The sequence below is a fragment of the Lupinus angustifolius genome, chromosome LG11 (genome assembly GCF_001865875.1).
Source record: "Lupinus angustifolius cultivar Tanjil chromosome LG11, LupAngTanjil_v1.0, whole genome shotgun sequence".
NCBI classification, from domain to species: Eukaryota; Viridiplantae; Streptophyta; class Magnoliopsida; order Fabales; family Fabaceae; genus Lupinus; species Lupinus angustifolius.
The window spans coordinates 34,249,076-34,321,164 of record NC_032019.1 but is presented as its reverse complement, the minus strand read 5'-3'; the positions used below and the strand labels follow the sequence as shown (position 1 = coordinate 34,321,164).

Sequence of the window (72,089 nt, the reverse complement as noted above, 5' to 3'; positions counted from 1 at the left end):
ATCAAAAAGATGTTAATCTACTAGTAATAAGGTTTTACTAGATCACCAGATAGTCTAAAAGTTCAAGGGCTTGATTCATGATAACGACATTTCTTGAAAGGGTATTAACATTATGCAGAGGAGTAGTTCCTTACCCATAGAGAGAATACATATAATTATACTAAAAATATCAACCTAGCATCAATTTTTTTACTTTAAAAGAAATGACATGTGTCACTTGTAAGTCAACTAGTAATAAAGAAAACGTCAATTTACGACACATGTCACTTCTAGGACAATTAGTATGTTTCTATTTTATGATGATATATCATTTTTTAAATAATGTAGTAGAAAACAATAAATCTTTCTAGATATAGTAGTGACATATGTTACAAAACTGTACTATAGTTATAGACCAATTTACTTATGTAGTGCACTTTGACTAGAAATTTACTATAATAGTGTAAGTTTTGTATTTATTACATAAGTGGTGTATTTTTTTGTAAATCGGCAATCTCATGGTCGTTTTCCTTCTTTTTTTCTCTTGGACCCACATAACTCGGCAACGGTAGTGGAGTTTTTTTAATATTTCCTTCAAAAATCGTCAATGTAGATAGAGTTTTACATCTTATTTTAATATATAAGTGTTAATCGATAATGGTGGTGGAAGTTTAGTTTTTTTTTAGTAAATCGTCAATGGCATAGGAGTTTTTCACTTTTCCCTAGTTTTTTATAAATTGGCAATTGTGTTGGAGTTTTAGGTTTTTTTATATATGTGTAAATTGGCAGTGCAGTTGGAGTTTTAGCTTTTTTTTTATTTTTCCTTGCCCTAACAGAATCGGCAAATGTATGTGGATTTCTAAGAAATGAGTTTTAATTTTTATTTTATTTTGGTTGAGTTCTATGTTTAAACTTTTATTATAATTTTTGTTCATTACCAACCTATTACTATATCTTGCAACACTAATATTATAAAGAAAAAAATATTACAATATTAAAATTTTAATACATTAAATCCAAAACAACTTTAATGACGTTTATGTGATGAAGTGCCACATGAGGTGGTTTTCTTTTTCTTGGCGGTTGAACTCTTAATTGGTGTTCATTCTGCTGCGAGATTCTCACTCCACCACGTGCCGCCAACTGTGGCTCCTAATCATCCGAATCATCTTCATCTTCATCAACATCTTCAACCAGAACTTCGTCACCAGTATGTTATATACCAGAAATGTTTGTAGATGGCATAGTAGGACGATAATATTGTTGAGAATCGTATGCCGACATTGGTGTAGTTGAAGTAGTAGCAAACATTGATGGTAGTGGAATTTGAGAATTTGATAACAAATAATTGTATGAATAATTATAATTTGCGAACTCATACGTTTGTTGTTGTTGTTGTTGAGGAGTAACTGATGAAGTATGTCCTTGAGAATGACTATCCGCTGGAGTTCATTGTGGAGAGTCAGTTTCCAGTATATGATAATGATGAGTAGGAGAAGCTGTATCAATGTGGGTAGAGTATGCATTGGGGTATAGCTCAGCCAATGCTCCCATCATTTCACGGCCAGATGAGAAGACGTCACATAAAGATTGTGTGGAGTTTATAAGTGAAGTTGGAGGACGACTCTGATCACAAATTCTTTTTGCAAATGTGTACCGAAAAATTAAGAGAAAATTAGAAGTAAATAATATAATTAAAGAGAAAGTTTAATTTATAAAAAAAAATTACCATTCCATCAATTCCATCAGAGTGTGCTCCATCTCTAGATATGTATCTTCTAGTCCTTTTTAAGTATCACTGCATATACTCAGCTCAGAGTAGTGGTTCAAAGGTAGGGTGTTTGCGGGTAAAATTTTTACTATAAAAGTTAATATAAAAAATATTCAAATATAAATATACAAACAGAATGAAAGTTTGACTTATTATTTCTACATAAAACTATACAAACATAAATAATATACATTTTTACATAAAATATACAAATATAAATATACCTGATCAACGCGCATACGGTCAAGGGCTGTCATAGTAGGATGCTCTCACAAGGGTTGTGATAGGAAGAGCTCTAGATCCTTTCAGAACACCATTAATACATTCTGCAAGATTCGTGGTCATGTGGCCAAAACGTCTACCTAGGTCGTATGCTTGACTCCACTTTTATTTTGGAATCTGGTCCAACCATGCACCAGCCCTGGGATGTTTTTGCCACAATAAATTCAACATCCGCTCAAACCGTGGTCGCATCAACTCATAACCTAAAAATTAAATAAAAGAAAATATATCTATCCAGAACATCAACAATATATATAAATTAAAAATATAACTAATACATACCCATTTGTACGACTTTATCTTTTAGATCATAATCTCGGAATTCCTTATTGAAGTTACTAGCAAGATGACGAAAACAATAAACTGACTGTTCACTAGACCATCCTGTGAACTCGCTTCGGAGTGCAGCTAACAAACCTGTTCCCCTATCTGATATGATACAAAGGTTTGATTGAGGGGTAACATAAGTCTTTAGATTGTAAAAAACCCACTCCCAAGCTTCTTTCGTCTATCTTTCAACAATGGCAAAGGCAACTGAAAATACCTGTCTGTTTCCGTCTTATGAACTCGTTATAAGCAATGTTCTAGTATATTTCTCAGTTAAAAATGTTCCATCCACTTGTAAAATTGGTTTGCAATATGCAAACCCATCAATGCATGGTTTGAAAGCCCAAAACACTCTATCCAAAATGAATCGACTAGAGTCTTCCATACCATCAGTAATATGGTGACATGCTTGATATTTCATAATTGTACCGGGAGGAAAATATTGTACAACATTCATCCAACGTGGTAACTCATTGTATGATCCATCCCAATCACCAAATGTTTTTGCCAATGCCATTTATTTTGCAGTCCAAGCCTTTCTATATGTCACTGTATAACCAAAACGACTAACAACCTGCTTAATTAGTGCCTTAACTAGTATACTCGGATCCGCATATACCAAATTAACAACAAAGGTCTAAAATAAATGATGAATTTAATTTGTTATGATCTTGGGAAATCAACATAGATACACAACTGTGTGTTCCATTAATTTTCTTAATCTCCCATATGTCACGCTTAACATTAAAAGAAGCGTGAATTCGCCACTCACATCCAGCACCAAAATTTGTACATTTCCCAACATATCTATCTTGTCTAGACTCATCAACAACATAATCAAACGAATTTTGAATATGATATTCTCTAATAGCATTTATTGTGGCTTCTTTAGATTCATATTGCATCCCAACAAATAAATCATTGTTCATTGAACCACTTGTATGACCAAAATCATGACCAACATCAGAATTTGTTTTACGAAAAAATGATGATGGAGAACTATATGTCATCCTAGAAGATGAACCAACATCGACCTCCCCCTCATCACTACATATTTCAATGTCTTCTTCATCACTAAAATCGCTAACAATATCTCTTAGAATAGCCATCTATATTAAACAAAATAATAATATTACAAAAATTTAACAACTAACTATACTACATTTGATTAAATATAATAGCTCTACTAACCTCTAATCAAGTATCAATCTACATGAGAAGAAAAGCTCCAAATGAGAAAAAGTATAAAATAATGATGGGAAAACGTTTCAAGAGAAATGTATTTAGGAGACAAAGTTTGAGAACATATAAGTTTTTAGGAGAAGAAGATGGAAGTGTTGGATGATTATATAGAGCTAGGATACTGGCATAAAAAATATCGGGAAAAAAAACTCCTATGTCATTCACGACTTAGGTCAAACTGTGAACAATAATAAAAAAAACTAGGGCAAAGTGAAAAACTCCTATGCCATTGACGATTTATAAAAAACTATGTTGAAAAACTCCTATGCCATTGACGATTTAGGGCTTTACACTATACAATGAAAAACTCCTTCTGGAGTGACGATTTTCTATAAAAAAAAAAAATAAACCTCCACCACCATTGCCGATTAACACTTATATATTAAAATAAGATGTAAAACTCCATCTTCATTGACGATTTCTAAAGGAAATATTAAAAAATAAATAAACTCCACCATTGTTGTCGAGTTATGTGGGTCCAAGAGAGAAAAAAGAAGGAAAACGGCCATTGGGTTGCCGATTTACAAAACAATGCACCACTTATGTAATAAGTACAAAACTTACACTATTGTGATAAATTTCTGGTCAAAGTGCATTACCTAAGTAAATTTTCCGTTATAGATGATTGACATATGTGTGACACATGTGACCATCCATAATATGTAGAGAACTTGTAGATGATAAAAAAGTTGTATAGGAATAAATGTTTGAAATTGAATATTACGCATAATCAATTGAGAAATGTTACCGTTTTTGTAATGGATTGTCTCATCAAGTTTTGATATGATATTCTTATGTGAAGAGAGTATGATGGATTAACATCTCTCCATAATTTTTTTCAAGCGGTTAAATGAGGGGATATTGTTAAAATAGTTGAGTGATTAGTTAATTTGGTTAGGATAGTTAGTTTTTCTATCCTTTATATAAAGGATTCAATGTAATTTTACTTTTCAATCTATTCAACATTCAATGAATAATATTCTCTTTTTCATCTTTCTTGTTTCATCAAGAAGAATTCATGCATAGCTCTACCATTTTAACATGGTATCATATCGATAATTATTCTTTTGATTGCTTCCGCTTATGACCCCAACATTCCAAGCTTCTTTGATTGTTCTTGTTATCTCCTTCTTCTTCTTCTTGATTTCTGGTCCAACAAAGGATAGGGAGAAGAAGGTGTTGATGATTGTGATCCCGCTTCAGGTTTTGGCTTGGAAACAGGTTGCATTCTTTGCAAGAAAATGTGATATTTGCTTCAATTTCATGTTTGTGCTTGCAAAGAATCTCAAAGCCACTCTTACCTGCCTCCATGGGCTATCCTTACATAGGAGAAACCTTTCAAATGTATTCTCAAGACCCAAATGTCTTCTTTGCCACAAAAATCAAAAGGTATGGTTCTATGTTCAAGTCTCACATTTTGGGTTGTCCTTGTGTGATGATTTCAAGTCCAGAAGTTGCAAGAGCAACTTCATGAGGGGAAGAATGTCCCACATGAAGTTTGAATACCCAAGACACAGTTCTCTTGGATTTCTCCCAAGGAAGCATGTTGCTCGTGATAGAGGAAAAGTCAAGTTTTTCCCCAAGGATGACCAAACTAAGCCACCATATGCTTCATATTCTTCCATAGATCAAGAACTTGAGAAGGTGCTTCTTATCAATCTTATCCTTTGAGATTTTTGGTGCCTTTCCATAGGTGGAGACTTGTGGCTTTGCAGTAGAACTCTAGATCAGCTTCATTCATTCTATTGTATTTTTCATCATCCTCTTGTCCTTTCTCTACTATAATCTTGGTCATAAATTTACGTTCAGAAATTTCAATTTCAAGAAGTTCAGAGAGGTGTTTAACAATGGAGTACAAGAAAACAAATTCCATCTTATCCCATCATTTTACTTTGATAACTTGTAGTTTGGTAAAGGCATGTGTTGGAAGTGGATCAGGGCATATTCTTTCCATGTTAATCAGATTATGAAGAATCAAAGAATCCAAGTTGGGGAATGTGGTCATTGTGAGCCCACTTTGTTGAGCCGATAATGCACTACATGTCAGCACTTTCCTGGATATCGAGATGCTTCAATCTTGAAAATTCTTCATCATCAACCTCTTTTTTTTACTTCTTCGCTTTATAATTTTCTTCAAGTTTAGGTATACATTGCCTTTATTGTGTGACATGGCTCATGCATCTCACAATTCAAGGGAGCGGTTATAATGGCTTATGGTGGCTTGGATGTCTATATGAACCTACTCAAGGATCAGATTTGGTTTGTGACTGCTCTAGATTCTATTTATGTTTGCTTAGCCCACTACAATTATAATAAGACGGTTGAACAAGTATTGCTAGAAAAAGGGATGCGGTTCAGAAGTTTGTGAATTTCTTCCAGTGTTGTATTCTAATTACCTTTGTTGTGATTGTTTGAAATATATTATTATATGAAGTCCTACATTACCTAGTATTAGAATAGAGTATAGTATCAATATTATATATTGGACTCAAGTTCCTTGTTGTAATATGTATTAGATATAAGCACCAAATAGAAACACCCCATGGGCAGGTGGGCCCATGGGTGTGCTAGAGTTTCTAATCCTTATTCTCTAATAATATCTTGGTAGTTGCTCAGTGCTCCCGGGGACGTAGGCACAAGTGGTTGAACCTCGTTAACAAATTCTCATGTTTCTTCTCTTCTATTTACTCTTATGTCCTTTATTTGATTGTTAGTGGCCAACGTTGAGCAACGATCACTTCCGCTGCACCAACAACCTTTAATTCTTCATACTCTAGTTTTCTTTACCCCTCTCATTAAACATTAAAGTGTGTATTTTTCCTCATTGAAGCATCATATTGGGATCAATATTTAGATCTATTTTTTCTCTCTTTCATCTATTATGGTTGGTTTGCTTCATTCAAGTAGATGGTTAAGCATTGATTGGCTAAGCTTCTGTTAAAATAGATGATTAAGCTTTGGATGAAGTTGTTTCTGCCTTTGGTGGCTAAGCGTCAGTATTGCTTCACATTCAAATTTCAAGACTGAGAGATGAAGTTTCACTCACCAGCAAGAGGAGGTATTAGAGTATATCATCGTATTCAAAACAATTATTTCAATCTTGGAAGGCTTGATACATTCCAGCTTGCGGGAGAATGTTAAAATAGTTGAGTTTTTGTTAGTTGGTTAGAGTAGTTAGTGTTTTCTTCCCTTTATATAGACGATTCAATGTAACTTTGTAAAATTCAATTCATATTCATTCAATGAATGATTTTCTCATTCTTGCTTTATCCAGATTAATGCATTGCTCTACCATTTTAACAAAGCAATATGAGGTATTAGAGTATATCATTATGTTAACACAATTATTTCAAGCTTGGAATGCTTAATACATTCCAGCTTGTGGGAGAATGTTAAAATAGTTGAGTGGTTAGTTAGTTTTGTTAGATAGTTAGTTTTTCTATCCTTTATATAAAGGATTCAATGTAATTTTACTTTTCCATCTATTCAATATTCAAGGAATTATATTCTCTTTTTCACCTTTCTTGTTTCATCAAAAAGAATTCATACATAACTCTACCGTTTTAACAAATATCTAATAATACATCCACTTCAATTTCTATGCAATATTTTGCATAAAATTTCACTAATACATAAAATTTAAGTGAAAAATAATTCTTGTTAGCTACTTAGAAAAGGCATACAGTTTAAGTGTTTTATGCACTTTAACATTTTTTTTTTGGTATAATAATTGTGTCTATTGTCAAGTTGTTCCTTTAAAGAATCTTATCACACTATATGGACTCTTGATTATGAGAATTATTTCCATCTAGAATCAAAACTTTATTTTTTTTAATAAAATTGCTTCCTTTAAATAGAGGTCCTATATTCCAGAACTCAAAGAAAAGTACCCCAAAATGTGTCATTTTTTAATTTATTAAAGTGTTTAAGGAAGCAAGCTAAGAAAACATATTTAGGATGCAATTATTTAGGCCCTACATGTGCCAAACATATTTAGGATGTTGATTGAACGTAGACTACAATACCTAAGATGTATTAATTAAGACCCTCTCCTGCTTAAAATACTCAAAATGAGTGTTTTAAATTTTGATTGGAAATGTGATTCCGGCTGCTTCAATTGTGGGTGCTGTGGGCATGGCATTACAGATTGTAATTATTATGGTATAAAATTTTAAATTAAACAATATTTTTAAATTTGATGTGCCTAATATAATCTAATGTGATCCAAATATGACCCAAAATGATCTAATATTGTCATTTTACATCCTGAAACATTTGCATCATTATAATTTGATATCACATTGTAATTGTAGAGGTCACACAACTACATTATTGCAGTCACATTTGATGGTGGAGTCCATAATTTAACAAATTGCTCAAAAGCAAATAATTCAAGTTTTAGGGTTCAAACATAATTAAGGAAACATGTTATCAAATAATTCTTATTATCAACCAGAGAATATAAGGGTAGAATATTCCAAGAAATATGGGTGAGCAGGACCCGACCTTAACCGTTCATCGGGTCAATGATTGGGTTTGGGTTCAAAAATTAGACTCGATCAATATTTAGGGTTGGGTAGGGACCAAGCATAACCTGGCCTGACATGTCTCATGGTTACCCACTCACCATGTTTGAATATGTCTCTATTCAAATGTATACAGAGTACTGACACTTTGTTGGTTAAAAATATTATTGATTCTCTAAGTTTTTCATCATATATATAATTAATAATATATATACATATATCATTTTATATGTCAAATTACATATTCATAATAATAAATAATATTAAGAAGACTTTATCTAAAATGAGTATGCATTATATTTAATCAAGTATAGAGTCAAATTTAGGTTTAAAGACTGACCTGTTCGATATTTAAGGATGACTTAGCTTCGGGTCTAGGATCGGACCCGACTTCAAAAAATGATCTGACCAATATTTAGGATTGGATAAGGGAAGCCTTAACGCGTCCCAACTCGACTCATACTCACCCTACCAAAAAAAACATTTATGGATGCTTTTTGGTAGTTAAAATTGCATGATAAACACAATATGGTCAATACTCCCCAAGTTCTTATTAGCTGGTACTTTTAACTGAATTAAACATTACTCAATAAGCTAATTGTATTGATTTTTTAATAAAATATTATAAGATTACAGATATACTTAAATCTCATTAAAAATCTTAAAGTTTATTGTTTCTCCTCAATGAACCAAAGATAGAAGGATCAAAATAATGATAAATATTACATAAAAAATATAAATTAAAATATTTATGCCAGGAAATTGTTTTTCCTTACTCATGTTAGGAGGGTTGTTCACATTACTTGGATCATAGCAAACAGAGGAAATTCTAGAGCGTCATATGACTATAAATAATATGGTCAATTTGGTTAACAAAGAATAATATATCTCATATTCAATTCTAACAAAATTTCCTATTAACAAATTGTGGAGACTGCAAAGGTGAAATCATGGTTTACTAAATTCATACTATAATTATGTGATTAATGATCCTCTTTGTAAATCTTGTACCATTGGTACATTCTATTAATACAAATTTTCTTATAAAAAAATGTGTTGTTTTCTTGCCTGTTTCAAGCACATGATAGGTGTAGGCTTATACAAACCCATCCTAAACGGTGGGTAGTAATGAAATAAGGCACATGTTCCATGTCATGCCAAAGTTTCCAAGCTGGTCGTGCTAGATGAGCCAACTTTATCGTACCAGACGAACCAAGTTGGTCGTGTTAGATGTGTTCATGCGCCCAAGCAAGATTTGCTCATGTGCCAGGATTGATTGTGTCAGATGCACTTAGGCCAAATGTGCTTATGTGCCAAGACTAGCCGTGTCAAATGTGCCCATGCGCTAGACCAGATGTGCTCATGTGTTAGGACTAATTGTGCCAGATGCGCCTAGGTCAAATGTGCCCATTCGTCAGGACTGAACATGTTAGATACGTCCATGCGCCAGGACTGACTATGCTATGCGTCGTGACTGACCGTGCTAGATGTGCCCATATGCCCAAGTCAGATGCGCTCATGCGTCAAGACGCGCACCAGATAGGCCAATAACTAAGACATCTGATCGTGCTAACAAGAACATTGACTATGTCTCCTACCCAACAATGACGCACCAAAAGCTAGCGATGGTGCACCATAAGCCATTCATGGCACATCAAGTTGGCCAAATGGTTTAGTTTCATTATAAGGATAATTTAGGGTATCAGAATATGCATAGTGTCTTTTACACAAGTGATTAAATTGTGATTATTTTGGGTTTTAGTTATAGATTATTAAAGTTGGTTAGTTAGTTACTTCTTCAACAAGCTATCTCTTGAATCATGTATATAAGGTTGTAATTGTTGGGAATCCTTCCTAATTGATGTGAAAGTAAGACCAATAAATCTTGGTAGATGAACCATTGAGTATATATTCAATGGTGGCTATTCCAAAGTCTTGGAATTATTCATTGACTCTTGGAAATTATGATGTCTAACTTAGAAAATTGGAGTAGCATTTTTCGAAGTGTCTTGAAAAGTATGACAACAATTAATCATCCACTATGTCTTTATGATGGAGTCTTCCTCCCCTTCACTATATATAGTGGACTTGTGAGGAAGAGATACAACAAGCAAGTGAGAAAGAACAGCATAGAGAGAAAGTGAGAGAGTTTATATCCACATAGTGTGAGATTTGTATTCCTAGTGAGATATTAGAGAGAGTTTGTATTTCCATTCTTTTTGGGTGAGATTGAGTGTTATCCTCTTTGTAAGAGAGAGTCAAATATTGTAATACTACTTTCTATAGTGGAGATATTTTCTGGACTAAGTCTCGTGGTTGTTTCCTTCTCAATTGAGGAGGTTTTTTCACGTTAAAAATTCTTGGTGTTATTCTTCTACTCTTCTCTATTTTCTTTATACACTTGTTGCTTCCGCAAATGCCCATTTTGTATCACACAGATGAGAGAAATTGGTTCTAAATTTCCCTAACAGTAATTTCATCCTTTGATCATAAATCAATAATAATCATCAAGTATTCATCCCCTACATCAATGACTTTTTCCTTTAGGTAGTCTACTTTGATTGTGAAGTTTGGCTCCTTAGTAAATAAATTTATTCTCTTTTCAAAAAATATAAAATGCCTTTTTTAAAAAGGACCATAAAAATCTTCAAATGATTGATGCCTTATAATTATGAACAGGAGGTAGTAGAATATTCTAGAGACTATTTTATATGACAAAGCCTTTATTGTTTGCGCTTTTCAGTTGAGTTCTTTATATGGTGCTATTCTATATTCAGAAACATCTTACACAGAATATAATGTGGTGGCCTTGTGGGATTCTGTATTTACAACTTTATTTGATGTATGCTGAAGCATAAAACCAACTTACACACTTTGCTTTTCAATTTTTTATTACAAGAAAAACATTGTTAATTAATTACTAAAACAAAGATGTGAGAGCAATTAATATATATATATATATATATATATATGTGTGTGTGTGCGCGCGCGCGCGCACATGTATATGTCATGAAACAATAGAATATAACATTGGAATATTAATTAATCTTGAAAAGGAGTTGGAATCGAAATATAAGATGGTGGGTGCACAGTGCTGCTCAATATGTTAGAAACTTCCTTGATCTCTCCATAAAGTAATTCACAACACATGTTTTAAATTACATTCTAAAATCTAATTATGGCCATTGGATTTTAATTTCAGGAGTCTCTATAATAATAATATAACAACAATTGTGGCACATTTTCCTAAAATTGCGATAAAGTAACATAACTACAATCAAGACTACAACTATTTTAAATAATGTTAACAAAAGATATTTAGTGAAATAAGTATTTATCATATTTGGTGCACAAATGGTAGGTGTAGGTGTCCTTAACCCTTCCTAGAAGTTGGGGAGAGTATCTACTTTAATGCTAAAGCTAGTTTTTTATCAATAAAATTTTTATTTTATAACAAAGTATTTATTTATCTATGTAAAAGAAAATAAATAGAATGCACTTTTATAATTCGTGCATGAAATTTGAAAATGGGATTTCCCATAATATTCAAAGAAAGGAATCATTGTTAGGGTGTGGATCCACTTTTGATAGGTCCAAGGAGGTCTTACCAAGAAAGAATAAAGTACTTTCAAAACCAAGAAAGACATTAAAATCATTTCCTCCCTCACTCATGGTTAGTTGGTCTCTAAGTCAGTGGCTTATATGTAATTATATATTTGCTTGTTGTCAAAGTGATAAACATATGATATTTGTTAGGACTCTAGGTATGAGTAAAGTAAGCCTCATATTAAGAAATGATTAACATATAAGTAAACCAACTCATTGAATTAAATACCTTAAACGTTTTGGGTGAAGGTAATTAGCTCAAAGTATGGTATGGTTATGACTGATCTTCACATGGACCCAATAATGCTTCGAGATGATGAAAGAATTTGAAAAAATTGGGCTATTCAAACAGGCTCATCGGTGATTGGTTCGTTGTTCAGTGTGAAAATTATCTTAAATAATAAGGATAATTAAATACCTTTTAACCTTAAAAGTCTACATAAATGTAATTCATATATATATCGAGTCAAATATTTGTACCAAATTCTATGACATGTATTTTATGATATTTTGGGTGATTAGAGATTAAAATGAGCAAAAAAAATATCAAAGGAGATCCTCCTACTAATAAGAATCTTTGAAGATAATGTAATAACATTAGAAAGTTCAGTCATATACAATTTATATACATACATCCTCTCATATTATTTTTATATGTAGGTAACAAAAATCTAACTTTAAATCAGCAATCACAATAATGATTACAACAGTGAAGCTTTTATGCATTAACCTCATCAATTGATTATTGGGGTGGAAAAGAGGTTAGGGTCCTAAATCATATCTCATATATTGTCTCGTCCAATAATGATGAAACAAAAACAACAATAATAATAAAGGTTTAAAATTTTTAATTAACATATATATTCTTATTGACACATAACACACTATAAGACGGATTTTGGGATAACATATTTTTGGTCATGATAATGTGTAAAATCTCATCAACTATAGCCAAAATTATCCATAATACTCTCCAATTCTGATAAACATAATCAGAACCACACCAATCACTACAATTAAAAACTTGTAAGTGTAAGATGTAACTCAATTTTAGTAAGATATTGGTCGGGGCTTTGCTCCTCTGTCTATTAATCCAAAATCAAGATTTTACCCTCGCGAATTAAAAGGTTAGAAAATAAAGTTCCCAAAAAAGAGTAATGAAAGCTCCATGGTGGGCTAGTAATTCCAAGCAAAAAAGCAATCGTTCTATCTCTCTTATATGAGGATACATATATGGGAGATCTTAATGAACCGATGGAGAAAAAAAAGAGAGGAAAGAAACTGAGATACTCGAAGCTGTTCTATGAGTTCCCACGTTGTCCCACATGTTTCATAATCTTGCACATGAACTTGGAATCTTGATTCTCTTGCCTATATTAATTTGATTCATTCAATTTTCCACAGGAAAGAAAATAATTAGGTAGACCCCACAGAAACATAAACCATATCCGATGGGAACTAACATATGCCACTACTAAGTCCTTATTATTATGTTCGTTTTCCATGATTGATCATACATGAAACATGTAAATAAGCGTAACACATCTTCTATCTCACATTATGTGTTATTCCATTAACTATGAATTGTAATTGGTTGGAAAAAATATTTAACTTAAAAGTTTAAATATTAACTATTTTTTTGACCAATCGCAACGTATGACACATGAAGTAACACACTATTATGATATAGAAGATGTACCCTCGATTTAAGAGAATAAGAGATAGGATAGTAGGGGGAAAATCAAAACGAAATTCATCTTATATATCATGTATAGTGTTACAGGAATTGGATTGAGGTCATCTAATATAAATAAATAGATGAAAACCTTACTTGCCCTTTTTGAATAACATGCATACACAAGATAAAAACCAAGATCACAATCTAATTCCATAACCTATATATATAGTTGAACTCCTTCAGGCTAAAAATTGAATTGTTCCTAACTTTAACGGGTAGGATTTTTTATACCCAGATGAGTTTTCTGTATCCTTATACATTAAAATCTTTCCATGAAGCCCTAATTTAGATCAAAGGGCTGTCCAATTATTGGTGTTTTCTTCTCCTTCCCATGATAACCTTAAATATTCTCATCTTGTTAAATGGGAAAATTACTTTAGATAATAAGGATAACTAATCACATTTTGACTCAATCTAAAGTGCATATAATTATCCTACATACTATGCATTTAGTTAAATAATTATACAAATCATCTATGAAGCACAGATACGGATACGTGTATTGGATACGATACGTATCCGATACTCGACACGCATTTTTTCTAAAATGTAGGATACGATACGTTCAGGGATACGTGTATAAATTAATAAAAAATACATAAAATATGATAAAATTATAAGTGTAAATCAAAATATTCAAAGTAAAAAATATAATGGAAATTGAAAATCATTGTCCTCCAAAATTCAAAGTATCAAAACTAGAAAATATAGTAGAATAATTCATAAAATTGCTTATTGTCTAGCCCTAGAAATAGCAATAGTATCAATTTCATCTCCCCGTGTGTAAAGAGGACAGCTTCTATTTCTGGTTCATCTAGAGATAGTGTGGTCACTTGAAGAGTTCCAGCACTAGCAAAGTCTTCCCACGCATCTCCAGCAATGTCCCACATCTTAGTATCCTTTTTTCTGTTTGCTCTTCACAACATACCTATGGCGGTAGAGGCAGTAAAACTAAGCACCTGCTGGCGACGTGGATCGAAAAATACCAGCTATTCAAGGGTCAATGTGGTGTGATGGTAAGTTGGTATGATGTGAAAGTGAGTGTTTATTGAAAACAAATCTATCTTATCATAAAAACGAATCTATATATCTTATATTTTATTGAAAACGAATCTATATATCCTATATTTTATTGAAAACGAATCCGATACGTGTCTTGGTATTTATTTTTTATTTTTTTATTTTTTTATTTTTGGATACTCTATGGACACATATCCTTCGCGAATCTAAGCGTATCCGTGTTGGATATGTGTCGGACACCGACATGCGAGGGTATTTGGCGAATCAGTGCTTCATAGCAAATCATATATGATATCAATTTTTATGTCATTCTAGGTATTAAGAGACAAAAAGAAGTATAATTTGGTCAAGGAAGTTTGCACCCAGCCCAAGGCCTAAGCCCAGCAAGGAAAGCTCAAGCCCAATGAAATTTTCCGATTTCAAATAAATATAATCAGAATCTTTGAAGATAATCATATTGAAATTAGGATGAATAGGAGACCACGAGGGTTGTAATCAGCACAAAACTGTAGGATTGAAATGACATAAATAAACATCTTTCTGCAATCTTACTTAAAAGAAGAATGTCGACCACACCTAAAATTCCAGTTTCCATGGGAATGAGGCGCTAAACTCTTTTGTTGGGAATTATATGTAACAATTTAAACTTGATGTATCCAATATAACTATTTAATTTTATTTTAATGTTATTTCAATGTTTTTCATGTCTACTCTTGTTTCTAATACTTGCTTAGTTTGATCACGATTTAAGATTTGAATGCGTATAATAGAAACATGTGAGTTCTAGGAATATTATTATTGATTAATTGTTTGAATAAATTAATTCAATTATTGATATGTTTCTTCAAGGAATTGATAAATAGATAAAAATTATTGTTAGAAATTCATATGAATAATCATCTTTATAATGTCATTATATATAAGATACTTAGAGATTAAATAATAAAGTTTAATCATATGTTCTTCACCGTTCAATTTACTATTATCAACTTTTTTACTATTGTTTAATATTAGTTTCATTAATCTTATAAAACAAAACTCTTTATTTCCCAAATTAATTAAGTTTGCTAAACAATCTAATATTAACCTTGTGGGGGTGATAATTCATTGTATTTATTTTAACAATCGTTTTATTAAGCTATCAACTAATTTATCGGTTAGCACTAATATTTCTAAAACATTATGTCTTACATCACAAACCCCTAGGTAATTAATCCATTTGATTTGACCATAAAAGGAGATAATTACGGCCACATTAACACATCAGTCACATTTTCGTCTAACAATATTGTGATAATAATTATGATCACATTAACCACATTTTCTTTAATTGTAGAAAACATAATATAATAACAATCGCGTCTAAAATTGCAATTTAAAATATCGTGTGGAAGTAAACATGTTTTTATATAAAATTTCGTTGTGCAAAATTGATTGCAACTTTTACAAATTCAATTGTATTGGAAGGACCTTGTTAAATTGATAGCGAAACAGATACAGAACACTCATGCATCTCACACAACCTAAGCTATTTGTCTCATGTATTCTAGTTGTTAGTATATTTATAACTCTTTTTTTTTTATGGTGGGACTCGAACCCACAGCCTCCTGCACTTCATTCCTTACGATCACCTTCTTTCTCATCAAACCACCTTGTGACTCCCTAGAAAGATCACTCCTTATTATATCTTATTATTAATTATTGAATTATTTAAGTAACTAATCAATCAGAATGCATGTCAAGAAGTACTTGGTTGAGATGATACATGATGCTTAATTTCCTTTAAACAAGAATCAACATTTAATTATTGTCTATAGAGAAAAATGACAATTGGGAGCTAGACCTATTATATTGAGAATATTTTCAACTCTAATGAAATTATCTTAGCTGAACCATAAAATTAATCAGAATGCATGGTTAGGTACTTAGGGTTGTGGAAAAATTATAGTGACACAATTTATGTTGAATAGATATTTCTTTGCTCTAGATCCAGGGAAAAGTGAACACACAATAATATTATTTTTTAAGTCGAACTATAATTTAGTAGATGTTTAACTTCTTACTGCTTCTAAGTTTCTTGTAATAATTTTGTGATTATTAAATCTTCCATGTAAATTATGTACCATTGGTATCATTGTATTAATGCAATTTTTCTTATAAAAAAGGAGAAGAGGTAGAAATTATTGACCATAGAGACTTTGATATATTCCCTTTTATTTGATCATATAGCATCCTATGAAGCATCTAACACCCTTAATTGGCTACATAAGTGTAAATATTCTCTAATCAATCAATGAATAGTTGGTTCTCCAAACATGAATTATTGGTTAACTTTAACTTTTCCATAATAAAAAAAGTTCTTATCATATCAACTTTTAATTCAATATTTTCACTTCAAAGCAACTCCATTTGTTATGGTGAACCTCACACATGGGATAAGAGCTTTTATACTTTTCCATTATTATAATAAATGTTTAAACTCAAATAACAATGACAAATATCATAGTTGAATAATTTTTAATGTCTATCTCTTTATCTTCTAATCTCTTCTCTCTAATCTAGTAACTAATATTATTTCAACACACGTATTCAAATAAAGAAAGAAAAACACATTAATTGTAAGAAAAAAATTGAAGGAAAATTATTTTTTATTATTTGAATATCTTCCAATCTCCTCTCTCCAATCTATTAACTAATATTATTCCAACGCACGATCAAAGAAAGAAAAAAAAACATTAATTATAAAAAAAATGGAAGGCATTCTTAATTCTCTTTTGAACAATTTAATCATGATTAAATTAGAAATATAATTATTTTTAATTTCTATTTAGATCTAAAATTATAAGGTTAAAATTAATGAGTGGAGTTCTAGAAAGTCATTTCTTATTATTTGAAATATAACAAGGAATAAGTGAAATATTGTTTGAAATTTCTATTTGAAATGTTATTCAAAATTGTCATTTATTTTCCTTATATGTTTGAACAAGCAAATATAGGCTAACACATGTGTTCTTAACAATATGAATGTATGAGTAACATGTGTGTTTTAACTATGCAAATGCACGTGTAACATGTGTTCTTTTAGCAATGCGAATGAACGAGTAACATGTTTATTTTTAATCATATGCACGGGTCACATGTGTGTTCTTAACAATACGAATGTACTGGTAACATATGTATTTTTAACCATGTGAGTATACAAGCAACATATATGTTCTTAACCATAAATACACATATAATATATGTTCTTAACCATGTGACAAAAAATATTACTCCGTACAAATACACGACTAACTTATTAGTTTCAACTTCAAATAAAAGACTAATGCATGCACGTGTGTGAGTGTAGAAAAAGTAAGAATGCAACTTATTTAATATTATTTCAAAATAAAGTCATTTATTCCCTGCATAGGCATGTAATATTAACTTTAATTCCAAAAGTTATACATGTGGAAATGTGGAATTAACTGATTTAGACTTCAAATTAAAAAAAAACACAATTTATTAGGTGAAAGTCTTGATTTATATTTATCTTCTCTTTTAAGGGTTAAATATAATTGAAATTTTGATAAACAAAAAAGGGCTAAAAGAGCCTTGCATTATATAAAAACAAAAAGGCTAAAAGAGCATTACATTTTATTTAAAGCAACCCTCTAGAAAAGTCAGATAATAATGGTAAAAGTGGAATATAGAGACATCATATATATCATATCATATCAAATTGCCCTAATGGATTCAAATTGTTTGTTGACTGACTTTAAACAAAGAAAATGCATAACAAAATAGAGTTCATATTATAGCAATTTGCATGCATATGTGATATGTCTAATAACTTTTGCAAAGTGTGTTGTCGTGTTCCTCATGCAAAACAAATATATAGTTATCAATATACTTCTATACTATTTTTTTTTTCTTTATCTATTCTAAGTTATTAATTAGCTTGCAATATTAAATTAGCAATCATTATAAAAACTATTCAAATGTGAGAAATACATACACCCCACGAACATAAAAATATAACTCGCTTTGCAATTTATGGGTTGTTAACTTTTAATCTTTTATTATTATTTTTTTACTATTTTTAAAATATAATAAAATTGACATATTGGTCATAAACAATATTTTTTTTAAAATGTAATGTTATTTTTTAATACAATTATTGTTTTTTTTAGTTTTTTACTCTTGAAAGTGAATATTAAAAATGAGTTTATAAATTTAAGATTTCTATTTTCATCCCATTGTTTATAAAATATAAAAAATATTGGGATTTTTAATGTCACATCTAAAATATGCAATTAAAATATAAATATATGTAAGTGAGTGATTAATAAATACACAGGAAGTAATGAGTTAGTTTTTTCAATATACTCTACTTAAATTGTTTATCCTTGACCCTTAACATAAAACTATAAATATTTTTTATAAATATATCAAAATGAGATACAATAAGTAGGAGCATAAAGATACAAAGAACAATGTGTACCACTTGCAACTAAAGGAAGATAAGCAGACATAGGTTTCTTTAAAAGAAATATACCAATAACATATTAGTTTAGTGTTGTAAGGTCTCGTTAAATTTAATTTTCAGGATGACCATAAGGTCAAGAGTTCAATTTTTTGAAGCAACACTTATTGAGCGAGACAATCACATATTTCAAAATGGATTAATTTTTTACCTAAAGGTGAGAGAGCCATGATAATATGGTTTGGTATCAATTCTGAAATACATAATGATGGAAATGTCATCATGTTATCTCATTTTTTATTGATGAAATCAATAAAGAATAAGTCATGGTTTGTCATTCTTTATTGCATTTGCCTTAAAGTCGTGGTTTACTTAAACATGTTCTACATATATAACATGTAGTAACTTCCTAAGATCCTCATGATTTTGATTAACACCAATATAACATAATTCTATGAGTTAAGTATACAAGAAGAGCTGAACCTAACAACCAGTTTATTTGGTGAAAGTTAAGTATATGAGGAGAGTTCAACCTAAAAACCTAATTTATTAGGAGTTAATCACATTGAGTTCGTTATGTTACTCAACTAGCGAGTTACTCGTGCATTTGTACGGGGTAGTATTTTTTATCGTATGGTTAAAAACATACATATTATATGTGGATTGTCTTTCTAAGTATAAGAAAGAATTTAAAATTTTCTTATTTTGAAATTGATATATCCTTCAAAATTCAATGTCTCTCATTGTTCAACTTGACAAAGTTTAAATATATACAATATCATAGTGTGTAAGGACTTAATTTTATAATCTCGAAAACCAGAAATTGTAAATGAGTTTAAAAATTGATGAGTTAATCGGTTGAATGTTTGGTCGTCATTAACATTACACAATCAATAGAATCAGAAATGTTGTATTCTTTTTTATCACCTAATATTATTAAGTTTAAAAAAGCTTGCATCAACAACTTAATAACTGATTGAATTGGATTATAAATATTTTTAGTTAGAATTAAACTTAAAACATACTCATTTATTTGATCAAAACATATCATAGGTTTGAAGGTTTGGTCTTTCTTGAGGAAAATACACTTATTTATGAGACACTAAGAAAGAGAAATGTTGGAAGAACATATCTACAAAATAATGAAATCAGTGAGAACACATCTACAAAATATGGAAATCAATGAAAAAATAACTAAAACATCAATGATAAAAATAAGAACAAATCTATAAAATAAAAGCATATGTACAAAATAAACAAAAAGTTCAATGAAAAATGTACTTTAAACAGCAAATTTACAAAATAAGAATAGATCTACAAAACAAATTAAAAAAAATGCACCTTAGAGAGGATGATTGGAAGAGAAAGAAAGTGGCGATAATAAAGAGACATAATGAAATGAAAGAATGAAATGAAACTAAAGAAAAAGAAGATTGTGATAGAAAGAGAAAGTGATAGATCTCAATAACAATTCAAATGCAAAAAAATATGTAATCATAAAAATGCAATAATTATTTATTAAATTATTACTATAAACAAGAAAGAGCAAATATAGTATGGAAATGTACATATGGTTACCATGAAACCTTTTAGGAGAGAAAAAATGAAGGAGAATGTGACATGTGGCAAATAATAAGGTAGTCATTTAGGAGGGGGGAAATGAAGGAGAATGTAACAAATGACAAATGATAATATAACATATGACAAATGATAAGGTGGTATGAGTTTTTTTTATTATATAGGTAAATAGATATTTTTACTTGGAATTAAACTCAAAACATACTCATTTATTTGATCAAAACATATCATAGGTTTTGAAAGTTTGATCTTTCTTGAGGAAGATACATTTGCTTATCAGACGCTAAAGAAGTGAAATGTTGGAAGAATACATCTACAAAATAATGAAATCAGTCTGAACACATCTACAAAATAAGGAAATCAATGAAAAAATAACCAAAAAATTAATGATAAAAATGAGAACATATCTATAAAATAAAAACATATGTACAAAATAAACAGATCAATGAAAAATATACTTTAAACATTAGATTTACAAAATAAGAATAGATTTACAAAACAAATAAAAAATGCACTTTAAAGAGGATGATTGGAAGAGAAAGAAAATGACGATAATGAAATGAAAGAATGAAATGAAACTAAAGAAAAAGAAGATTGTTGGGAGAGAAAGAGAAAATGATTGACCTCAATAATGTTGGATCACACAAGAAAAAAAGAAGAAGATGAATGAAGAAGATGATAAGATGAAGTGATAGAATGAAATTGAGGCATTTTCTATTTCTGGAAAAATCAGTTAGTTAAGTTGGGTATGCACATCTATTTATAGTAAGTTTCCTAACTAACTAAACTACCTCTTTTGAATTACATTCTAACACCCCCCATGATTCAAAACAACACATAACGAAAAATTCCAACTAAATTCTAGCCCTCACATATCACCTAGACAGCAAATCCCTATCCAAAATTCCAACTAAATTCTGCCAATTGCACCTCTGTTTTGCAGTGAGATAGCTTGATTTTTCCTTCAGCCACTTGTTGTCTAATGTAGTGGTACTTTGTCTCTATGTGTTTACTTCTGCCATGGGAAACCGGATTTCGTGCTAGATCAATGGCTGACTTGCTATCTACCATTAGCTTAACTTCATTGCTTTCTGTCATGCCAATTTCCATCAACATAAATGATAACCAAGATGCTTGACATTCTGCTGAACAGGCAGCTATGTATTCTGCCTCACAGGTTGACAAGGAAACAACCTTTTGTTTCTTGGAGCACCAAGATATTGGTGCCCCTGCTATGATGAAAACATATCCCATAGTGCTCTTCCTATCCAAAATGTCTCCACACCAATCCGAATCAGAGTAGGCCATGAGGTGTGGTCTGATTCTTTCATCTTCATGAGGAAACACAATGCCAAAATCCATTGTTCCTTTCAGATACCTTAGGACTCTCTTGGCTGCAAGCATGTGAGATTGTTTTGGATTGCTCATGAATCTGCTGGTTACTCCTATACTGAATGAGATTTCTGGTCTAGTATGGCAGATGTATCTCAAGCTTCCTACAATTTGCCTGAAAACAGTTGCATCAGCAGGCTCTTCCTCTTCACAATTTCCTAGCCTTTGATTCAGTTCAGCTGGAGTTTCAGTAGGATTGCAGTTTATCATTTTAAACTTGTTGAGAATCTCCAGCAGGTACTTCTTTTGATGCATGAAAACTCCTTTGTTTGTGTATTGAAATTCCAGACCAAGGAAGTATGCTAGTTTTCCTAGGTCTGTCATTTCAAATTCCCCTTTTAGGCTGCCTTTGAGTTCTTCAATTCCTTTAGAACAGCTACCTGTTATGAGCAAATCATCAACATAAAGGCAAATTAGTAGGATATCCTTGTTCTGGTTTGTGGTTTTGGTGTACACCCCATATTCTACTTCACACTTCAGGAAACCAGAGTTGGAAAGGAACTTGTCAATCCTTTTGTTCCAAGCTCTAGGTGCCTGCTTCAAACCATAGAGAGCCTTGTTGAGTCTGAGTACTTTGTGTTCATTTCCTTTGTTGATGAAGCCTGGTGGTTGAGTGACATACACCAATTCCTCTAGAGGGCCATTGAGGAAAGCTGATTTCACATCTAGTTGCCACAAATTCCAGTTTCTCCAGCTAGCTAGTGCAATAATAAGTCTCACTGTCTCTAGCCTAGCTACTGGTGCAAACACTTCAGAGTAATCAAGCCCTTTCTTCTGCATAAACCCTTTGGCTACAAGCCTAGCTTTGTGTTTTGCTATGGAGCCATCAGGTCTTAGTTTGACCTTGAAGATCCACTTCACTGATATAGGCTTCTTTTTATCTGGCAGCTCTACTAGTTCCCATGTGTTGTTCTTTTCAATGGACTTGATTTCTTCCAACATGGCTGCTCTCCAAGTGCTACTGGATGCTGCTTCTTCAAAACTTATTGATTCTGCATCAGCAAATAATGCCATGTGTTGTACTATGTCACCCTCTTGGTTCACATCATCATCAGGGTTCATTACATAGTCTGATAGCCAGGGTGGTGGATTTCTTGTCCTTGTTGATCTGTTTCTTTCTTGCTGAGGTGATGTAGTTGAGTCTGCTCTGCCCTCATGCACCATTGATTCATCAGTTTCCCAATCTATTTGTATTTTAGCCAGAGGTGTGTGATTCTCCTGCATACTTCTCCAAGAGTTTAGCTCATCAAAGAAAACATCCCTGCTGAATGTTATCTGTTTTGTGTCAGGGTTATATAGTTTGTATGACCCTGTTGAGTTGTAGCCCAATAAGATCATAGCCTCAGCCTTGTTGTCAAGCTTTCTTCTCCTCTGGTCTGGTACATGTCTATAGCACAAGGATCCAAAGATTCTGAGATGTTTCACAGAGGGTTTGATACCTGACCATGCTTCTTCAGGGACTTGGTTATCAAGCTTCTTTGTTGGGCACCTATTCAGTATGTATGCTGCAGTAGCAGCTGCTTCTCCCCAATATTCATGAGAGAGTTCCTTACCTCTTAGCATACTTCTAACCATGTTTAAGATGGTTCTGTTTCTTCTCTCTGCTATACCATTGTGCTGTGGTGTATAAGGAGCAGTCACCTCATGCACAATCCCTTGCTCTTTGCAGAATTCTTCAAACTCTTTTGAAGTGTACTCACCTCCTCCATCAGTTCTTAACACCTTGATGGATTTCTCTGATTGCTTCTCTACTAGAGTCTTGAACTCTTTGAATATTGAGAATGTATCAGTTTGTATGACCCTGTTGAATTGTAGCCCAGTAGGATCATAGCCTCAGCCTTGTTGTCAAGCTTTCTTCTCCTCTGGTCTGGTACATGTCTGTAGCACAAGGATCCAAAGATTCTGAGATGTTTCACAGAGGGTTTGATACCTGACCATGCTTCTTCAGGGACTTGGTTATCAAGCTTCTTTGTTGGGCACCTATTCAGTATGTATGCTGCAGTAGCAGCTGCTTCTCCCCAATATTCATGAGAGAGTTCCTTACCTCTTAGCATACTTCTAACCATGTTTAAGATGGTTCTGTTTCTTCTCTCTGCTATTCCATTGTGTTGTGGTGTATAAGGGGCAGTCACCTCATGCACAATTCCATGTTCTTTGCAGAATTCTTCAAATTCCTTTGAAGTATACTCACCTCCTCCATCAGTCCTCAACACCTTGATGGATTTCTCTGATTGTTTCTCTACTAATGTCTTGAATTCTTTGAATATTGAGAAGGTATCACTCTTGGACTTTATCAAATATAGCCAAAGCTTTCTGCTTAACTCATCAACAAAAGTTACAAAATACCTGCTTCCTCCTAGGGAAGGTGTGTCAAGAGGGCCACACACATCAGAGTATATGACATGTAGGAGGTCATTTGCTCTGGCAGGTGCGTGTGCACTGAATGATGACCTTGATTGTTTGCTTATTTGGCAACTATCTGAAGTTTATATGTCCTAGCCTTAGGTGCCACAACCAAGATTCTTCTGCTAATGATGTTGTTGCTAGGCATTAAGTCTCAATTGTTCTTAGGCTAACCTGGAAGGTTCTGTTCTATGCAAGGGGTACTTTCAATACTCTCTTCCTATCTGCATCAAATATTTCTAGGACATCATGATGCATCTGGACAGAGAATCCTTTTTCTACCAATTGTCCCAAGCTGAGTAGGTTGCTTTTCATGTTTGGTACATATAGCACATCTGATATCATTACATTCTTCCCATCATTTCTGCAGATTAGGACATCACCTGTTCCTTCTGCCTGAATCAATCTGCTATCTGCAAATCTTACATTACTTTTCCTGCTCTCATCAAAGTTCACCAACCAATTTCTGTTTCCAGTCATGTGGTTTGAGCATCCTGAGTCTATGTACCACTTGTCATTGCTTTTTGATTCATCATTGGTGGTCATCATCAGTAATACTGGTTCATTTGGTTCATCATCCAGACTTTCAGTGCTCTCCTTCTTGACCAAATATGCCTCAATGTGATGCCTTCCTCTTCCTTCTCCATGGCTTGAAGTTGTTTGGCATTCACTACTGAAGTGGCCAATTTTGTTACAGTTGAAGCACTTCAACTTCCTCCTATCAACCTTTTTCTTGTTGTTCTGCCATCTCTGATTTTCACCCCTTCTTGTTGCCTGTTCTGCTTGGTCAGCCTCAACCCTTTCTTGATCTGAGGTTTGAGAGAATCTGTGATTGCCTCTTCTTTGTTCTCTACCTCTGCCTCTGCCCCTTTGTCCACCCTTGTTACCATATCCTCCTTTCCTTGAGGTGCATGCTTGTAATGCTTGTTCAGCAGGTTTTTCCAAAGATCTTTCAATAAGTCTTTGTTCATGAGCCTCTAGAGAGCCTTGGAGGTCTACAATTTTCAGTTCCTCTAGGTTCTTGGACTCCTCAATTGCAACAACTATATGGTCAAATCTGGGGCTTAGTGTCCTCAATATCTTCTCCACTATGGCTTGATCTGTCATCTTCTCACCACTGGCTTTCATAGCATTAGTGTGGCTAATGATTCGGTTGAAGAATTGTGCAATTTTCTCACTGGATTCCATTTGCATCAACTCATATTGCCTCCTCATGGTTTGTAATCTTACCTTCTTCAATTGTTCTGCACCTTCATTGCTCTTTTCTAGAATATCCCAAGCTTCTTTTGCTGTTCTTGCCTCAGATATCTTTTCAAAGTCTGCTTCATCAACACACTGATGTAGCAAGAACATGGCCTTGCAATCTTTCTTCTTGCTTTCTTTGTACATATTTCTTTGTGCCACTGTTGATGAATCTGTTATTGTTGGGAAGCCTTCTTCTACAATTTCGTTCACATCTTGAAATCCCATAATTGCTGACATTTGTATTCTCCACCTGTTCCAGTTCTTCCCATCGAGGATTGGCAGGTTTGCAGGGAAGCCAGTTTGTCCCATTTGTGCAATTTGTGCAGCAGAAAAAGAATTAGAGAGGAAAGTAGAAGATGGAAAGTAGAAGAATGAAGAAAGAAGGGGATAGATGATGATCGATTGAAGGTTGTTAGTGAGTGTTGTATGGCTCTTGATACCAGTTTGTTGGATCACACAAGAAGAAAAGAAGAAGATGAATGAAGAAGATGATAAGATGAAGTGATAGAATGAAATTGAGGCACTTTCTATTTCTGGAAAAATCAGTTAGTTAAGTTGGGTATGCACATCTATTTATAGTAAGTTTCCTAACTAACTAAACTACCTCTTTTGAATTACATTCTAACAAATAACAATTCAAATGCAATATAAGGTGTAGTCATAAAAAATGCAATAATTATTTATTAAATTATTACTATAATCAAGAAAGAGCAAATATAGTGTGGAAATGTACATATGATTATCATGAAACTATTTAAGAGGTGAAAAAATGGAGAATGTGACATGTGTGACAAATGATGAGGTAACCATTTAGGAGGGAAAAAATGAAGGAGAATATGACATGTGGCAAATGATAAAGTGGTAGGAGTTTATTTTTATTATATAGGTAATAGATGTGAGACTCTTAACATTGTCATCTCCTTTAAGGGTTGATATCTATAATGATTTCCACTCTATCGACGACATTCACCCGATGGGAACCTTTTCTTTTCTAGTGGCTTCGTTTCGCCTTTTTGTAGAACAACTCTCAATGGAAGCACTAATTATTAAGACTTAAGCACATAAAGATAGTCCAACCCAAAATTTAGCCAATTAGATGGAAAAGTCTCATAAGTATCACATTAAGTTTATTTTAATGCCCAATATGTAGTTTTCATTAACACAGTAATCATTGTGATGATTTAGTTATGCAGGATCGTTGGTGGTCCAAAACATTGCACTTAAGAAAGTCATAAATTGACCTTACATAATAGCTGCCTTTTTTGTTTCAACATCATGGGTTTTGTTAGATACACAAGCCAAACCAAAATAAAATTAAATAATTAACTATATTGACGCACAATATAGTTCACTTATCTTATCCATGAAAAATGAATCACGTAACCATCTTCTTGTCACAAACAATGATCTCAATATTTTACCTTTGTGGAAATCAACAAGATTTATATATTTCCTGAGATTCCCTTCATCAACAGCTTTCCACTTTCAAAGAAGGGGAAAAGAATAATATTTAGCAATTTGTCGGATGATGACTATCAGGTCACATGTTCAAATCCTGTAAATAATAAGATTGTGATGTAAGACTGCATATATATATTTTCTATGTATTCCCCTCCAAAACTCAACTTGCAACTAGACTCTTAGTTATAGCCTTGTGTACTGGGTCCAAAATTTGTGACTAAGACTTACCACCGAAAGACAAATAGGGAAACATGATGGTGAAATGTTAAAGGACAATTCATTGCTAAAGAAAGAAAGATTGTGACTAGGATTTTGAGTTAAAGAAGTATACAAATTTTGTTCTAATAGGAAGATATTTTCTACTCGAACTATGTGGTTACACAGCTTCCTTTCACAAAACTTAATCACTTTCCAGAATGAGTGGTTCAATTCAAGACACAAAAAAGGTTAAGTAAAATGGAAATTTCCTTTAAACTAAAAATTTAAAAGGAAATATTATAATTATAATTATGGCTATAATATTATAGTTTTTAAGAGTCTCAACAATGCCATTACAATTACAATTATGGCTTAGCAATCACATTTTCCTGTAATTTTTCACAATTACAGTAACGTAACAAAACCATACCACAGAAACAATTTTTGGTACACTATATATGCATACAAACAAATAAACTTCCCACTTGAATCATATCTAAAAAAAATGTATAAGTTTTATATATTTTCACTACATCATCTATCATCATTGACTCTTGAAAAGAAGTAATTTAAATGAATAATGAATGATATACTAACTATATATAAATCTCATACTGACATTTTACATTTTTCCTAAAATTGGAACCACCCTTTCAAAACAAAAAAAAAATTAGATAGGTTGATAGATAACCTATTCAAACTTTGTTTGGAACCATAAATTATATAACTGAGATATTAAAATAAATCTATAATAAGGGAATAAATAAGAATTAATCATGTGCTGCAAATCTTGTCCAATATTAACATTTATCATACTCCCATTTTTTATTATCAAACGAATAATTTGTGACAAAAATTTAGTATTTAGGTTGACATAGAGCCACCCACAACTATTAATTTTTCAGTAACAACATTATAATCCAATAAATGACCCAAAAAAACAAATCTCTTTCAATATATAAAAGATCACTAAACTAAATTTTACCTCTACTAATAAAGCATTTTTCATTAACACAATAAGGATCAAACTCCTAACATCATAATTAAAAAATGAACCCTGTATCAACTATTCATAATTTAAAGAATATGGACAAGTTAGTCCCAGAAATAAAGTACATCCATTGAAATAGTTTAGACACTACATTAAAATAGTTCCAGGTTCCAATATCTAGTACAAGTTGCAAAACAGCTTCATTAAAATATTATGATACAGTTCTGTAATTCACATGGTCACTTTAATGAGACACATAACTTAGTGTTTTAATCTTGACCTTTTTATACAAATCTAATGCTCAAACTTCATTTCCTACATAAGATTAGTTTGCTCACTAGAATCATACTTTTAGTGCAAGATAGAGAATGCTCTAATTGCCATCAAGTGCAGCAAGAGACTCCTTAAGGAGTTTTTGTGATTCTCCTCTCCTCCTGAAAACAAATTTGGGTTAGAAAAGATTAATGAAAACAACATGATAGAATTCCTGTTAACAGACAAACATTTTTTTAAGGGAGGGGAAAGAACACACTTCCAAGGGTTTGAACCCGAAACTAAAAATTACTACAATAGCCAAGTATTTATCTCACTAGGTGGAGTCGGCTATATAGGTCGAACGACGTCATAATATTATATGTTCAATGACAAAGCATTGAGCTAAGTCTTTCTTTATCATTTCCCGGCGGCTAAAATAATTAAAGAAATAAATCATGTAATAGAATTATATAAGAGAAGCACTTTTGCTAAGGCAAGATTAGATAAACAAGGGAGAGAAAGGCTGCCAAATCTGCTATCAACTTGTCTCCTAACCCACTAAAATATAAAACCAGAAAAACAACCTTACAAATATTAGGAAATTATGCCTTGACCCTTTTAAGTTTTTGCCTCATTAAACTTTAGTGCACCAACTTCAAAATCTACAATTTAGACTAATCAAGCTTCTAAAGCATTACAATCATGTTTTCAGCTATAGCTGGAACTAAATTGTTCATAATTCCACAGTTTTGTAATCTTCCAAGGGTTCAAGAGGATCTAGGGTAAGTTGCTGAAACTTGAAAGGGATAAAATGTAAGGTTGTAAACTTAGTATAATAAAATTCATTTGGCGTAAACTCTAGAAAGGTATAGAGTGTAAGTCTTATAATTAAAAAAAAACATGATAAGAGGGTTCTGTCACAAATTATGAGCTATTTGCAAGGTATCACATGTTAACAAAGGAAACCAAAATACTTTTCAAAAGGCTGTCTTTCCTTAATTAAAAAATGATGCAGTTAATTCTGAATTTAGAATGGAATGTTATTCTATTTCAGAAACTCTTAAATTAGAATGGAATGTTAATTCTGAATTTAGAATGGAATATTATTCTGAATTTAGAAAAGAAGATTTGGGTGGTTGGTACATCCAGAAGAAAAGAACTACATCTGTGAAAATTACAAGCATTAAATGAAATAAATCAAGGGATCAGAGTTCAGACAATTATATCACCATACACTTCAATGATAGTAAGCATGACAAAATGTGATAGAACAAAAAGGTAATGTAAGTCAGAGACTCTAAGATGATGAAGTGATTCCCTTAGGATTCATATGCAATTCAAAATATATCACGAAAATGTTATATACCTTTTTATATCCTCCACTGCTTCTTTGCGGCGCTGTATCTGAAGCTCCATGATGTGAATTAGTGTTGCCCTCGCCTACACAGTAAATACATAATATGATGAAAATTCCAATAAAGGGGAAAAGGAAAAGCAGCATGTCAGTAAAAGGCAAGCGTACAAACTTATCGTTGTATAGAAGATTTTATACCTGATGAGGACGCAGTGAATTCAAAAGGTGGTGCATGTTTTTGTATACAGTTGAAATTTCCTCAACTCTCCTTGCAAACTGAGATGGTCTCTGAATAAGAATATCAGCCAGCTCCAAAAGATGTAGCAGCAATTCTCCAACCAGGGATCTCAGCTCCTTCTTGTAATCTAAGGAAGAACAGAATCTTTTACTATAAGGTGGAAGATATGGAAAATAAAAGAATCTTGTAATGTTTATGCCATGGCAACTTAAAATGAAAGAGAAATTGTAATATGAACCCTTTGTCCCCTTAAAATCACTCACTTTAGGACATGGGTGTAAGTTGTAAGTATCATTTTTGGAGCAGTGATAATTTATGCAGAAGATTCAATCCACTTAAATCAAAAACAAGACCCTAGGCAATAGCTTAACCGATCATATACCTGCTAGTGTTTTAAATTACAGTTGCGGTCGCGATTGCAGTTATTGTGATTGCGGTCATTACGGCCATTGCGGTGTGAATTATTTTGTGAGTAAAAAAATATTTTTGAAATCGATGCGGTCTGATGCGGCCCAAATGCAGTTCGATCCGGTTGCGTTGTGGCCCGATACGGCCGCATCATTGTGATTCGGTGTCACACTGCAATTACGGTGTGATGCGGTTGTGGTGGTCACCACAACCACAATATTGTGGTTGTATCATGTGATGCGGTCCGCAATTTATATCACTAGTCTGCCTATTAAGTTAGGGGCTCATTGCTTAAGTTCAAAAACTGGTGTGTGCGAAATTGAAATTGAAATTGATACGGTATATGTTCTGTTAGTCAGATGGGTCATCCAAGTACAGGCCCAAAGCCCTACAAGCTACAATTATATTTCCATAGGCAACTAGGCATAAAGCATATAGATGGGAGAGTGCAAATATGAACGGAGGGATAAGTGGTCATTGATAAGAAACTAATTATCAGTTTCATCATAACTGTGAGAGATTTCCCCATTTCCTAATTGGTGGGAAGAAGGTACTTTCTGAGGGAGTCACTTGCCTATTGCAAGGGGGATAAGAAACTCTAGAATTACAATGCCTAGAACATATCAAACCACTTACTTGCCAGACAGGGGTTGAACGGGTGTCTAGAAAAAACCATGGTTCAGATAGGAGCAATGGAGCTCCAGCTACAGGCACGCACAATTTATCCTATCAGGGCTTGTGAATAGGAGGAAAAGGGGTTAATTTCAAGTGTGGGCAGTACCCTGAAAGCATGAGCCTACTGATACGAGAAGGAGAAGAAACTATATCCACTCTTGAATCTCTTTGGCAGTGGAAGAGCATGAAGGAAATGGAGAGCACGAGATGGTTTTCCATGTGATTGCTTTAAAGACTAGACTGTAAGTATACTTGTGTCTTGGAGTTTAGGGGGTATCAACTCGATTTTGGGAGTGAAATGGCAAGAAAGGGATAAGGGCTACCGTGACCCCTCAAAGACTATCAGATCAGTGATAAGGGCCATACAACAGCCAACTTGGCGATTCCTCCTTCCCATGGTAAAATTTCCAAGAAATGATGTCAGTGTGTTTTAATATTTAATAACATAGTGATGTAATATATCTTACCTCTAGCACCATCAAGTTGATAAATAATCTAAAAGTGAGTTATCTACATTACTAAGCAAAAAATCAGTCGGGTAAGGCCCTGCTAGATCCCCATGATGACCAAAAGGTCAAGGATTCGATTCCTGGAAGCGGCACTAGTTAGGAGGGGCAGTCATACACTCCGAAAGAGATTAGTTCATTACCCAAAAAGGTGAGGGGATACCCTTGGTAATACCAAAAGAATCAGCAGAAGCAATCAAAACTTAATGCAGAGTTCATACTGATACTAGCCAGCATGAAGCAATAAATAAGAATCAGATCATTTACTATTTCTTTTCGGAAAGAAAACAATGTAACAGTGTCTGCTTTAGTAATAAGTCAACCATTAATCACATACACCAATCGCTGTCAAAAAATCAGTTTTCAATATATCACTTATGGGATAAATGTAAACATGCCTCCTGAAAAGTGTGGCGAGTGAAGAATAATTAAAAAAGTTTGTTACACAGTTCAATAAGATGAGACTAAGAGTCTGTTTAAGAATTGGTTTTTGGAGGGGAATATAAAGGCTTGGGAGTACCGAAAACCCAATTCGCAAATAGACCCTAAGAGTGCCTAGAAGATCAAACTCATAATTACCAATAGACTATCCAATCGCCTATAGGCTACAATGTTTACAATATCAAGAATCGCTATCAAATGAAATGGTTTCATAACATTATAAAACAGAATATAAACAAATAAAAGAACAGCTTACCAACATTAGGCCCCTTGGGATAGAGTTGGCGCACCCCTTGTTCTTCCAAGCTTGGTAGAACATTATCGGTCTACGCAAAATATAAAGACACATAATATTAAAAAGTGCATAACTGCATATTAAGATGTTATCATGCCAAAGAGATATATTCATAAAATACAAAATATCTATCAGTAAAAACAGAGATACAAATAAGAACTTCTAGGAAAATGCACTCAAAATATTAAGAAAGCCAGTACATATATTCATCTCAAACCTAATTTCAACTTAGGGTTGTCAAACTCGAGATCCTACTTAAGATTTAAAATCTCAAGTAATAATTAATTATAATTCAATTTTCTAAGGTCGAAGGCCTAGCCCTCAAATAAAACAGAAGTAACAACTCAAGTTAGTTACAACTTACATGGATGGACTAGCTTAAGTAGTCAATACCAGAGAATAGAAGTGCTATAGTGGCATAGTGGAGCAGAGGGTAGCCACAACGCAAAATGTAAATGATGGAATAGCAGGCTGTAGCAGGCACGATAGTGACACTGTCGCAAAGAAAAAATTCCTATTTTGCCCTCACTCATAGGTGTGTCCCTCTAAATTATTTTTGGTCATTTTACCCCAACCCGAACCCTGAATCAGAAAGATATCAAGGTGAGAGGCAGTCACACTAATTTCAAAAATCACAACCCCCGCCCATCTTCCTTCCCTGCGATTTTTCCAGCAAGCAACCATGAGTAGAACCTGTGTGCCGATGTATCAGAAGCCAGACCCACGAAGCACCTACATGTCCCCTGCATTATTTTCTATTACACCACAGAGGCTTAAGCCTATTTGAGTTGTATTGGATTTTAATATTTTTTTGGTACATATTGGATTTTAATATTAATGACAATGAATTTTAATTATTAACTATGATTATTTTTTCTTTATTTTTTTTTTATTTTTTAGCATTTATGACTTCAGGATAATCAATTATGTTGTCTCCAAAACACCCCAATAGTGGTCATCTCACTATCCACTATCCCACTATAGCGTTTGTGGGGTCGACCCCTCCGCATTGCTATCCGAGATTGAAATCTACTCCGACTCACGTCATGAGAAAGTGACCCACCATCACTACCAGGACCAGACCCACCTCCACAACAGCACAAATAAAAGCAACCCAGACAAAGCAGAAGCACAAATACACAACAATAATCAGTTGTTCACAGAACAAACCAAGGAGGAGAATGAATCAGATGCATCAAGAAAGAGAGAAATGGCAGAACTGAACACACTCAGCCACTGTCCCAGTTTGCACCCACTCTTGGCTTCAATTGCACCACCCAGCCACTATTGTGGCACCAAGAATTCTCTCGAATGGATACACACAGGTCTCATTCTCACAGGTCATAACAACAAAAATGGCATAGGTCTCACTGTCTCAGGTTAGGGATTTTGGCTACTGGCTAACGGGATGGGGCTGGTTTCTTGGCCTCTAAAACCACTCTAGCAATTGGAAGACGGGAAAATGGCAGGCACGACATGAAGTGCAATATCCAACCGATTCTGCGAACAAGTACAGCTAGACTACCCCGGTTCCACCAAATCGAGTTGATGTTGGAACAGAATCGCCCAGCCACTGGAAGATCATAGAATTGCATGATTCTACAGCAGAAATCATGATCTTTACAACATCGATTCAACCACAGTTACCAGGTTCTCACATTAACTTTTTGTTGCGCATAGCCGCATACCAAATTCTACATTACACTTACTAGGTCGGCCTTAAAGAAAGACTTCCAATAATAGTGTCAAACCGCAGAATACCGCGTTTCTGGTAAGTGGTAAATATGGATTCAGCCACTCACTATTTTCGACTTTAATGATGCCTTTTTAAGGAAAAAACACATTTTACATCCTTAGAAATAATTTTAATTTTTATATATATACAAATATCACAACTCGGCATGGCAACTAATCACAACTTAAAAAAATGAGTTCACAGTCAATAAGTCATATTTCAATGAGCATACCAAAATAGTTTTTTTTTTTGTATAACCAATGGTATCTCCTGACCTTATGGGTAAAGAACTAATCTCTTTTGGGGTGCATGGCTACCCCTCCCAACTAATGATGCTCCTAGTAATCAAACCATTAACTAGTGATTTAAATTGTGAACTACATCACATGATGCGGCTGCAATATTGCGGTTGCGGTGACTGCCACAACCGTATCACACCTAGGGGTGTCAAAACGGGCCGCCCAGCCCGTTTAGCCCGCGCCCGCAAATGCCCGCAATAATTTAAGCGGGCCGGGCATGCCCGCAATTGGTTAACGGACAAAAAGTCATGCCCTGCCCGTTTTAAAACGGGCTAACGGGCGGCCCGCGGGCATTTTCCTGTTTACATTAAAAAATGTTTACATTAAAAAATAACAATGGTGAATGTTAAGTTATCAAGTACATTATGCAGTAAATCAATAGATTTTACATAACCACATTACATAATAATTCAAAGTCTCTATAATAATAATTCAAAACATGTCTCTCTAACCATAGTAGATAATAATTTTCTCTAACAAGTGTGCAATAATAATTATAAAATAACCAAACAATAATAAAGTCTTGGATTAAAATTTTAAAGTGTAGAATGTAATGCCCGCGGGCCGCCCGCGGAGCCCGTTTAAAATGCCCGCTAATAAAGCGGGCAAACGGGCCGGGCAATATGGGCTAACAGGCAAAAATACCATGCCCTGCCCGCATTTTTTTGCGGGCAATGCCCATATTGACACCCCTAATCACACCGCAATTGAGATGTGACACTGAATCAGAATGATGCTATTGCATCGGACCGCAACGCAACTGCATTTGGGTTGCATCAAGGCACATCAGATGCATTAGACTGCATCGAATTCAAAAATATTTTTTTAATCACAAAATAATTCACACCGCAACGGCCCAATACGTATGGCAATGACCACAATCGCGACAGCAATTTAAAACAGTGCCCTTAACCTTTGGCCTAGTATGATCCTGGGATCCAGTGAGGTCTTACACTACTAAACCAACATTTTGTTGGTATACAAAAACAACTTTTGGAACCCATAAAAGCTCTTCAAGAGTTAATTTGAGAGTTGGATTTTGGACGAGAGGAAGGAAAGGCTTGGGAGTCATGTCACAAGTGTATTTGGTGGCTCCCAAACCTTCATTTTCCCTTCCTTCCCCTCCAAAATCCAACTCTCGCAGTAACCCTAACGTTCACTTTCATAATCTAAAAATAAATCCAACCTCATGACTAATTAGAAGCCTTTGCAAAGGCAGAAAAAGTTTATTTTTTTACAATAATTTCCAACAAAAAAATTTAAATTGATAAAATGACACACATTTAAACAGATTCAGGAAATAATAAGAATAATGAAAAAAAAAAGATGATAGAAATGGTTACAGTGTGAGTAGCACCAAAACAAATGTAAGTGCCTTCAATTGGAGGAGGAGGAGAAGGAGCAGAATTAGGATCCTGTGAGTAATTTTTGTAGAGTCTATAAAATGGTGGTGGTGGTGGATATGAAGCACTAGACATAGCAAAATTCTTCTCTATAAAAAACCCTAAAAAACAAAGAACAAAATCATTGTGAATAAACTCAAAATAATAATAGAGAGGGGAAGGAATGAGAAGAATGAAATTGAATAGGAAAAGAAAGGGGAAATCTATATGAGAACATTTACCAGAAAGGAATCAGAATTTTTTGGTAGTGTGAGTGAAAGTGATAACAGACCTATCTTTTTTGGTATTTGTTTTGTTTCACTAACTGGGAAGGAAAATGTAGCTTTTTGAATCATATATTATGATTGAATTGGAAAGTGGTTTTTTTCGTAATATATATATATATAGGATAAGTGTTGCTCTCAACAATGGAATATTTAACTTTAGATTCAATAATATCGTTTTAAAGTATTTATATTCTTAATGACACATCCTCAAACTTGAATCCGAAATTTAAAACCCGAATCTAAACGGAGTTGAAAATAAATATATCATCTCCAAATTTATTGGGTTTCGGATAACCCGAACTCGAAAAAACTCAAAAATTATATATTACTAAGGAAAGTATGATATCATTTTCGTTTCATTTTTCTCTAGCATTTCTATTTTTTCTTGTAATATTTCATTTCTTTTATGTTCAAAGATCCAATAGTATGTAAAGTAAAATTAGAAATTAAAAACAATGGACAGATGTTAAAAATTTCAATCTTAAATTGAATTACATTACTTCGGGACGGGTTCGGGTTAGGGTTCTTACTCTACCAAACCCGAACCCGAAAATTAAACTCGGGTAAAACCTAAATCCAAACCTAATCACATTGGATTTTCCCTGTTAATTTTGTGTTCAGTTCGAGCTAGTACCCATGGATTTGGTTTTCATTGTTATCCCTACATAGAAGTGATTAACTCCTTTACTCTGGAATCTTCATATGACCATAAGTTTAATTTTTGGATAATAGCATGTATTGCTAGAAGAGTGTAATAAAATTTATGTAATGTTAGGTTAAATATTTATATTATTTAGTATTCATTTATATTACATTAATCTAAGAGTAAATGAAAATCAAGAATGAATAGTAAATGATATATTGACAATATAAAAAACTCTTATACCTTAATATATACATATATTTCTCTTCCTTATTAAACCTTTGAGGATAGATATAAATTAGGGGCAATTTGTTTCCGGTAGTAGAAAAGGCCACTTTCTAACAATGTTATCCAAAAAACGATTTAATTACACTTAGAAAGTATTTTATATTTGGTTATAAATTTGTAAAGCATTTTTACTTTACAAAGTGATTTAAAGTTATTTGGGGTAATATTACAACAACAATTTCTCTTGTTGATAAATTATAATAGACATTAAAAATACTTCTCAAAATCATGTTTGGATAAAGAAAAATATTCTAAACCATGTTAAAAATGAGTAATGAAATTTAAAATCACTATATTTATAATTTTTAATTGACAATAATTTGAGTTAATAATTTATTCAAAAAACTTCAAAGTATAAAAATAAAGTATTAATCAAATGTGTTGTTTAAATGTGTATTAATTGGTTATACTATCATAACCTAAAAGATAAGTAGATAGTGTTAAAATGAGATCATATAATTTCTACTTAAAATAACTACTCTAGTTTGAAGAAGTTAGTTTACATGGACTTTATTAGTTTTTTGGTTTTCCATATGTATCATCATACTGGATCTGAGACTCGAACTTAAAATTTTGCTTAAGGGGAATCAAACATATATCACTTGAACCAACACCCCGACTTTATTAGTTGTTACAATATTAAACGTGCTTATTAGACTTTTAACTAGTATTTAAATAATTTGCCATTAATTTGCAAATATTTGAATTAATGGAAATTAGTGACTCACTTCACTTAAGATTTTATTTTTTCCTATTTAATCAATTCCCTAAAATTAACAAATGAAGGTCCAAACTATTTGTTAGAGATAAAACAGACTTTATCTCTTGATTATCAGATTCCTAAACCACTACACAAAGGACATGTTGTGAGAAAGTGAGTCAACTCCTAAATTTGCCCGCGGAAGAGTTAGCCCCCTATACCTGTGGATGTTTCCGGCTCGGACATGATTGTCTCCAGTGCGATGATAGACGTAAGAAACTAAAAAAAAATACTTATGTTTGATTTGATGTCTCAAAATTTCACTTTACAATTGGTATTTATAACCTTAAACTAACTTTTTGACCTCAAAGCATCACTAGCTTACGCTCTGATCCGAGTAGCATGGGGCACGTGGAATCCCGTGTGAATCAGCAAGGACCATCTTGCAAGACTAAATACTCCTGGGTGACCAATAGTGAAGTAGTACCATGAGGGAAGGGTGAAAAGAACCCATCGGGCTATTCCCACTATTGCAATCCCTTAAGGACATAGGTTGGCTTTTCTATGGCATGTGTTAAGTCACATGTAAATGTACAAAGGACATCTTAGCTAAATGAACGAAATATTTAACACAAAATACAGCATCTTAGTTGGATAATGGACATCTAAAATATTTGATTATATCATATACCGAAAAACTGATACAGATAAAAATAATTGTTATTATGATAAATGAAAACATTAATATAAATTATTGGATTGTTTTTGAATGATCAAAATTTAACATAAATGCATATAATTTAAGTTATGATGTGATTATTAACTAATTTTTAATTCTAACCATTCATGTATGTTTATATAACCCATAATTTTTTTGAGTTACTATGATATTGTGCCCTTCACTAACCAAACTCGATTATTTATACCATGGGATTTATAATTCAAATCATACCTTTCTTACATTTGCAGAGTATGTTTACTCTAAATTAAAATAAGAGACGCGTAAATAGTGTCCAAACCAATTTGCACAAAAACCATACTTTGTAACTACAATAAGAATCCTTTGTGTAGCTGAAATTTTACTATTTAAGGATTTACTACTATCCAAAAAATTAGATACATTATTTTACAACTTTTGTTCAGTTCATTTTAACCCTCAAGCAAATTTTAGGGCACGTTAAATCGTTATAATAGTTTGAGAGAAAAAATGTTATACACTAACAGTGTATGAGTTCTCTAGTAGTCTATAAAACATCATCGAACTTGACTTGTTGCACCAGGTCGGTATTCTCCAATTCCAAGCAAGTCCTGTAAAAGTAGGAACAATGAGTTGCATAAATGAACATTTATGTTGAACAATATCTTAGCTATTCATCCCAGAATACTGTAATAGTGGTCTAAGTGCCAGTGAAAGCCCTATTAACTAATCAAAACTTGCATAAATTTCTGTAAAGGTAAACACTAAGAAAAGCAGGAACTAAAGATCAGGGATCACTGTGTTGTGTTACTTGGTCCATCTTCATAAAACATAATAATCTAGAAGTGACGTGCACAAAAAAATTGGTTGTGGAATGATAGTGATTCAGCACATTTGTGCTGATCCAAGATTGGCATGAATCCTTTCAACTGAGCCAAAGATAGCCATGAGTATGAAGTTAGATTAAGCATAACCCCCCACTAAAAAGTATGAATAGAACACATTTTTCTCTTCACGACAAACTCTACCTATTAGCATATGTTATTATTATTGGCAGACTCCACAGTTCTATAGCTATCCGAAATACAAGACTGTGGAAGCTACCGATCCTCAAGTTGGGAGCAAGCAGCTAAATGAAACAGAAATTCACACCAAATGTTTGAAAACATAAAAACGGCGGCCTAATGCACGAGGCTCCCACCTAATGGAGTTTGGAGAGGGTAGATGTACGCAGCCTTACTATCGTAAATAAAAAATTGTTTCCAATATTTAAACACACAAGACAAGCAACCTTACCTTGTGCTAAATGTTTGAAAATATAATTCAGAAAAATTCAACATGACAAAAGATGGCATACCTGACAAGCTTTGTTTTTGGCTCTAGTCTCTGCTGTGCTTGGAATATCATGATTTGGTTTCTGAAATCTTTTCTCGCGACGCTCACAAGAGCCCCATCCATCTGAGAACCTGCCACCCCTGATTAAGACAAAAAAACAATTTAAAAAGTGGTAAAATTTAAAGTAGATATCATTTGAAGGGGAAATTAATTGAAGCTAATACACAGGAAACATACTGCATGTATGCACGAATCACAAACTCAGCACGCTGAACATTGCGATTGTCGTCAAACTCAATATTCTTGTCTCTGATTTCATAAGAGATATTGAAGAAACAGGATATCTTTCTCCAACCTATAAAAAGAACACATACTCCATCTTTCAACTACTATATCATTTTCACATATAAGAGAAGACAAGCTTGGTTTACCTGACTTTTTAATGAAAGGATTGCCTGAAATTAAAGTATAATCAGATTTCTCCAATATCTGTTAATTGAAGGGCACAACAAAGGATTGATTAGTGAATCCTAAGCTAGGAAGCAGGGATAGGGATACTTAAAATGAATACAACACAATACATATATGTTGGTATGGAAAAATTCAAAAAATAATTGAAAGATATATACAATCAAAATTTATCTAAAAACATGTTTTGAAAAATGCCACCATAAGAACTCTACTCTAGTATCTTCAGGGAATTGCATAAATTCTGTGGAATTTATGTCCAGAGGTTCTAGCGTATCAAAATTGTTCAACACTAAAATCCAAACTTGTCTGCTCGTATACCTCTGGTTACAAGGAATCAAGTTCCATGTTAGACACTTGACCATAGGTATTAGGACCTAATTATAGTAAATATCCAATTGACATTTAACACAAATACAAAAGATCAACTGTAATTGAATGGTGTGGTTGAATATAAGTACAAAAAGGTATCAACAAGGTGTTGGCCTTATTTAACTGGTGTCTCCCTTAAGATTCAATTGCTTAACATCTCAGCTCACTGTAATATGACCAGCCAATTAAGCCGGATGCAATTTTAAGGAAATAGTTACACTCTAACTAATAATGTAATTAGTTGGATTAGTAGCAGTCAAGTTGGTTCATGATAACAACAATCAAGTTTTAATCCCCTTAGGTTGGTCGGTTACATGTATCGAAAGACGTCATAATGTTCTATTATTTTTATTTAGTAAGAATAAATAAAAGACTGCCTATCAGCTTATGTAAGTTTGAGATTATACATAGTCGCCCGGTAGGTCCTAATCCCGGATAAAAGGGAAAGGTTAAGTTAGGGAGTCAATATCCAGAGTAAAACTTTGTCAAATATTTATGATATGGATCAAGTAAGTTCATTGGAATCATGGACAAATGCAGACGAATATATGAATCCATATCATATCATTCGATAAAGTTTTATGTTGTCTACCAGCTACCTAAACAATCTTCACATTTTATTCGGGCTTACGACTGTCTATCTATAAGATCAAGCAAGCACATACGGGGAGGCAAGGGACTATCCGGATGTGGATTTAAATTGTGATTGAGGTTAAGTTGATTTATGGTAATAATGAATAAATGCTGGGGAAATGCGGCTACCATTGTTGTTATGGACCGCAATTTAAAACTCAATATATAATCATAGTTCCATGATTCAAATCTTTGCTTTCATCACAGTTCCAGCAAATAGCATATTCAAGTAAAAAAAACTGAACAGAGTAAGGAATTAACTATAACAATTAAGTTACCGCCATAGCTGCATTCTGGTATTCCTTGAACAACGAAACCGAAGGAAACCTTCCAGATAAGCCATGACGCATACTACCACTCTCATTCTCCTCTTCATTCCTCCCAAAACATTGCGGCGATACCTCCGTCATGTAACTACTCAGCTCATGACCACCAAACTTTCCAATCTCCGGCGACAAGTACGCCTCCGGCGAAGAATAAACCTTAGCCGGAGCCGGCGGTGTTCTCTGCACGTTCCTGACCAGTGCAAGAGGACTGATTTCACCGGATGCCGAAAAAGAGTTAGTCCTGGCCACCTTCCTCGGCGGCCGGTATACAAATGGTTCGTGCACCACTTCGCCGCCGTCGCCGGAGTATGATCGGAATTTCGGCGGCGGAGGGGAGGGGTTTGAGACGGGAGAAGAGGATTGGTACTTGATGGCGAGGGTTTTGGTGGTGCACTTGGATGAGGAATGAGAGGCGGTGGCGGAGTCGATAACCGCCCATAAAGCGGCGTCGTCGAGGTCCTTGTCGTCGACGACGGGGTAAGACATTGTGAGAGAGTTAGGGTTTTGAATTCCGAAATTTGAGTGATTGAAGATTTGAGATTCAGATTTTGTTAGTGTGAAAGGAAAACGAGGGAATCGCATTTTGAATAGAACTTGTTCTAAACACAAGTAAACGACGTCGTAGAGTAATTATTTGAAGAAAAAAATCCTTTATTTTGGTAAATAATTAAGAGAATAAAATTTCTCCAAATACCATTAAATAATTTATCTCATTAAATTTATTAGGTATTTGACATATATCTTTATAATATATTTTAAAATGAAAACTTGTTGAATAAAGGAAAATAAGACACATATCAAACACCGAATGAATTTAAAGATGTAAATTATCTCATACAAAGAAATACTTTATTCTCAATAAATAATGATAATAAAATATCTCCTCATGTATCATATTTAACCATTTTTTATAAAAAAATCTAAAACAAAAAAAATATATTAAAATTTTAATGAGATAATTTATATTATTACTTACAAGATATTTTATTTTCTTTTAGTTAACTTAAAATGTATGATTTATTTCTCCCAGTAAAAATTGGATATCCAATAAGAGAATTACATCATTGAAGTTCTGAGATGTGAAATAATTTTACCTGTTGTATTCCTTGTACTCAATTGGAAATAATAGTAGTAACCTAAACATAATAATCTCCTACATCCAAAATAAGTGTTGGCAAGTTGCAACTAGTTTCACTAGAAATTTATCTCAATAAGTTATAAGAAAAAGTTGTATTAATTAATCGCGTAAGAGTTTTTCAAGCTATCATTATATCATTTATTATTTATTTTTAACTATCTTAAATAAAAGTAATGTAAATGAATAGTAAAATGTATATAAGTATTTACCACGCTAGTGCATAGATGTTCCACTCATAACAATATGATGGTATGTAAAAGTGAATATCAATCCTATCAATATAGAGTATAATGCATATTAGTGTGGAATAACTTCACCATGAAGCACTTGATGAGTATGGGATATAATACATATTCAATATGGTGATATGTATATTCTTAAAAATGTAGAATATTAATACATTTGGAATACACATATTAAATATGTAGATAAAATTCATAAAGTATAATGAAGATATAATGGTTCCTATGAAATTCTAAATATAGAACATATTTATGCAATTGTATCCATCTCTAATTAATGAAACTCTTCACCTACCAATAGCTGAAGAATGATTCAAAAAAGAGAGTAGAGAAAATTTCCCTAACGTCCTTGTGTTATAATGGGCACTAGAAGTTTGCATACAAATCAAACATGACTACACACAATTTGTATATTTTAAGTGATGAAAAGCAGAAAAAATGTGGTATGTGTCATTAACTTATGATAGAGATTACTTGTCTCAAACGGTGTCTCACTCTATTTCTCAAGTCAATTAGAGTGCTCAATTTTATTACTTTTTGCTTTTAAAAATTTTCTTTTATCCACGTGTCAATGTATGATTAGTTTGGGACAGAGAATGAGACACCGTTTGAGAAGTGATTCCCATCCATTAACTTAATCACTTATTTCTTCATGCATAACACATCATTGGATATCTCCATGATACAATATAAAAAATAAAATAAAAACAAGACACCTACTCTGAAGTAATGTATTACAAGATAGAAGCTTACTTTGGTAACAAGTACAATGGTTGAGAGAGTTACTTCTAACCAATAAGATGTTCCTTTCAGATGTTGTCATGTTCCAAACACAACAATGTTTCAAACAAACTATGAATCAGATTAGAACAATAAAATTTAGTTAAGGACTTTGACTTATACAAGAAGCAGGTCAAACAAACTTGAATGTCTTTGACACCACTCTTAAGTTGTTCTAACAACTCTTCTAGTTACAATACATCAATATGTTTAACTCAGCTTCTCTTTCAATAAGATAATGTTGCATCACCTAATCAAACAACAACATCATTTCACTCTTCTATATATAATGCACCATTTTGTCCAATTTCATCAAAACAAATCTTCACACACTGAATAAAACATGGGTGTTTCTTTTCTTTCATCACTTAAACTCCTAGCCCTTTTGGCAATAATTGATTTTTGCATGTTTGAGCTTGCACTAGCAGGCACAACTAGACACTACCATTTTGATGTACTTCCTTAAAAGACTAAGCACTCTTTTCATTGCTACATTTCCTTGGTTTTTTTTACTATTATGTTAACTCTGTATGTAATGGATTGAGGTTTACTAATGCAGATAAGGTACCAAAATGTGACGCGATTATGCCACACGAAGAGCGTGATAACAGTCAATGGTCAGTTTCCTGGGCCGCGTATCGTGGCTAGGGAAGGCGATCGTCTTATTATCAAAGTTGTTAACCATGTGAAAAACAACATCTCCATTCACTGGTAAGAACATTTTGGATAAAATTTCGCATTTCGGATAAAATTTGCATTTCGGATAAAACTAATTTGTGTTATAAACTTGTGAATCTTTAATGCAGGCATGGCATTAGACAACTTCAATCAGGGTGGGCTGATGGACCAGCATATGTGACACAATGCCCTATCCAAATAGGCCAAAGTTATGTTTACAATTACACAATTAAGGGTCAGAGAGGCACACTCTTTTGGCATGCTCACATATCTTGGTTAAGATCAACTATCTATGGTCCTCTCATCATTCTTCCCAAACATACTACTCAATATCCTTTTGCAAAACCTCATAAGGAAGTCCCCATCATATTTGGTAATGAATTTATTAAAGGGATGAACCTTAGTCTATCCTTTTCTTAATATGCATAAATAAACTGTTTGATTTTTTTTGTACTATCAAGGGTATCTCTTCACCCTTTTGGGTAAGGAACTAATCTCTTTCGGAGAGTGTGACTGCCTCTCCCAACAACTGTCACCAACAGGAATCGAAACTTTGACCTTTTGGTCATCCTAAAGATCTCGCAAAACCTTACACCACTAGATTAACACATTGTTAGTAAATAAACTATTGATTAACGTGACTAAGAAGTTGTCTATTCATTAGGTAATAAATGGTCAAAATGACTATTAGCATTATTTCATCATTCATATAGGAGCGATTATGTAATGTTCATTATGTTACTCAGCAGTTTTTTCTTTTTGAATTGTTGATGAATAAAAGTAAGTCTTCTACCGAAGACATTTCGTGCACTTTTGTTTTCTACATAATCGACAAAAACTAATCATACTTGGACATTAAAATTTTTAGGGGAGTGGTGGAATGCAGATACTGAGGCAGTCATAACCCAAGCCCTGCAAACTGGTGGAGGACCTAATGTCTCTGATGCCTATACAATTAATGGACTTCCAGGACCATTGTATAATTGCTCTGCCAAAGGTACCAAATACTAATAATCAATATAAAACTTAGTTTTATGAATACTTACCAGTACCTATATGATTGAACCAAATAATTGTTACATTACAAATGAAGCTATAAAGAAAGCATTTACTATTTTAAGTACTATCAATATGCATTTATTATATAAAATGGTTTCATGCTTTTCAGATACATATAAGCTGAAAGTGAAGCCTGGGAAAACTTACCTTCTGCGTTTGATCAATGCTGCACTCAATGATGAGCTATTCTTCAGCATTGCGAATCACACTCTCGAAGTCGTTGAAGCCGACGCAGTTTATGTAAAACCTTTTCTGACTAACACCATCCTCATTGCCCCTGGCCAAACCACTAATGTACTTCTCAAGACCAAAGCTCTCCATCCGAATGCCGCATTCTTAATGACTGCTAGACCATATGTTACTGGCCAAGGCACTTTTGATAACTCCACTGTTGCAGGTATACTGGAATATAAAGTTCCATCTAGGACTCACAATTCAGCTGCTTCGTCGAAAAATCTTCCACTTTTCCAACCTATTCTCCCGGCCCTCAATGACACTTCTTTCGCGACAAAATTCGTGAACAAGCTACGTAGTTTAGCAAGTGCCGAGTTTCCAGCTAATGTTCCTCAAACAGTTGATAAACACTTTCTCTTCACAGTAAGCCTTGGTACAAGTCCCTGCCAGAAAAACCAAACTTGTCAAGGACCTACTAATGGAACAAAGTTTGCAGCATCAGTGAATAATGTATCTTTCACACTTCCAACAACTGCACTTCTTCAATCACATTTCTTTGGTCAATCCAATGGAATTTATTCCTCTAACTTCCCTACTAGCCCCTTGGTTCCATTCAACTATACTGGCACCCCACCAAACAACACAATGGTGAGCAACGGAACGAAAGTCGTGGTTCTTCCATTCAACACAAGTGTGGAGCTTATCATGCAGGATACTAGCATTCTTGGTGCTGAAAGTCACCCTCTACATTTGCATGGCTTTAACTTCTTTGTAGTTGGCCAAGGTTTTGGTAACTTTGATCCAAATAAGGACCCTGCTAACTTCAATCTTGTTGATCCAGTTGAAAGGAACACAATTGGTGTTCCATCTGGTGGATGGGTTGCAATTCGATTCCTTGCAGATAATCCAGGTTAGTGAGATCAATGTATGATAATGCTTAGCAACTTTAGTACATAGTTAGTTTATCAGATCGGTTTATTCAAGTGTGAAATCTCACAATAGATATAAGGTATGAGTGAAAGAGTTTATAAGTAGAAAAGACCCATGAAACCATTGTCTTCAAGTTTTGTTCAAGACATGGTGTCTCACTTATGACTCTTCATTATTCTCATGCCCCGTAACAATGGAATTCCCTTGTGGTTGGAAACTCCTCAGTCGTAGTTAGGTCCAATAAGTGGCATCAGAGCCGATGGTTCGGTTGAGACATGATGGACTTAAAAGGGAGTGGACCGATAAGTGTGTGATATCCACATTTGAGCGGAGATTGTTGGGTTTATTCAAGTGTGAAGTCACACACATTAAACATAAGTTTGTAGTACCCACACTTAAAGTAGAGATTGTTGGGTTTATTTAAGTGTAAAGTCGCACATTGAACACGAGAGGATGAGTGAAAAAGTTTATAAGTGCAAAACGTTTATGAAACCATTGCCTTAAGGTTTTGGTTCAAGACATGTTATCTTACTTGTGACTCTTCACTCTTTCTATGTCTCATAACAATAGAAGTTTTCGGTGGTTCGAGACTCCCCGGTCACGGTCGAGTCCAACAACATCAAAATTAACATTAGTTTAAAAATGTTTTGAATGATGTTTAATTATGTGTATAGGGGTATGGTTCATGCATTGTCATTTGGAAGTGCACACTAGCTGGGGTTTGAGGATGGCATGGATTGTCTTAGATGGAAAGCTCCCAAATCAGAAGTTGTTGCCACCACCAGCTGATCTTCCCAAATGTTAACAAACTAAAAGATTAAATTGCTTCATTTTGTTTTCAACAATCATAACCTTACTTTTTTGTAATTCAATATTGGGCAATTGTTTTGATGGTGAGAAATGTATTATTTATACAATATACAAGATACATCAATAATAACAATCTATATGTGAGATTGTAATTCTTTCATTTGAATGAAAATTCTTTATTATTATAGGTACCATGTTGAGAGACACTCGATTGAGTATAATATGCTGCAAATTTTTATAAAAGAATTGCTAAATTTTACCATAAAATCAAAGAAACAAAAAGGATCAAAAGACAAACAAAAAATCAAAGATGTGGATTTTATTTATAAAAAAGAAAGAAAGATAATATAGAGTTGTAATTAGGCTTAAAATGATTGAAAATTTAAGCCATAAGAATGCATTGTAGAATAAAAAATGCTTCATGAAAATGCATGCTTTAAAGGGTTAATGCTTTTAGAATTCCAGCATATTCTTTTAAACGAATTCATGTCTTTACTATGTTAAAAATGAATTATGAATATATAGTTATGGTGATGAAACTACTAAAGATCATTAAAAGATAGAAGTGGAATGCACATTGTGAAGAAGCAAGCATTTATTGCAATGCTTGCAATGTTTTGCTATAAATAGAGGACCTTTCATCAGGAGAGTGATTCATAATGCAATAATAAGAATGATTGTCTTGTAATTTGAACACCATGGATTCAAATATTAGAATTAGCTTATATGCATGTAAAGATAAGATTGGATAGTATTAATGAAGGGAAAGTGAAGGTTTGAGAGTTATGAAATATATTGTAAAATGTCTTTGAAGTTTTCCTTTTCTATACATTTTTCTCCAAAACTTAACTCACAAACAATTTAGCGAAAACCGTTTATTGTTAATTTCTTACATGTGTGTTTTCCCTTATCATTATTTGGAGGTTTTCCACCTTAAATATTGTATATATAACCCCCTTCACTTTCACAGCTATCACTGTAGTATTCTTTTTCACAAAATGGTGGAGGTATAATTTTCTTCATCTTCTTACAACCAAGTAACTTTTGAGTTTTGATGCCATTTTCAACTACAACCTCTGTCATTATTCACTACATGCATGTGCTTACCAAATAGTTCACTTCCAAATATACATAGAGTAATACAATATAGTATTATTAATACCATACCGGTCACTAAAGTGGTTAGAGTAATGGTATAATAGTTCAATTGGTGGTTTACTAATTAAACCGTATACCGGCACAATTGGATATACATGTATAATATATTAACATTAATGTTGAAATATCAATAAAAAACCAATAATTTTTTTATTTACATTAAAAAATTAATTTTAAATAAAAACCGGCCAATATAACCAATTTTAATCGCTATAATTGCATATCCGATATAATTATTGTACCATACTAATATTGGGATCGGCTTAAGTTGAACAGGATGTCATTAACCAGTTTTTATAATACTGATACAATGTAATACTTATTTATCATGTCACATTAACATTGATGACAATAATTAGGTGAGATGACACTTACTTTCTCACATACTCAATACTTTTGGGACACTTTTCATATTTATGATATAAAATATGAGATTTTGTATTCTAACCTTCAAAAGTGTCCGCATATGTTATGGAGTATCAATGATGAAATATGAATCATCTATACCAAAATAATTATATTCATCTATTCTCAACCAATTAAATACTATCTTGTATAATATTGTTAATTTAATAATTAGTTTGATATTTATTTGATATATATTTATCAAAATCTTATTGATGATAATGAGTTAGACATATGGAAAATGGATAAAAGATCTCAATTCCATATAATGGGGCTGAATGCATTAAGAAACAGCAATTACCTTTTCATTCACTCAAAATGTTGCAAGTTAAAAAAATAAGAAAAAAATGATTTACTTGAGATTGATGAACAAAGGACAACCAATAGTACACATTAAATACACTTTAAAATATATAATATGATGATGGGACCATATAGTATAAATACAATTTACCAGTTTCACAAGTTCTTTATATTTATAAGTTGAGCATATATTAACCAATGCATTATTTGATAACTAAACTAATGAAAGTGTACTAGAGATAACAACTCGTGGTTGCAGAAAACATTCATAAATAAGTGATAGATTCATTATATATGGTGTTCTTGGATAAAATAATCTAAGACATACAAAGTACCCCTAGGAATTGTACCATAAAATGTTGAAACTTTTATCATGCTTAATTTCACATGTGTTGCAACCAAATGTCCTACGTGCAAGACTAAGTACTCTTGGTACGTAGTTGGTATAAATTCAAGCATGGCTTACAAAGAGAACAAACATCTGATGTCTCAAATCACGTCTCATATACTATTTCTCGTCAATGATAATGAAGCAAAATTTGTTTTCATTAGTGTGTAACAACGTATAAGACATGATATGAGATACTAGATTTTTGTTCATCCATGAAAGCATATTATATATGGAACAATTTCCTTAATTAAGTTAAGATAAAGGTTAATTTTATTAAGTAATAGGGTATTAATTAACATCACATGTCACATGAAGATGGTTGATGTGTAGTGGTGCAGTCTTCTTTGGTCCTGATAGTTGTGAGTGGAAAGAGATCAAGAGTCTTGAGAAGTCTAGTGCAACATGATGATGGTTGTTTATTAGCATCCATTAATGTCCAACCATTGTTGCAAAATGTTATATCTTTCTTCTCCACCAAACTTTGTGGATTATACACACCCCATTTGAAATTCATGTCCCTTTGTAATGTGTTTGCAATTCCACCCTGATAATGTGAAAAATTAACATAGTAAAGAAAAAAAGTAAACTTCATTTTCCCCCCAAGTTCCATAATATGTATAAAGACAAAGCAAGACTTGCATGGACATGTGTTTAATGAATACGTTACGACAGAATTCACATTTAACAACGCACATTCAATAACATTCGTGTGTAGAACGCTGTTAAATAATAGGTAAAAGGAAATCAACAACGTTCAGCAAACGCTCTTAAATATGATAAGCGGATATACATTTAAGAGTATTAACTTGCTTCAGTTAGCACTGTTGTAACTCTTGTTAAAGTTACTCCAATAAAATGTAATAAATTGAAGCCCTTGTTGAAGTTTACTTCATTAAACCATGCATGCAAGTCTTGCTATATACAACAGCCCTAGATGCTAATTGAGCTAACAAATCCCATGCATCCAAGAATCAAAATACTGAGAGGAATCACTAGAAAAATGACACAAGTAACTGAAGAAAAACACATAACTAGCTAGATGCATGGTTGGAAATTGTAAAAGGAATATTATATTACCTGAAAAAGCAAGCTACTTGAGTTAAAAAGGGAAAACTCTTTTGGAGTAAAGCAATTAGGGAAACCAAAGTTACCAACAAAATGGTCACTGATATCATGATTGAATTGGTAATGCTGCTGAATCTGTAGTTGTTGCTGTAGCTGAAGTTGCATGTTCAGTTTTCTCCTTAGCTTTTGTCTATCCCTAGCTTTGTGATTCTGAAACCAATAGAACACATTTTTTCCTTCTATTCTTCCATAGAAAGAAAGGTGAGTAGTTATTTGCTGAATTTGTGAAGCACTAGGAGTTCTAATTCCACTCCTGTATAGTTCCTCCAAGATCATGAGTTGTTCAGTGGTAGGGCTCCATCTTGATGAACCTGCTTGGGACATTTTACTCTCTTTTTTTCTCTCTTAAGGGTTTGAATTGTTATTGAGACAATGAAGAGGGTTAAAAGGGTATATAAATAGAGAGGGACATAGAGAAAGATACAGTGAAGTGGAGTAGGAAGAGACAAAAAGGAAGGAGATTGAGAAGGCACAAAAAGGTGAATTGGATAGGTAAAAAGTACTAGCCTCATGCTCATGTTCCTTTTAGAGGGAGCATTCAAGTGAGGTTTCACTCCATGTACATGTATATATAATATAGTTACATAATTTTCTCATTTGTAATTTACTTATTATGTATAGAATTCATCATACAACATACTATGTAGTAGGTTGATCATTAAGAAAATCTCATAAAATTATATAAAAAGTGAAGAAAAGCACTCAAATAAATAATTATGCACATGTACATAATTCTCTCATTTATCTTATGTATCACGTATCAAATCCACCATATTATATATAGTGGGTTCGTCGTAAATAAAATATCATAAAATTAATGTAAAAAGTGACAAGCTGTATATCCAAATAAATGAACAACTGAGATAGAGTAAAAGAGAATATGTAATGAGATGAATGAATCAAGAAAAGTGAGTGTGGGGTGTACTAGTCATGATGACCTTATTATTAACTTTTCTTAACAGAATGAATCAGATACTCTCAAAGTAAGTCTAATTCAGAACCAGATTGTGGTCCTGTTATCAAAAAGGCACATTGTCCCTTGATATAAGTACCTCTAATTGTAATGACATATGATATTTGTATGATGAACTGATAAAACACTTTCAAACAAATAATGGTATGAATTTTTATATACATTATTCCTGTCATTATAACTCAACTATTTTAGGTATTTATTTGCACTAGGCTCATCCGTTTGAAGCATAATTTTATATAATAAAATACCTTGCCTAATAATCAGTGTTTTGATCATGTCATGCAAATATGAAATATAATAAAAATATATTGAATTGAAAGACCAGCTTTACTATTCAGCACCATTTTTATGGTCATCGCTGCATAATATATTGATTATCACATAGTATGTGCTAATCACATAATATAGTGGTTATCAATGTCATCTTTAATTTATCATCTATTATACATTATCACTAATCATTAAAATTCAGTCAATAATCTCTATATCTCAATAATAAATTAGTCTTTAGTTGTCTATTTGTAAGCTGGGTTTTAGCCCATATTTGGTATAGATTAAATTTTGTAGATTATGCTTATTTTTTAAAAAATAAGTTGAAAATATAAATTGTGTATGTTTGGTAATCAAATGAAATTATAAACTCAACCTTTTTAAAAAAAAAAAGTCAAACTCTAAAATTATGAGTTGGCTTATTTTTTGTTAGTTTTTTTTTTCAATTTTTTCATTTCTCATTTTACCACATCATAACTTTATTTCTTTTATCTTTTTTACTCTTCCACCAAACACCTTAACTCTTCACATCATCACCATAACTTATTAAAACTTTTGTATAAATTTGACATTTGTGTATTATTTATTTTGTAAATTGTGTAATTTAAGATTAACAACTTCTATTTATTTGTGTGTCATGTTATTTTTTAATGTTGATATTGATTTTTATATTGTATCTTATTTTAATATATTGTTTAGTCTTTGTTATGCAATATTAAAAATTTAAAATTTTATTGTAAAAATACATGTGATGGTAAATATTAAAAATGGTGTAAAATATAACCAAAATAATCACACCATAAACAAATAACCTCACACTCTTTTATGTAATTTACTGTGTAAAAAATAATCTTTCTACATTACCCAAACAAAATAGATTAGTTTATATTCAGTTTTCAGTTAAGGTACTCAAACATAAACAAATTATAATGTTAATAGATTATAATCTCACAGTTTATAAACTGAAACTAAAAACACAATCTATACCAAATGTACGCTTAGAGGGAGAAAATGGATAAAGATATGTTGTCCTAAACAATATCTCGTACCAATGAAAACATGTGACACTAATTAAAAAATTAAATATTCATTATTATGTTTTCCTGTTTTTGCTTTAATATCATTAATGTAGGACATGATTTGTAATACAGTTTGAGACAGCGTATTCTTGTCGAAAAAAGAGCAAAAGAAAGAAATTCAAATTCATATCATAAATGTATTTTATGGATGTTAAGTATGAAAATTAATGAAGTGATGTAAGCATGAGCAATTGAAGTGAATTAATAAAGGCAAACAAATATTGGCATGATGAAGACACTGTAATGAACAAAGGTAGGAAATGTGAGAGTTGGCAAAATGGAAAGTGTTTTCATTGTCACAGAATGGGGTCTTGTGGCTATTCATATGCATGACATTGTCCTGAGTTGTTGCTGACAACTTCAATTGAAGTGAATTAGAATCCATAAAAGCATGTACCAGTGTTCAATGCTTTGTCTCTTTCATCTCTGGACAAGAATCTGTTGTCTCAAATCCTGTCCCAAACTCTGTCCTAGACCAATTCTATTATACCATGTCAGTTAAAAAAAATTAAAATATTCGTAACTTTATCAATTTTACTTCATTATGATTGGCCAAGAACATGATTGGGGATAGCAGATCCCCATCCCATCTCTCTCAACTTTCCCTCTTCATCTCAACCCTTCATTTTCTACCTCACTCATGTCATCAAATTCTCTTCCATTGCATTTCCTCTTTCTCTTTCTAACTTGCTGAGGGGAGTGAAGTGAAGTCAACCACATATCTTCTACCATAAGGAGTAATAGTTTTTTAGGGTGGATCCACTTATTCTAATAGTTAAAATCTACTTAATAATTCAAATCATTGAATTATACTATAAAATGAATGATCAAGATATGGAATATTATTTATTATTTATATTTAATTATTTATTGACGTTCAAATATAAGTAATACAAGTGAACGATAGTTGACGATGTACTAACTGTATATAATTATTTGTGCTAAGTTGTTTTGGTGTTATCTTCTTATTTTATCTAAGTAAAATGATACGATTGTTGCTTAATGAACTTGAGATCGCATATTTAAATATTGAAAAAGTATTTTTACGACTATGTACATTTATCTTCCCCGTACCTCGCCAAGTGAGAGGCTAGTACTCAGCTTATTTTACATCTGTTTTCTATGAGTTACAACTTCCTTTATATATATAACTCAAACTCAGCCTAAAGAAAAGCATATACTTATCACATGATATTTCATGTTATTGTTTACACATTTCGTTACTTGTTACAGAGGTTGTACCTTGATGTTATGAAATGTCAATATTTTTTGTAGGTTGAATATTAACTTTTGCTATTAAAGCTTGACTGAAGCTATACAGTATTATCTCAAAAAGTTATAATAAATCTCTCACCAAACAGAAAAAATGTCATAATAAACCAAGAACGTGGGCTATTAAATCTTCGATGAACTTTGAGAATGATTGATTCAAAGTATGTAACGCTGTATAATTAAGTGTATCTCTATGATTTTAAATTTTAAATATGAACACATTAGAAATGTAGAATGGTTATACAAAACTCTTTGTCTCTCAAAAGTTGATAAAGTATCGTAGTATCTATCATTAGATCATCTACTATGTTGAAATTTATAGGCAATCTATAAAATCAACATACACATTTATTTTACCGGGAAAATTAAATAAAATTGCACCAATCATTAGATCATTTAGTATGTTATAATTTTTATACATTCTATAAGATTAAGTTTAGATGTAGTAAAATTATTCATAAATCAATTATCCATTCAAATCTGCGACAAATTTAGCACGTTCGATTCATTCATCAAGTTACTATTTTTTGTAAATAAATAGAATATAGTTGATAGATTTAATAATTGATTGATTTAAATCCAACATAAATAATAAATAACCACTTGGGTTAATGAAAGATATTTACTTGTACATTCATTTAGATAATTATTAAAAAAGTTATTATTCACAACATATAGATTATCGATAAAGTGATATTTTTAAATGCTACTTTTGTTTCAATTTTAAAAAATGGCTTATTCGATGCATTAAAACGAATTATCGAATTGATTAAAATTCATGCATTAAGTTATGTCATGGATGACTTGAATAATTTTAAGTATAATTTAATGAATCTAAAATGGATTAGGGGATAATTTTTCATTCAATAATCATATTGTTATTCTAATTTTATTCAACCAAATGTGATTTCATTGCAATTATAAATATCAGAAGTTAATGGATTTGTGATAGCAATGGAAGTGAAACTATTGCAATTCTAACTTTCTTTAAAACTCTTCATTAAAATTACAATTTTAAGAAAATAAAAAACAAATAATTCTAATTTTATGTTTGATTAGTTGTTGATAGATAGAATTGAGTATAATAATTGAGAAAAAGATGTATACACCGATACCGATAGTGTAAGAGTTTTTTACACTGTCACTTCGTTATCTACCATTCATTTTCAATTATGTTTGATTTTTCACAAAAAATAATCCAAATGATGGTGGATGATGCACTGATTGTGCATAATTCTTTACAGTGTATCAATATTACACTCATAATAATTTCAGTTTGGAATTGCTTTTACTAAAACTTTCAAAACTTTGACAAAAGTTAAAATTACATCATAAATTTAAAATAATAAAAAAAAAAAATTTTAAACTTCAAGTTTGTAGGTCAAATTTAGAAAACTTTTTCAAATGAGAAATAGAAGATGTGGGATAACCATTTCATTTTCCTTACCCGATGAAAAATCTTATATCCTTCTAATAGATTAATGTAAGAAATAATCCTCCTAATAAAACAACAGCATGAATCACATTTTATCTCATGTAGAGCTTATATGTGTCACTTAAAGTGTCACATGTCTAGTCATCAATGTTAGAAAGATTCTAAGACATATAAGGTTACACTAATATTAGTTTTGTGCCAAAAGCCCAAAACAATTAGGACATCTTGTCATGCATGTTATCACATAATCAAAACAGTTTGGAGGACCCATAAGGTTCATCTCTATATGAATGTAAGTTGGTTGTAGACACCATGCATCACAAGTTCACACACCACAAGATCTAGCTTCCACATAGGGGTAAACATAGGTCAAATTGAGACGGATAATGTTTATTCCTTACTCGAAGCTAACCCAGCCCTGCAAGTCGACTGAGTCAATATTTGAAGTTGAATCCCACGTAGACCCAATTAAATATAATATATACAACTTTTAAATAAAGACTTCTCAATATTATTTATTATTATGAATATGTAATTTGACATAGGAAATGATATATGTATATACTTTGAATCATATATATATATTATAAAAAAATAAAGAATCAATGATACTATCAACTAAAGAGATGTCATTACTTTGTGTATAATTGAATAGATATACATACAAACATGATTAGTGAATAACTATGGGACGAGTCCGGGCTGAGTCATACTTGTTCTATACCCATCCTTAAATATTGAACATATTTGATTTTTAAATCCAAATTCAACCTTAGATCCGATGAGACCCGACCCTATTCAGACATGACCATGATCAGGCCAAATTGGGTGAACGAATAGGGTTGGCTCCTACTCACCCGTAACATATATGTAATATGATACATCTTATAACAATTTGTTTGGTGTGAATGTTGGAACCCATCATCACATGTGTCCTGATTTAAATAATTTATTTCCTCTAACAATTAAAATCATTATATGTGTTCTATTATATTAAAATATTTTTAAAACTAAATAAAAATAGTACATATATTATACATTTGTTGACGGGATGAAATAAATTATCTCTTAATATAATAAGATATTTTATTTCCATAAAAAAATGGCTACTATTGCAACCTATCTTCATATCTCTGCCAATGTACTCCAACTACTTGTACATTACCCACATGTAACTACCCTTCCCATCAATCACTTAAATCACTATTTGTACATGCTACTGCTACTTCATTGTGTAACATTATGAGTGACCCGTCAAATCAACTCCATGGGTATGATTTAAATTAGGCTATGGTGTCGGAATACTCATTAGTGCAATAATCAAATGAAAAACAAAGCACGGAAAGGAGAGACATTGTTGACTACCTATGTGCACTACTTGCCTTTCACTAGACCTTCCAATATAGAATAAGAATAAGAGCAATAATATAAAAACGGTATCATATTGGCTGGTCGATTGGAAAACTGGTGAACCAGACTCCTAATCAGTATGGTACAAATATTGAACCGGTCAAATATTAAAATTGGTTAAAAATCAATCAAAACTGGTCAAAATTGGTGAACCGTCCGGTTTATATACATATTTTTTATATAAAAAAGACTTAAAAACTCATTACAAGGTGGCTCATCTTTCCAACATTCATTCAACACTTCAAGGCACATGTTTCCAATGCATACTTAGATTGCACAATTTAGTTCCTAACATTCGTGTGTAATCTTATTGACATTTGTGTAATTTTGGAGTATTGTCTGAAGATAAGATTTGGTGTAAAAATATAATCTCGATATTAGACAACTTTGACTCGTTGGTGTTAAATGTTAAAACTCCAAATTTATTTGTTTTGTATAATGAGTTGTGAACTTGTGTCATTTATTTATATTTTGCGGTTGTTAAGTGATACTTTTGGATTGATATATGTTTTGTGATTTAGACTTTGAATTTGTTAAAGACTTAAAGTTGTTTGTTTATGTGAATTTTGAGTAAATTATGAATATGAATTATAAATTATGAATATGAATATATATATAAATATAAGCAGGTATGTCCGGTTTAACAAGTATGCGGTTTAATTACTGAACCACTGGTTGAACTACTCTAGCACTATACCAGTACCCTGACCGATTTGATAACCAGTATGGTTTTAACAACACTCAATACGAGGGTAGGAATAAATTTCTAAATGGATTTCAACCTCTCTTGTATAAATCATCATCACTTATGATAATTAGTCATAAGAGTTATGTAGAAACATATGTATACAAATAAAGACAACCAATAAAATATTGACAATATATTAAAATTTTAATTTTAATTAAAATTTAGTTATAAATAATAACATTAAAAATCTTAAATACACTTATATTTAAATATGATGTGACAAGTTTTTCTGTCAATGAAAAATAAGTTACAGATTATTTTTCTTCCATTTGTACTTTTTGTGATATATGTTTTAATTTAATGAAGCAATTATTTTTTGATTAATTACTTAATATTTTAATATATTCTCGACAATATTATATTTAAAAATTAATTAACGAAATTTACTCTTAATCCCCATATAAATCTTAAACTATTTTTAAAAACTACAACCTATTTATAATATAGATAATATTGATTTAAAAATTGGGTTAATTAAGAAGTTGACATGATAAAGTGACTAATCAACATATAAAAACATATAATTATATTGTTGGAAAGTGGACAATTCAAAAATTAATTTCCACCAAGTAACAAATTATGGGAAATAAATTTTGGATTGGTTTATCATTTTTTTAAATGAGATAAATTATGACAAAAAATCTCAGGTCTTTAAGGAGAAAAATACATATAGAAATGTATCCAACACTTATATATTAATCTTTTTTTATATTATTATTTAAAACTAAATTTTAATTTGAATATAAATATTTTATTAGTTCGGTTAGATATTTCTCCACCCAAGTTTCTTTTCTTAACTTAAATTCTCAAACTAATATATGATTGGATATAGGTGAAAGAATATCCCGTACAAAAAAAAACTAATATTTGAGTAGGGAAGCTGAAAATTAAATCATGTAAGCTGGTCAAAATTTTGATGAAAAAATGCTTGCGGGAGAGTTAGCCTCACATGTAGATGATGAATGTTTTCGGCTCGGACAGAATTGATTCCAGTGATCTATAGGAACAAAAAAACTTAAAATCACCAATAATCGCTTATTAATCTCTCAATGTTCTTGCTTCCTAACTGACACTAATGGAGTGTCCATTTCCTTCTTAAACCTATCTCACGTTTCTGTTTTCCTCCGCGCGCGTGCACCAACCTCACCCTCTCTCTCTTCTTCGTTTTACTTCTCAATCCACCAGGTAAACGTTCTTACCTACTTGAATTGATGGAATAGCTTTTCAATTTTTCGTTATCGAATTGGGAATTTGGTAGTCAGGGTTCAATATTTCATTATCAGATTGGACTATAAGTCCAGCATAGTGATTGAGATTAAGAAGGTCCGCCACGATCACATCATACCGCAATTGCGGCATGACACTGAATGAATTACAATGATACGGCTGCATTTTGGCCACATCAGGCTGCATCCCATCGCATTGAATTCAAAAATATTTTTTAATCCTAAAATAATACCGGCTGCAATGATAGTAACTGCAGTAACTGCAATCACGACTATAGCAGTCATTTAAAAGCACGAGATTGTTATGAAGGATTTAGAAATCAGTGGTTTGTTTATGGACATGATTTTATGATAAAATATTATGATGTCGTTTGATCCAGGCAGACGACCTGGAGAAAAGGTTATGTCGATGTGCTATATTCATTGAGAATGTGACTAGGACACTAAGCTTACTTAAATGCTGTGTTCTTTTTAGATGTGGATTTTACATAACCTATAATCTAGGGATGGTGATGTTTGAATGATAAGATCTTGCAACTGTAAATGGAGGAGGTTATGGATAAACGTAGCTGAACAAATTCTATAGAAACTTCCAAGGACAAAATATTATCCTTTTTAAGGTTGTTGTGGCAGAGCTGTTTATCAGCAACCATTATACATCTAGAAACAATTAGATTGCACTGATGGGAAGTTAAACAAGGTTATTGTTAAGTGTGCTGATGCTGAAATTATATTCCGAAAGTTGTAGATAAAAATAATATTTGTTTGTTATTTTAGAACTTGGGAAGGATTATGGGTTATCTCTTATGATATGTGTTTATTCATAAGTTGATTAAACTTTCACTAGTTATGCTTATGTTTAGATTTTGCATCCTGTGGCTTGTCAAGTAAGTGAGTAACTGATGATGTCGTACATAAGATTGATAATTGTGAAGATATATAATTATAAACTGCAATGTTATTAGTATTTTGAAATTAAAATGAAAATTTAGATTTGACATGTTTTATTGTCTATGTCAACATTTCATAATCCACAATGCTGCCATATTACCTGCATATCCAATAGAAGCCCTCATGAGAAGAGTTTATCGGAAGGATGCTGACCCGAGAGTTAGAGGCTGATGGAAACCAAGAGAAACCATAGAAGAGCCCATAAAAGGGACATAGAATCAAATGTACTTTCTAATGACATGATATATAATAAAACATAATCTCATCATCTTACCCATGTAGCCGATCCCATTCAGTGGGAAAGGCTTTGGCTGTTGTAACTCAACCTACCCAGCCCTACATATTTTCCCTAACACTATTTTAACCAAGTTAAATACATATCACAAGAGGTTGTCATGTCATGCTAGCTAGTATTTGACACTTGGATTTTTTGACTAATTTCAACTGCCTTTTTGATATACAGGAGCTTACCAATTTCTTTCAGCTTTCAAAAATGCATTAGTTTTTAAGTTTCACCAGATAAATTCCTCTGTCATGACTCAATTATCATGTGATAGTTGGATATTTTCGGTATTCCATGTGTAGCTAATGCTATTTTATATTCACAATAAAAGATTTTTGCAGCAGTTCATATAGTTTCTTCAGTTTGGTTATCGTGGAAAGGCTATAGTGTGACAATTCAGCTTGAACAGGCAGAGATTTATAGTTGCACATGACATCAAATATGTTTTTTGACCCCTACGTTTGCAGTTGTCATCCCAGTACTGTTACTACTGAAGATAGAGTGAGAAATGGGGAAATTGGCTACTGCAGCAATTGTTAGTTCATGGGTTGTTCCTATCACCATAATGGTTAACCGCATAGTTCCCGAGCCATATATGGTATGACAATGTTTTTTAAACTAGAGAGAGGGACAGTTGTTGATTCTTCAAATGGTTCTGAATAATTAACCCATTCAATATGACTGGTGCCTATTATTTGCAGGATGAGATATTTCATATACCACAAGCTCAGCAGTACTGCAAGGGAAATTTTGGAAGTTGGGACCCTATGATTACTACTCCTCCTGGCCTGTATGTTCTCTTATCTCTTTCCTCTCCTTATAAGCCCCACCATTTTAAAAAAACTTAATCATGTTAGCTTATAATCAATTACCTGTAAGCCAAAGGATAGTTCAGCTGGTAATGGTTGAAGCACTTCCGCTTGAAAGGCTTTCATTTCCTGCTGCCAGCAATCTCCTTTCGTAGACAATATATAAATATTAATAGTTTAATTCTAGCAATTTCATGTGCACTTAACACAGAAGCAGTTGTAGGAAATAGGAATATGTGCTCTGGAATTAGAAATAAATGCATTAGGGAGAAAGTTCGAGTAACTCCTATCGTAGAAAAAGATGGTAGAATCGTGCCATAGGTGGTTTGGGCATGTGTGGAGTAGCCTGTTAGAAACCCCAGTAAAGAGAGTAGATCAAATGGAGGTTGGGGCAATTTCTAGAGGAAGAGAAAGGTCAAGAAAAACCATAGGCAAAACAACCAGGAAAATTTTAGAGATTAATGCTTTGTCGATGAACATGATTTATGATAGAGCATTTTGGCGTTGTTCGATCCATTAGCAGTTAGTTATAATTGACAAATAAATGAAGGTTTGTTATGGATTTTGTTCTTTTTCTTCAGGATGTATGATTAAGCACTCTTAAGGAATCAGCCATGTGTTCAAGTGACTGAAAATTCCTAATACAACAATTTATGACTAGATGCTTGTTGTTTTCTTATTTTTAAGTCTAACTGTAGCATGATGAAGAAATGAGAATCTTACGAAAGGAAGTAAACATGATGTTTATGTAATGATTTTGCTGTTAAATTGTTGAGTAAACTGCAGATGGGAAAGGACATGGGCCACTTTGAAATTTGAATAATTAAAAATTGTATATGGTTACCGAACTCTTTGCAACTCTGATTCTGCTAAGCATATAATATTTGAAGTGCTGCTCAAATCTCAAGATCAGGAGATTGGAGGAGTTTGAACAATTATTCCTAGATGAATATTATCAAACAATAAAATATAAATTATCAACGGTATAATGTTGTATCAAATACCAAGGTTGATATTTGCTATATAAAAACATTTGCAGGTACTATCTTTCACTCGCCCATGTTGCTTCTTTGTTTCCAGGCTTTTATGGTGTACAAGCTGCTTCATCATTTTCTGATATGTGCTCTCCTACATTTCTTCGATCAATCAATGGTGTCTTAGCTGTCATATGCAGCATAATTATATATGACATAATTACTCACTTGAAGCCGACACTTGATGATAGACAGGCGACGCTTCATGCAGTGGTCCTATCCATGTACCCCCTTCACTGGTTCTTCACTTTTCTCTATTATACAGATGTCGCATCCGTTACTGCAGTGCTGGCTATGTATCTTGCAAGTTTGAAGCATAATTACTGGTTTAGTGCATTGGTAAAGTATATTTAGACTTTTATGTTGCAAACTGTCAATGCATAAGGAAAATTAGTGGTAATGTATGCAATTTTACTCATGTAGGTTGGAGCCTTTGCAGTTGTTATTCGACAAACAAATATTATATGGGTGCTCTTTGTTGCATGCACTGCAATCATAGATATTTCTCTGATGCATCGAAAGGATAATGCAAGAACAACCGAGTCAGATTTATCTTCCAAGCATGGTTTGACATATAATACTAGCACAAGTTCTGGGGGTTTAAATTTGAGAAAGCGAAAATTTATTAAATCGGTGGATGCTGTTGAGCACTCTTTTCCTAGTTCACCAGTATCTTCTCCTTCATTTTCTTCAGGTTCACTTTTACATGTTTAGGAAAACCACAAGTTACATTCTGCTCATAAGGAAATTAAATAACTTCATAACTCATTCATGTCATATCATTATAACACATTGATATTATTTTGCAGGCTTAGTCGATGAAATTTGGGAAATCCTTTTAACATTATGGCATATGAAGTGGGAGCTTTTAATTTCATTTAGTCCCTTTCTAGTGGTGTTGGTGGCCTTTCTTTTATTTGTCTGGTGGAATGGCAGTGTAGTTCTGGGTAACTTTCATTTTCTTATCTCTTGTGATCTTTTGGGCCAGTACCACCCTCTTTCTCATCACCTATCATACTACTGACACTGCAGGTGCAAAAGAAGCACATGCAGTTGCCCCACATTTTGCTCAGATACTTTATTTTAGTTTGGTTTCTGTATTGGCTCTGGCTCCTATGCATTTCACTATCACCCAGGCTAGGGAGCTGTTTCAGGTGTTTTGCAAAAGTTGGCCCCTTCTTATCTTTCAGGTGTCTGTGGCCCTTATTGCTGGTGTTCTCTCAGTACACCTGTTCAGGTTATGTCTGATTACTAGTTGGACTGACAAGCAATTTCTTTGTTTTGATATTGAAGAATTAAATTCATGTTGTGGTGCATTTATTGGCTGATCTTCCACATATACTGTAAATTTTGAATCTCATCTTTCCAAAAAACATTTTATCTATCCCTTCCATATATTTATTGCACACGACTCCCACCTAGTGTGGTTTAGGGAGGGTAGATATGCAATCTTACCTTCACAAGTGAAGAAATTGTTTCTAATATTTGGACCCGTGACCTCTAAAGATCACAAAGCAACAATCTTACTGTAAGACCAAGGTCACCCTCTAAATAGTGGCTTTATAAATAAATAAAATTCTATTAAAATAATCAGCAGTCAATGAAATGCTTGATGGGTAGGATAGGGTGGCTCCCACGTAGTGGAGTTTGAGAAGGATAAATTTATTCAGCCTTATCCCTGCATGTGGAGAGACTGTTTCTAGGATTTTAATGCATGACTACAAGGTCACAAGGCACACAACCTTACTGTTGCACCGAGGCTCACCCTCCCCGGATTGATAAGTTATTCTCGTATTTTACATGTTGTAACACTTCCATGAGCTAAACTCACTCAATCTAATACAAGAAAATCAACATAAGCCTATATTACATCAAATGCATTCCAAGACATTTTAACAAAATTTGTTTGCTCAGTATTTCTTTCCATTGATTATTTGCAGTATAGCTCATCCATATCTTCTAGCTGATAATAGGCATTACCCTTTCTATCTCTGGAGGAAAGTCATCATGGCTCACTGGTCAATTAAATATCTTCTGGTACCTGTTTATGTGTGTTCATGGTTTTCCATCATCCATATGTTAGGTTAGTACATTTACGATCTTTAACTCCCCTCCTGATCCTACATAGAATCTCGATTTTGATTACCATGGCCATGCTACACATTCTAGTTTTGATTCAATTATTTGCAAGATTATAACTATTATCTTCTGTCAAACAGGGAAATTTAGAAGTAAAATATGGATATTAGCATACTTGTTGGGTACAGGTGCTGTTCTTGTACCAACTCCACTGATAGAGTTCAGATATTATACATTGCCATTCTATTTCTTGGTGCTGCATTGTGACAATAGAGATGGTAAAAGTTGGTTTCTCACTGGAATGCTATATATTGGTGTCAATATCTTCACAATGATGATGTTTCTTTTTAAGCCATTTCATTGGGATCATGAGTCTGGAATTCAAAGGTTTATATGGTGACTTAATTCATCAGAAAAAAACAAGAAGATACAACACAGCTAAACTTTATTTGCCAATGCATTTATTTTAAGTACTTATACTTTTAATTAGTTAAAGGAAAAAGTAGTTTTTTAATATATTTTTTTCAAAATATTAAATGCTTATTCCTTTTTCATTTAAGCAAGTAGAAGGATTTTAAGTGATTATCCAAGGATTTGTCTTTATTCGTTACTTGTGTTGAATTTTGTAAGAGCTGGCTTATTGATTAGGATAATATTTTGGAAATGTTTTTGCACCTATCATTCCCATATTATTGAATAAGGGTCTCAAAGTTTTTATTTATTTTTCAATTTTGGGATAAGTTATCCAAAAATTTTACCCTTTCTGACAACTTATCTGATATTCTAATGGGTACAAAACATAAACCATGAGTACTGAGAGAATTTCTTTAATCTTTGATCACTATTTTCATATTGTTGGAATTATCTTTACCTAGATAATTACACTTAAAATTGTAAATAGGTTTGTTATCATTTATTAAGAAAATGACTGTTAAGAACCGCTTACTTTACTGCCGCACCTGTGCTAAACTCAATAATAAAGTTAAAGGTGTTCTTTCATGAAATTTAGCTGAAAAATATCATAATGTTTTATAAAAGATTTTGTTTATTAACAAAACATTAATTTTTGAGTCTTTCATTATTGTTTCATGGTGTTTCTTTGTCTCTCTACTTCTAAAAATTCAATTAACTTTTATTTGATTTACTTTTCTTATGAGACTTCTATCAGTCTCATCCACATATGTCCAAATCATCTGAGATGTGATTATATCATCTTTGTTATAAGAGGAGTTACTTCAATTTTCTTCCTAATAATAAATCCATTTCTAATTCTATCATGCTTTAAATTACTAATTGGTCAAAAAAAATATTATGCATTTTTTGACCAAATTAATATTAAAAATATCTGTTCATGCTTTAGGTAAGTCTAGTTTAGATTTTTTTTAATGTTATTTAAATGGCTTTTTTCGGTTCCAAATTACTGTAGACTAAATAGATAATATCGAGTTGCTTATTTTTCGGTGCATAAAGTAATTATAATATATGTTATTAAGTTTGCTTGTTTTATTTTTAATTTAGATTTTCATTTATCATATATTTTTTTGATACTACCAAAATATCTTCACATATTTTAGAAAGGAATTAATTTATTTCGGGGTTTGTGGTTGTCTTTTTCAACAACTATTATCCCTAAGAATTAATGCATCGGACCTCGGAAATCTAGTAGGACTTAATACTATTACACCAACGCTTTGTTGATTTTCATTTACCATATGATTATATTGTAACGGTGTTTTTAAATAAGCAAGAAAAACTAAAAAATCATTTAATTTACTCAATATTTTATTGTATCAAATATTTTATTTACTTCATTAGTGACATTACTGTCATCCCTTTAATTTGGATACCACTTTCCTTATTGCTAACCTGCTAAACTTATCTGTTAAAATCTCTAAATGCTGTATTTTTAGATTACATTATATTTATCAACAATTATAATATATGAGATAAGAAAATCAACTCATGGTAAAATTTTGCTTCCTTTTCTTTAATTATTTAATCTCATTAAGAGCTTCAAATTAAATATGAATTTGAATTCAAAGCTCACTACCAAATTAAATATGAATTGAAACAATAGTTAACATTTAATAAAGACATCACGTTAGTCAGAGTCCGTTTTAGCCCAATAGTAAACCCATTAATCCAATAAGTCATTTTCTTTTTCTATCTCTTGTTTTTTCTTATTTTTTTCTGGTTATTTTCTTCAGTAAGCCCATTAAGGCGTTAATACACTCGTTACTTTCTCTCAATCCCCCTTATCTCAAATACCCTTCTCTCTACCAACAAAGCATTTGTGTAGTCATATAAGGTTATATTAGATCTAAAGGTGAAAAAAGGTATGACTTTTCTTTAAACATGTTCAGCCTATATAATATATAGGAGCTTGAGTCTAACCTGTTAGTCTAGTCTGTTTAATTTTTTTTAAAGCATAGGTCTAACCTGTTTAAAAGTCTGATCTGGTCTGTTAACTTGTTTAAATGCCTATTATATTATATGCTCATGAAATATGCTATCATGTCTACATTTTAATGGACTTATATGCTTATTTTTAATTAGACCAATCTAATTCTAATAATTAAATTATATTTTTATATACATTTTTATATTAATATTACATATATCATAATATTATTTATATTAAAATAATATAATTTCAATATTTTTATTTAATATAACTAAATAAGTCAGTCTGTTAGGTTTAATAGGTCTTTTAGGTGGCCTAAAGCCTGACATGTTAAGCTAAATAGGCTTTTTAGAAAGTCTAATCTGTTTGTTAAATAGTCTGGTCTAGCCTAGCCTTTTATAGGTCAGGTAATAGGCCCCTGATAGATGGTCTGACCTGTTTCCACCCTTAATTAGATCTTCAGGATAGTCACAATATCAACAATTCAATTCATGTGAGCAACATTTGTTGGGAAAGACTATCATATACCTAAAAGGAATTAGTTCATTATCCTTAGGTTTTGTTTGAGAGTGTGGTTTTGGAGGTGAATGGAAATGAAGGGATGACTTTGGAAAGTCTTCTCCTTGTTTAGGAGTTGGATGAATGAGTGGGAAGGTTTTGGAGGGTTTGAGAAACCCTCTAAAACCTTTCACGTGTCTATTTTAAAGTTCTCGCAATTTGGGGTTTTTGTGAGATAAAATGTAAAAATATCTAAATATTTTTAGTAATATTATATAATTGTATATTATTATCTATTTTTAATTATTAATTATATTTTTAAAGGAAAAATAAAAATATTCTTACATTATAATTAATTTACTTTCTCATCTAAATTTCGTACTTCCAAATAAGAGAGATGATTGTCTTCATTTTCCATTCTCTTTTCCTTCCTAACTTTTTGATCTTTTCTTCCCTTTCCTTCATAACTCACAAACAAAATCTTAAACTTTGTATAGGAGTGTAGTTTTGGAGGGGAATAAAAGAAAAATAGTGAATTTGTAAAACTTTCCCCTTATTTAAAAGTTAGATGAAGGAGAGGGAAAGATTTTAGAGTATTTCTCAAATCATCCAAAACTCTCCATATGTCTATTTTTAAGTTCCCCAAATTTGAGGTTTTTTGGAAATAAAATGTCAAATTTTTAAAATATTTTTATAATATTATATAATTATATATTATAGTTCATTTCATAGTCCAAGAATAAAATCATTATAAAATGTCAAATTATTAATTATACTTTTAAAATAAAAATAAAAAATATTATTACATTATAATTAATTTACACTGCTCGTCTCCATCTAAATTTAATTTCATAGTCCAAGAATGGAGGATTGTCTTCCTTTTCCCTTTCTCTCACCCAAACAAATCATATCATTAGTTGGTAGTACTAAAAAAAATAATCTTGTCTTTCTCGACTCAATCTCAATACCCATTTTTTATCTCGATTCAACACCATTATTACCTTCCTTTACATTAAACATCATTTAGTAATCAAGTTAGGTTCAATTGTAGAATCCTAATTTATGAGTTATACTACTTCTTAATCCCTAATTTGGAATGTCACTGCATAAATTCCTTACTAATTTTCCTTACATGTGACTACATCTACTTATTTTCCTGACATATAAATTTTACTAATTTGAAATCTTCTATTGATTTTCCTATTATGAATTATTGCATAATCTGTTTTGCAACTTCAATCTTTCATTGAGTTTATCTCTTTTGTGGTTTTATAGTCGTTCCAAATCTCCAACTTCAATTTCTGCAAGTTTTCCTAATCAATGAATTTCCTACTGATTTTTAAATCTTGTGAAATTTATTATGATGAACATAGCCATTGTGAGTTTTATTTAAATGCAACAAGGAGTTATGTTTGTGGACAAGGTAATGACATGAATTATTTATTTTTAGCCATTACTTTAATATTACTTCACTATCGTGATGTGTATCTCCATTCCCATCAATTTGTTGTAGGGGTTATATTGTTTGTTGAAAACTGTTATGGTAGCTTGCAATAGTCTTTAATGACATTAAATAATATTTATTGGTTGAGTCCCAATTATGTCGCTTTTTTTAAGATATTTTGTGTTATTGTCCAAAATGTGCAAGCAAAGTATCAATCACGCCACCCACAAGATAAAACAATTCAGTTATATGTTATCAAACTCTTACTTCATCATAAGAAGTATAAACTGATCTCAAATACACCTACAATATAGTTACCAGTGTTAATCCTCGAAATACTCATAATATGGCTACACATGTCAATTCTTTTCTCACAATCTGACTATCAGTGTCAATTCTCAAAATTCACACAATTTAGCTGCATGTGCCAATTCTTAGAGTCACGGAAAGAAAATGAGAGAAGTTTGCTAAAAATGCTTCGACTGAGAGTATGAGGGAGAAAGAAGAAAACCGAGGAAATATTGCTCGATTGGTGCAAAGAAATATGAAGGGAGAGACGTCTATTTATAGCATGAGGCCTCCAACGATCATCTTCATCCAACGACCTAGATGAGTGATGTATTCTCAATGACCACAAGATCCAACATGCATATCCCTAACGGTCATATTCTTAACGACCATATTCCCAATGACCATATTCTTTACTCTTCTTTAGAGTTTTTTTTATTTCACAGGCCAAAAAAGCCTTATCAGTGCCCATTAATTTATTGTTAAAAACCATCAAATTCTAATAATCTTTCACTTGAAATTAAAAAGTGATTTACGGGAATTTCTATGGTCTCAACAAGATTGTGTGTAAACAAAGGTGTCATACGATTTGAACCTTTACATAGTGAGTAAAATCCAAATTTTACTAAGTTGACTCACAGTCTTGAACTCTATCTTCGACATCAAACCACACACAACATTTTCAAAGATGTATTTTGTAAACCACGTACAACCTTCTCAATCTTCGTAATAGCCACGATACTATCACAATGGATCAACACAACTGTTATCATTTTTTCCTATAGGGAAATCTCTGCAAGCAAGCTTCTCAACCATTTTACTTCTTCACTGGATGTTGCTAGTACTATCATCTTAACTTTCATAGTGGATTGAGCTAAAAATAATCTATTTCTTTGAATTCCAAGAAACAACCTTACCAACTATGCTAAATATATAGTCACTACTTGCTTTGGAATCATATGAAAGAGTGTTTCAATCAACATCATTGAATCCTTCTAGGATAGTTGAAAACCTTCGGTAATGTAATCTAAGGTTTATTGTTTCCTTAAGGTTGTCAATGATGTTAGGTCTACTGGTAAACCTGCATAATAATCCAATGACATAGGTAATGTCGGGTCTAGTGCAATCAGTGACCTACTGAAGGTTGTCAATGATGTTAACATACTAAATTTGTCATACACCTTCACCAATGTTCTAACAAGTTTTACACTTGGATTATATGATGTACTAGCAGGTTTACAGTCAAAGTAATTATATTTCTTTAAGATCTTTTCCACATAGTGAGATTGATATAAATAAATTCCTTCTTTTGACCTAGTCATATTTAAACTAAGGAACACACTTGCCTCTCCAAGGTCTTTCATATCAAAGTTGTTACATAATAGTGATTTCACATTATTCACAACATGAATGTTGGAACCAAATATGAATATGTCATCTATATAGAGATGTATGATAGTGGAAATGTTATTTTCTGATTTGTAATTAATACATTTGTCATTTTCTGATTTGTAATTAATGCATTTGTCATTTTCATTCACTTTAAACTCATTAGAGACAATTAAATTGTCAAACTTTTCATGTCATTGTTTAGATGCTTGCTTAAGATCGTACAATAACTTATCTAACTTGCAAACCTTATTTTCTTACCCATGGATTACAAAACTTTCAAGTTGTTCCATATAGATTTCTTCTTCCAAATCACCATTTAAAAATGCAGTGTTAACATCCATTTGATGTACTACTAAATCATGTATTGTAGTGAGTAATATCAGTACTCTAATAGATGTTATTCTAGTAACAAATGAAAAGATGTCGAAGAAATCTACATTTTCCCTTTGCCTTAAACCATTGGCTACAAGGTGAACCTTGTATTTATCCAAGGTGCCATCGGGTTTCAGTTTCTTTATCAATACCCACTTACAACCAACTAGTTTGCAATCAGGTGGCAAGTCAGTTAAATGTTAGGTCTTGCTAGACTCTAGAGAATTCATATCATCATTTATGACATCTTGCCACAAGTCAACATCCAATGATGACAAAGCTTCTTGGAGAGTTGATGGATCCTCCTCCAATGTATAGATGATCGAGGCTGTACCATATGCAAATAGTATAACAATTAAAAATTGTAGTACTAGGAAGTGACTCCTAGGTCGTTTCCCAAGGATTATCTGTCAAGCAAATATTCAAATATCTTATACTCACACACACAAGGGGTTTTGTTGTTAAATGGTATGAACAATAAGCAATTTCAGAAACAATAGTAAATAAGCAATGTAATAAAATGACTAAATTCATTTGGTTCATTTGTTCACAACTCAATCATCAGTTTCAAAAGATTAATTTCATATTCCAACCATTATCTTCCTAATTTGAACAATTTCACAACTTAAGCCTTTAACTAAGCGAAATCAACATAATCGTGGAACATTAACAATTTCACACAAATTAAGTGTTCATGCACTAGAGAGTAAATCAACTAAGTGAAGATAAACTCGCAAGCCAGTTTCCAAACAATGAGATTAAGCAAACCACATTCAGAAATAGGATAGAGAAATCAATAGTAAGGAAACCGAAAATACATTAATAACAAAACATCAAGAGTTGTGATACATTATCAAATGAATTTAGTCTTAAAAGTTTAGCCTTCCATGCAATGGAAGAAGTAAACTGAAAATGAAGAAGTATGAAACTCTAGCATAACAAAAGAGGGAAAATTTAAATGTGTTTATGTTTCAAAGTGAGGAAATGGACTGGGGAATCCGAATTTAACCCCTCCAAAACACATAAAACACAAATGTGCTTAAAACAATGAGCCCAAAACTAAAAATGAAGTTACAAATAAAAACTCCTAAAATAAAAATAAAATCTTCACTTCAACATATATCTTCCACTTCTATAATGCCAAAAATGTCATTGTGCCAAATATGATCTGAAAATGATAATAGATTAAATGAGACTAAATAGTCTCAATTAACTCATTTTGGAATATTAGTCCAATAAAGTCTACAACACTAAATCATGTTAAACAAAGTCAATTAGGCACTAAGAATTATTAATCATGCTAAATTAAGGTTAGGAATAGTGTGTAATATATTGCTCCTCAATAGACCATATAATGAAGTCCAT

General features: G+C 32.3%; 5 protein-coding genes across 9 annotated transcripts; 2 read left to right on the top strand and 3 right to left on the bottom strand.

The window, feature by feature from the left end:
* LOC109359077 (mediator of RNA polymerase II transcription subunit 7a-like) lies at window positions 28,331–36,169 on the bottom strand. 2 transcript variants are annotated; one of them, XR_002109028.1, is made up of 7 exons: window positions 36,055–36,169; window positions 35,774–35,934; window positions 32,358–32,427; window positions 30,032–30,198; window positions 29,846–29,919; window positions 28,511–28,658; window positions 28,331–28,473 (listed from the first exon to the last, which is right to left on the bottom strand). XR_002109028.1 is itself a non-coding variant. In XM_019603596.1 (6 exons), the coding sequence occupies exons 2-6, from the start codon at window positions 35,906–35,908 to the stop codon at window positions 28,598–28,600; spliced, it is 507 nt and encodes a 168-aa protein (XP_019459141.1). In that variant the 5' UTR covers window positions 35,909–35,934; window positions 36,055–36,169; the 3' UTR covers window positions 28,331–28,597. The 2 variants fall into 2 exon arrangements, 1 of the variants encoding a protein (XP_019459141.1); XM_019603596.1 differs by having other exon boundaries at window positions 28,331–28,658.
* Window positions 38,793–42,179, bottom strand: LOC109359284. Its single transcript, XM_019603894.1, has 5 exons — window positions 41,514–42,179; window positions 40,194–40,251; window positions 40,000–40,117; window positions 39,785–39,902; window positions 38,793–39,038 (listed from the first exon to the last, which is right to left on the bottom strand). Exons 1-5 carry the CDS (start codon window positions 42,141–42,143, stop codon window positions 38,985–38,987), a joined length of 978 nt encoding a protein of 325 aa, XP_019459439.1. The 5' UTR covers window positions 42,144–42,179; the 3' UTR covers window positions 38,793–38,984.
* LOC109359040 (laccase-17-like) lies at window positions 44,040–47,559 on the top strand. The gene is made up of 6 exons (XM_019603549.1): window positions 44,040–44,175; window positions 44,281–44,432; window positions 44,528–44,772; window positions 45,268–45,396; window positions 45,568–46,542; window positions 47,237–47,559. Exons 1-6 carry the CDS (start codon window positions 44,065–44,067, stop codon window positions 47,365–47,367), a joined length of 1,743 nt encoding a protein of 580 aa, XP_019459094.1. The 5' UTR covers window positions 44,040–44,064; the 3' UTR covers window positions 47,368–47,559.
* On the bottom strand, window positions 49,882–51,220 carry LOC109360114 (WUSCHEL-related homeobox 3-like). Its single transcript, XM_019604846.1, has 2 exons — window positions 50,707–51,220; window positions 49,882–50,173 (listed from the first exon to the last, which is right to left on the bottom strand). Exons 1-2 carry the CDS (start codon window positions 51,076–51,078, stop codon window positions 49,928–49,930), a joined length of 618 nt encoding a protein of 205 aa, XP_019460391.1. The 5' UTR covers window positions 51,079–51,220; the 3' UTR covers window positions 49,882–49,927.
* On the top strand, window positions 59,013–64,808 carry LOC109361297 (dol-P-Glc:Glc(2)Man(9)GlcNAc(2)-PP-Dol alpha-1,2-glucosyltransferase). Of its 4 annotated transcripts, none has more exons than XM_019606726.1 (9): window positions 59,013–59,129; window positions 60,872–61,002; window positions 61,106–61,194; window positions 62,253–62,586; window positions 62,671–62,941; window positions 63,057–63,194; window positions 63,280–63,484; window positions 64,188–64,330; window positions 64,467–64,808. In XM_019606726.1, exons 2-9 carry the CDS (start codon window positions 60,913–60,915, stop codon window positions 64,724–64,726), a joined length of 1,530 nt encoding a protein of 509 aa, XP_019462271.1. In that variant the 5' UTR covers window positions 59,013–59,129; window positions 60,872–60,912; the 3' UTR covers window positions 64,727–64,808. The 4 variants fall into 4 exon arrangements, with proteins under 4 accessions (XP_019462271.1, XP_019462272.1, XP_019462273.1 ...); XM_019606727.1 differs by having other exon boundaries at window positions 60,785–61,002; XM_019606728.1 differs by having other exon boundaries at window positions 60,736–61,002.

Bases quoted from the DNA above. Each gene is read 5' to 3' on its own strand.
- LOC109359077 (XM_019603596.1), bottom strand. From the start codon at position 35,908: ATGTCTAGTGCTTCATATCCACCACCACCACCATTTTATAGACTCTAC. The intron at 32,428-35,773 runs GTAACCATTTCT...TATTTTGCGTAG, and splicing joins GTTTTGGTGCTACTCACACT to ACCGATAATGTTCTACCAAG. The intron at 28,659-29,845 runs GTATATAACATT...ATTTGTTTTCAG, and splicing joins GCAGTGGAGGATATAAAAAG to GAGGAGAGGAGAATCACAAA.
- LOC109359284 (XM_019603894.1), bottom strand. From the start codon at position 42,143: ATGCGATTCCCTCGTTTTCCTTTCACACTAACAAAATCTGAATCTCAA. The intron at 40,118-40,193 runs GTAAACCAAGCT...TTCTTTTTATAG, and splicing joins TCCTTTCATTAAAAAGTCAG to GTTGGAGAAAGATATCCTGT. The intron at 39,039-39,784 runs GTATGCCATCTT...CTACTTTTACAG, and splicing joins CCAAAAACAAAGCTTGTCAG to GACTTGCTTGGAATTGGAGA.
- LOC109359040 (XM_019603549.1), top strand. From the start codon at position 44,065: ATGGGTGTTTCTTTTCTTTCATCACTTAAACTCCTAGCCCTTTTGGCA. The intron at 45,397-45,567 runs GTACCAAATACT...CATGCTTTTCAG, and splicing joins GTATAATTGCTCTGCCAAAG to ATACATATAAGCTGAAAGTG. The intron at 46,543-47,236 runs GTTAGTGAGATC...TTATGTGTATAG, and splicing joins ATTCCTTGCAGATAATCCAG to GGGTATGGTTCATGCATTGT.
- LOC109360114 (XM_019604846.1), bottom strand. From the start codon at position 51,078: ATGTCCCAAGCAGGTTCATCAAGATGGAGCCCTACCACTGAACAACTC. The intron at 50,174-50,706 runs GTAATATAATAT...TCACATTATCAG, and splicing joins CAAGTAGCTTGCTTTTTCAG to GGTGGAATTGCAAACACATT.
- LOC109361297 (XM_019606726.1), top strand. From the start codon at position 60,913: ATGGGGAAATTGGCTACTGCAGCAATTGTTAGTTCATGGGTTGTTCCT. The intron at 61,195-62,252 runs GTATGTTCTCTT...AAACATTTGCAG, and splicing joins ATTACTACTCCTCCTGGCCT to GTACTATCTTTCACTCGCCC. The intron at 62,587-62,670 runs GTAAAGTATATT...TTACTCATGTAG, and splicing joins ATTACTGGTTTAGTGCATTG to GTTGGAGCCTTTGCAGTTGT.